This window comes from Mustela erminea, chromosome 1, assembly GCF_009829155.1.
Source record: "Mustela erminea isolate mMusErm1 chromosome 1, mMusErm1.Pri, whole genome shotgun sequence".
Taxonomy (NCBI): Eukaryota; Metazoa; Chordata; class Mammalia; order Carnivora; family Mustelidae; genus Mustela; species Mustela erminea.
This window is the reverse complement of record NC_045614.1, coordinates 145,375,353-145,447,441: the sequence shown is the minus strand read 5'-3', so window position 1 is coordinate 145,447,441 and position 72,089 is coordinate 145,375,353. Positions and strand designations below refer to the sequence as shown.

At 40.4% G+C, this 72,089-nt stretch overlaps 1 protein-coding gene and 2 pseudogenes across 5 annotated transcripts; 2 read left to right on the top strand and 1 right to left on the bottom strand.

Moving 5' to 3' along the window:
• Window positions 1-18,787: 18,787 nt before the first annotated feature.
• On the bottom strand, window positions 18,788-44,175 carry TM4SF18 (transmembrane 4 L six family member 18). 5 transcript variants are annotated; one of them, XM_032345915.1, is made up of 6 exons: window positions 43,955-44,175; window positions 43,671-43,864; window positions 40,757-40,846; window positions 31,565-31,707; window positions 22,378-22,558; window positions 18,788-21,601 (listed from the first exon to the last, which is right to left on the bottom strand). In XM_032345915.1, exons 2-6 carry the CDS (start codon window positions 43,845-43,847, stop codon window positions 21,587-21,589), a joined length of 606 nt encoding a protein of 201 aa, XP_032201806.1. In that variant the 5' UTR covers window positions 43,848-43,864; window positions 43,955-44,175; the 3' UTR covers window positions 18,788-21,586. The 5 variants fall into 5 exon arrangements, with proteins under 5 accessions (XP_032201806.1, XP_032201797.1, XP_032201819.1 ...); XM_032345906.1 differs by lacking the exon at window positions 18,788-21,601 and having other exon boundaries at window positions 21,612-22,558; XM_032345928.1 differs by lacking the exons at window positions 18,788-21,601; window positions 43,955-44,175 and adding an exon at window positions 41,198-41,287 and having other exon boundaries at window positions 21,612-22,558; window positions 43,671-43,757.
• Window positions 44,176-55,092: 10,917 nt separating this feature from the next.
• Window positions 55,093-57,143, top strand: LOC116592605 (annotated as a pseudogene).
• Window positions 57,144-57,720: 577 nt separating this feature from the next.
• LOC116591124 lies at window positions 57,721-58,798 on the top strand (annotated as a pseudogene).
• The last annotated feature ends 13,291 nt before the right edge of the window (window positions 58,799-72,089 follow it).

Genomic DNA, 72,089 nt, shown 5'->3' with positions numbered 1-72,089 from the left:
AGAACTCATTCTTAAGGGTTTATGGCTTTACAGAAACTGACCCAAGATACCAGGAACTGCCTCCAGGATTCTTGCCAATGTTTTTCTTCAATCTTCCTGCCCCTTTACCCCTAGGGTACTACTGCTTCTGCCAAAATAGGTGAAGAGTAGGCCTAGAACTCAGAGGCAGAGCAGTGAGATTTGCCCCATCATAGCAAAGAACATCAAAAGTCTCCAAGGAACCTCATTTTCCAGTTCAGAGAAGCTAACAAAAGACTCCCCATGACAGGCAGCATCTGAATTTCTAGAGATTTCCACCATGGTGGACCTGATGGATTCTCTAGAGCTGCAGGACTCAGCCAGAGTACCTCTTCCTATTCCCTGGAATGGAAGCTTTCACGTTTTGCTCATTTCCCAGGGTTCTTTTTTCTAGACACTTCAGGAATAGCTTTATCTGGATGCCCTGAGGCCAAGATTGCTCAGTTATACCCATTCAGCAGGGTTCTCCATCCTTGGTCTGCAGAGAAAACCTTAGCTCCCCACCTAAAGGAGTTCCAACTTCCATTGAGTATCTTCTGTTGTGTCTCTGCATTAGATACAGTGAACCAGAGTCTTCTGGAGGGGGAGTCTAAAAGCTATGTTGAGTTGTTCTCTAGAGATCTCAGGCTCCCAAGTTTGTCTGTGAGTAAAAATAAATTTCTCTAAGAATCTTTAGAATCACTCAAATATATTAATCTTAGTGCCTAGAGTGACAAGTTATGAAATCCACCACAACCAGAGTTCCTATGGGTGCCCAAATGGCTGAGGCCACATGGAGGGACATGGAGGACAAGACCTAAGTTGCACTGGGTCTTGCTTACAAGGTTGGAGAACATGGAAAAGACCCCCAACCCTCAATATTTATGCAAGTTCCTGCACTGCTGTGCTTGAGACTTTCCTTGAGTTAGAATTCCCCAGGACTTCCAAAATGCCATTTTGTATGAAATCCAGAACTGATCTTAAAGACACAGGCACAGCCAGGGTGACCTGGGAATCCACCTTGGTGAAAATAGCTCATTCCCTGGCAAATAAGTTGTGCTGTTCTATATCATTTCATCTAGATATTGAGCCAAAAACAAAGTTATTTACTTCCGAAGAAAAGAAAATGACAGCAAACATAAACCTGTCTTAGAAAAGAGGCAATGGGGCAAATATTGGCTGCAGGCTCCTGGGAGAAGATAAGCGGAACAAACTCTAGGTCACAGTATGGTTCCCGTGACCTTCCCATTCTCGGGAGTGGGCAGAGGAGCACTTTCAGAGAGTGGAGTGAGTGTCCTCAGTCAATGCAAATGGTAGACAACAGAAGGGAGATCAGGAACATCAGCAGCACGTGGTGAAGCCAGACGGGTAGAGAGAAAAATCTCACCCAGTTATGCCATCCTCAAGTTAAAAGGATCCTAAATTCACAGCGGGGCTCTTGGTGACGACTGCCCTCCACCTATCTGTGTGTCAAGTTCTACTGCTCCAGGGGACGGGTTGCTCTACACCTGGTGAACAGGTGTCATTTTGGAATACTCTTTTCCTCCTCTCTGGGAATTCCCCTAAGCTCTCTCTAAGATCTATCTCCTGTTTCCTGAACCAGAGTTCCTCCTCTTTGTGGAGGGAGAATTCACTCAGTCTTGGTGGAGTACATTCTCCAGGAGCTTCCTGGGAAGGTGATATTTTGAGAACTTAATCTCAGAAAATGTTTTGTGTCATGGAAATAATTTCCTTCAAAATTTAAAAAGCACTGTTCCAGCCTTTCTCTAATTTAGCTGTTTTGAAGCTTAAAACCAATATGATACCCTGTACGTTCTAGGAGACCTATTATTTTTTATCTGGCAAGTTATGGAATATCCTCTTTCAGTCAGGGGTTTTAAAACCTCCTCTAGTATCCCTTTTCTATCTGGATACTCACACTTTTCAGCTGCATGAAGTTTTCTTGCATTAAAATTATTTCTGCCCTGGGGCACCTGGGTGCCTCAGTTGGTTAAGCATCCGACTCATGGTTTCAACTCAGCTCATGATCTCAGGGTCATGAGAACGAGCGAAAATTCTGTTTCTCTCCCTTTGCCCCTCCCCACTCATGCATGCTCTCTCTCACACTCTCTCTAAAATAAATAAATAAATAAATAAATAAATAAAATCTTAAAATTATTTCTGTCTCCATTTTATCTGTTGCCTCTTTTTACAAATTCATACGGTTTGGTGTTAACTTTTAGACTGAGTGATTTTCTTCCTTTTTTTTTTTTAATTTTTATTTTTTATTAACACATAATGTATTATTAGCCCCAGAGGTGCAGGTCTGTGAATTGCCAGGTTTACACAATTCACAGCACTCACCATAGCACATACACATCCCCAATGACCCTAAGACTGACTGTTTTTCTAATTTTCCTTAGTTTTTGCCCTATTAAAAAAAAACAAACAAAAAACGTATTCTTTTTGCTGTAGTCTCTGAGTGATTCCTTGACTTCATTTTCCAAATTGACTACTGAGTTTTTTATTTACACTATCTTATTGTTAATTTCTAAGAGGTTTTGTTGCTGTTGTTCTTCGAATGTTTCTTTTTAAATAGCATTGCTGTCTTTTCTCATGAACACAGAATCTTATATTTGGGAGGAATTCATGATATGTATTGTTAATTTCTAAGAGGTTTTGTTGCTGTTGTTCTTCGAATGTTTCTTTTTAAATAGCATTGCTGTCTTTTCTCATGAACACAGAATCTTATATTTGGGAGGAATTCATGATATGTATTTTTTAAGGTTTTCTTCTTCCCAAGTTTGTTTGTCCAAATCAGTGTTTATTTCTACTGGCTTTAGTCTCTATCTTTCAAGTAAGAGGCATTCCTCAGATGGGTCTATCTGATCATGATTATGAATGAAGGGGAGAGCTGATTGCAAGTTGAGTGTGTGTGTCGAGCTTATTGACCCTGAACTTCACTGTTGGGTAAATTGTGTGAGCCATTTGTTGAAGAATTGCAAATGTTAATATATTAGTCTCCTATTGCTATGATGACAAATAACTACAAACTTAGTGACAGAAAACAGCACAAGTTTATTATCTAACAGTTCTAGAGAGCACAAACCCAAAATCAGTTTGCCTGGACTAAAATCAGGATGTCTGAATTCCTTCTGGAGGTTCTAGATGAGAATCCATTTCCTTGACTTTTCCAGCTTCTATAGGCTGCCCGCATTCCTTGAATGATCTCCTTTCTTCATCTTCAAACCAGAAGTATAGCAGCTTCTCCCTTGTCCGATTTCTATTTTTGTCCACATATCTTCTCACTCTGAACGTGATATTCTTGTCTTCCTCCATAACCTTTGTGATTACATTGGATTTGCCTGGATAATCTCCCCCATTTAAAAATACTTAATTTAATCACATCTGCAAAGTCCATTTCTAGGCAACATATTCACAGGCTCCTGGGATTAGGACATGCACATTTTGGGGGGTCATTATTCAGCCTACCACAATCAATATCTAAGTTTCCCCTCTTGGACTGGCCAGACTCCCTACAAGAGGCTCCAACTTGGAAGGGAAAATTCTGGCTACCAGTATTCTGAGATCTGAGTGAATTAAAAGGTCTTGGGGTCAGGTGTGTCTCAGCATTCCTCATTCAGGAAGTACCGGTCATTTAATGTCTCTGGTTTTGCTGCAGTGTCCATGTATTTGGTGAGTCTAGTTCCCTGCAGTTCAGAGCCCCTCATTTTACCCTTTCCAGAGAATAAACTTTCAAATGTCTGCCACTTTCCAGTGACATAGAGAAAAGAAGGGATACAGGGAGTCATTCAATCCTGCTTGTTTTAGTGTTCTTCCTTTACTCCCAATTCCAGTTGTAACAAAAACTGTCCATTTGGAAGTCTTTTGAAGATTCTGACATGTGAATTATGCTGGCTCTCTGCCCCCACCCCAACTCCCAGAGCCTGGGATTTTCATGTTTCATGAGCTGGTTTTGTTAGTTATGTTTTTTCAGTAGGCTTTGCAGCTTCCACAATTTTATTGCTGTTTTCTCCTCTCCTAATCTCTGTGTATTTGTTAGTTTATGTCTTTAAAAAATTCTTCATTATAAATTTAGTGATTTTAAGCAGGAGTGAAATTAGATGGTGTGTGTGTGTGTTTTCATATTAATGCAGAAAAAGCATTTGAGTTGAATTGGTTATGTTGTTTAGGCCAGGCATGGGTTGGCTCTGACCAGAGTAACTTGGCACTACAACTAGTAAAAGGATTTTAGTTACCAGGTTTTTCTGTCCTGCCCTACCTACCCAATGACACACACTGAAGCTTGACTTCTTGCATCCCTTTCCTACCAGATATTCCAGTTCCTCTGGGACTGGAATCTTGCCCCTAATTCTCAGCTTCATCTCATGAAGCAGGAAGTAGAACTGTCAGGAGTCATTCTGAATATAAAGAGTTGGGGCTTTCATAACACCACCCTTGAATTTCCCCTTTCCTTTCTGTGGGATGGAAGCATATAGGCCAGAGGCAGAGGTTTTAAGAAACTGATTCTTTTTTTTTTTAATTTGTATTTATTTATTTGACAAAGAGAGAGCACAAGCAGGGGGAGTGCCAGGCAGAGGGAAAGAAGCATATTCTCTGCTGAACAGGGAGTCCAATTTGGGGCTCATCCCAGGATCCTGGGATCATGACCTGAGCTGAAGGCAGACGCTTAACCGACTGAACCACCCAGGTGTCCCAGGAACCTGATTCTGATGGCTATTAGGTTTACACTCTCCAAACATGTGACAAAGGTAGTGCAGGCCTGTCTTGTACTTTGTCTAGCCTAGCAATGCCTGCCTCTTACTTCTGCCTACTTTCCCTCCTCAGACTTCTGACTCTATCCTCTCCCTAGAAATGTAGGACATTCCTTTACTCTGTTTCCTTCTGTTATATTTGTGGCAATTCTGGGTCTCAGCAACCCAAAAACTGCTCCAACTACACTGGGTTCTGATTGGAGTTAACCAGCTTCTAAGGGCTTTAGATGTACCAACTCACAATCTGTACAACACCTCTACAATTCTTTAAATATTTATTTATTTTTTTCACATTTGCTAATTTTTTAATCCTTGCATCTAAATTGCATCCCAGCATTCACACAATACATTCACAGCCATCTCATCTCTCCTGCTGAGACACTATGAAAGGAAAGCACAATTATCACCCCCATTTTACATATGGGAAAACTGAGGCTAGAAATAACTTCCCGAGGACAGTATTGGGAGCAGTGTTGAAGCTAGAGTTAGTTCATTATATAAAATGCCCAGTACAAATGTGATTTTCCTTATAGTGTATAACAAAATGTTTCAACATTTAGAAGATCTACATAGCTCAGTGAACCATTATGTTCCGAATGAACACTGAATAACATAAAATCATGCATGGGTAAGTGATCCGCTCAAATACAAGACAGATCAATGGGTTATAACATAACAGATTATGAGAAGTTCATTGATCTGTTTTCAAATTTCATATTGTAATTAACCATCTAGGAACCATACTTGTTGAGTTTGAGAGTAGTATCAACGATGAATTTCCATGACTCTCTGACTCCTTTTCCAACTACCTATCTGTGTGAAGCTGGATTATTATTTTTCTTTTTGGTATACTTGAACTTTTTCTTTTAATATTTTTTTAATTTTTTATAAACATACAATGTATTATTAGCCCCAGGGGTACAGGTCTGTGAATCACCAGGTTTACACACTTCATAGCACTCACCATAGCACATACCCTCCCCAATGTCCATAACCCCACCACCCTCTCCTTACCCCTCATCCCCTCGCAGCCCTCAGTTTGTTTTATGACATTAGGAGTCTCTTATGGTTTGTTTCCCTCCCGATCCCATCTTGTTTCATTTATTCTTTTCTTACCCCCCCAAACTCCCCACGTTGCATCTTCACTTTCTCATATCAGAGAAATCATATGAGAGTTGTCTTTCTCCAGTTGTCTTATTTTGCTAAGTGTAATAACCTCTAGTTCCATCCATGTCGTTGCAAATGGCAAGATTTCATTTCTTTTGATGACTGCATAGTACTCCATTGTGTGTGTGTGTGTGTATATATATATATATATATATGCTGAAAAAGCATTTATATATATATATATATATCCCCCACCTCTTCTTTATCCATTCATATCTTGATGGACATCTAGATTCTTTCCATAGTTCGGCTATTGTGGACATTGTTGCTATAAATGTTTGGGTGCATGTGCCCCTTCAGATCACTGCATTTGTATCTTTAGGGTAAATACCCAGTACTGCAATTGCTGGGTCATAGGGTAGCTGAATTTTCAACTTTTTAAGGATACTCCATTCTGTAGAGTTGTTGCACCAGCTTGCATTCCCACCAACAGTGTAGGAGGGTTCCCCTTTCTCTGCATCCTCACCAGCATCTGTCATTTCCTGACTTGTTAATTTTAGCTATTCTGACCTGTATGAGGTGATATCTCATTGTGGTTTTGATATGTATTTCCCTGATGCCAAGTGAGGTGGAGCACTTTTTCATGTGTCTGTTGGCCATCTGGATGTCTTCTTTGTAGAAATGTCTGTTCATGTCATCTTCCCATTTCTTGATTGGATTATTTGTTCTGTTGCTGTTGAGTTTGTTAAGTTCTTTATAGATGTTGGATACTAGCCCTTTATCTGATATGTCATTTGCAAATATCTTCTCTCATTCTGTCAGTTGTCTTTTGGTTTTGTTGACTGTTTCCTTTGCTTTGCAAAAGCTTTTGATCTTGATGAAGTCCCAATAGTTCATTTTTGCCCTTGTTTCCCTTGCCTTTGGCGATGTTCCTAGGAAGAAGTTGCTGCGGCTAAGGTCGAAGAGGTTGCTGCCTGTGTTCTCCTCAAGGATTTTGATGGATTCCTTTCTCACATTGAGGTCCTTCATCCGTTTTGAGTCTATTTTCCTTTGTGGTGTAAGGAAATGGTCCAGTTTCATTTTTCTGCATGTCGCTGTCCAATTTTCCCAACACCATTTGTTGAAGAGGCTGTCTTTTTTCCATTGGACATTCTTTCCTGCTTTGTCGAAGATTAGTTGGCCATAGAGTTGAGGGTCTATTTCTGGGCTCTCTATTCCATTCCATTGATCTATGTGTCTGTTTTTGTGCCAGTACCATACTGTCTTGATGATGACAACTTTGTAATAGAGCTTGAAGTCCAGAATTGTGATGCCACCAACTTTGGCTTTCTTTTTCAATATTCCTCTGGCTATTCAAGGTCTTTTCTGGTTCCATACAAATTTTAGGATTATTTGTTCAATTTCTTTGAAAAAAATGGATGGGATTTTGATAGGGATTGCATTAAATGTGTAGATTGCTTTAGGTAGCATAGACATTTTCACAATATTTGTTCTTCCAACCCATGAGCATGGAACATTTTTCCATTTCTTTGTGTCTTCCTCAATTTCTTTCATGAGTACTTTATAGTTTTCTGAGTACAGATTCTTTTCCTCTTTGGTTAGGTTTATTCCTAGGTATCTTATAGTTTTGGGTGCAATTGTAAATGGGATTGACTCCTTAATTTCTCTTTCTTCTCTCTTGTTGTTGGTGTATAGAAATGCAACTGATTTCTGTGCATTGATTTTATATGCTGACACTTTACTGAATTCCTGTACAAGTTTTAGCAGATTTGGAGTGGAGTCTTTTGGGTTTTCCACATATAGTATCATATCATCTGCAAAGAGTGATAGTTTGACTTCTTCTATGCTGATTTGGATGCCTTTAATTTCTTTTTGTTGTTGTTTGAATGCTGAGGCTAGGATCTCTAGTACTAGTTGAATAGCAGTGGTGATAATGGACATCCCTGATGTGTTCTTGACCTTAGTGGAAAAGCTCTCAGTTTTTCTCCATTGAGAATGATGTTTGTGGTGGGCTTTTCATAGATGGCTTTGATGATATTGAGGTATGTGCCCTCTTATCCCTACACCTTGCAGAGTTTTGATCAGGAAAGGATGCTGTACTTTGTCAAATGCTTTTTCAGCATCTATTGAGAGTATCATATGATTCTTGTTCTTTCTTTTATTAATATATTATATCACACTGATTGATTTGCAGTTGTTGAACCAAACTTGCCAGCCCTGGAATAAATCCCACTTGGTCGTGGTGAATAATCCTTTTAATGTACTGTTGGATCCTATTGGCTAGTATTTTGGTGAGAATTTTCACATCTGTGTTCATCAAGGATATTGGTCTATAGCTCTCTTTTTTGATGGGATCCTTGCCTGGTTTTGGGATCAAGGTGACGCTGGCCTCATAAAATGAATTTGGAAGTTTTCCTTCCATTTCTACTTTTTGGAACAGTTTCAGTAGAATAGGAATTAAACATTCTTTAAATGTTTGGCAGATGGGGTGCCTGGGTGGCTCAGTGGGTTAAAGCCTCTGCCTTCAGCTCAGGTCAGGATCCCAGGGGAATGAGACTGAGACAAGGAGAAAGTTATGCAAAGCTCTATTCTATGCTAAGCATTAGAAGTCAGACTGACCAGCCAGGGCCGTCTCCAAAGAGAGCGACCACCCCCAGTTTACAGGCTCAAGAATTGACTGACTGACCGGTCAGGGCCACCTCTGAAGAGAATGACCCCTCCCCATCTTACAGACTACTTTTTATAGAGCAGAAGTCTGGCCACACATAGGTGGCCAGTGAGAATGTAACATTGCATACTCATGTTAGGCCACACGCAGGTGGCCAACTGAATTACAGTTAACCCTTTAGTAGCTGTTTGAACTAAGCTATTACTCTGGTCAGAATTGGCGCTCAAGTTTGGCACCCAAAAGGCGGGGTTTACATTCTTTGGTAGTTAGGGAGACAATATGTGTACTTTTACTGATTGGATGTCTCCACCTGGTGTGACTCGTCCTTGTATTCTGGGCTCTGTTATCAGGAACTGGCTGCACTGGCCTTGTATTCTGGGCTCTATTATTAGGAACTGACCGACCACGTTCTGCTAGTTTCCCAGACTTGCTTCTCTGGGGGGGCAGGGTCAGTTTAAGTTTTACTGCACAAACAACAAAATGGCTTTTAACCAAGATGGAGTTGCTCTGGCTAAATAGATCCTTACAAGTATAGGGTTAGGTTGTGTATTTGAGACCTTTCTTCTTTCTTGAGAAAGGCTTGTACCACTATATATTTTCCTCTCAGGAGTGCCTTCACTGTGTCCCTCAGATTTTGATCCATTGTGTTTTCATTATTTGTTTCCATGAATTTTTTCAATTCTTCTTTAATTTCCTGGTTGACCCATTCATTCTTTAGAAGGATGCTCTTTAGTTTTCATGTATTTGGATTCTTTTCAAATTTCCTCTTGTTATTGAGTTCCAACTTCAGAGCATTGCGGTCTGAAAATATGCAGGGAATGATCCCAGTCTTTTGATACTGGTTGAGACCTGATTTATGACCCAGGATATGATCTATTCTGGAGGATGTTCCATGTGTGTGCACTAGAGAAGAATGTGTATTCTGTTGCTTTGGGATGGAAGGTTCTGAATATATCTGTGATGTCCATCTGGTCCAGTGTGTCATTCAAGGCCTTTATTTCCTTGTTGATCTTTTGCCTGAATGATTGGTCCATTTCAGGGAGGGGAGTGTTAAAGTCCCCTACTATTATTGTATTATTGTCTATGTGTTTCTTTGATTTTGTTATTCATTGGTTAATGTAGTTGGCTGTTCCCATTTTAGGGGCATAGATATTTAAAATTGTTAGATCTTCTTGTTGGACAGACCCTTTGAGTATGATATAGTGTCCTTCCTCATCTCTTATTATAGTCTTTGTCTTAAAATCTAATTGATATGATATAAGGATTGCCACCCCACTTTTCTTTTGATGTCCATTAGCATGGTAAATTGTTTTCCACCCGCTCACTTTAAATCTGGAGGTGTCTTTTGGTCTAAAATGTGTTTCTTGTAGACAGTATATTGATGGGTTTTGTTTTTTTGTCCATTCTGATACACTGTGTCTTTTGATTGGGGGCATTTAGCCCATTTACATTCAGGGTAACTATTGAGAGATATGAATTTAGTGCCATTGTATTGCCTATAATGTGACTGTAACTATATATTGTCTCTGTACCTTTCTGATATACTACTTTTAGGCTCTCTCTTTGCTTAGAGGACCACTTTCAATATTTTCTGTAGAGCTGTCTTGGTGTTTACAAATTCTTTTAGTTTTTGTTTGTCCTGGAAGCTTTTTATCTCTCCTTCTATTTTCAATGATAGCCTAGCTGGATATGGTATTCTTGGCTGCATGTTTTTCTTGTTTAGTACTCTGAATATATCATGCCAGTTCTTTCTGGCCTGTCAGGTCTCTATGGATAAGTCTGTGGCCAATCTAATATTTTTACTGTTGTATGTTTCAGACTTCATGTCCCGGCTGCTTTCAGGATTTTCTCTTTGTTGCTAAGACTTGTAAATTTTACTATTAGATGACGGGGTGTGGACTTATTCTTACTGATTTCGAGGGGGATTCTCTGTGCCTCCTGGATTTTGATGCTTGTTCCCTTTGCCATATTAGGGAAATTCTCTACAATAATTCTCTCTGATATACGTTCTGTTCCCCTCTCTCTTTCTTCTTCTTCTGGAATCCCAATTATTCTAATGTTATTTCATCTTATGGTATCACTTATCTCTCAAATTCTCCCCTCATGGTCCAGCAGTTGTTTGTCTCTCTTTTGCTCAGCTTCTTTATTCTCTGTCATTTGGTCTTCTATATCACTAATTCTCTCTTCTGCCTCATTTATCCTAGCAATAAGGGCCACCATTTTTTTAATTGTACCTCATTAATAGCTTTTTTTATTTCAACTTGGTTAGATTTTAGTTCTTTCATTTCTCCAGAAAGGGCTTTTATTTCTCTGGACAGGGTTTCTCTAATATCTTCCATGCCTTTTTTGAGCCCTGCTAGCACCTTGAGAATTGTTATTCTGAACTCTAGATCTGACATATTACCAATGTCCAGATTGATTAGGTCCCTGGCCTTCGGTACTGCCTCTTGTTCTTTTTTTTTTTTTTTTTTTTGTGGTGAGTTTTTCCGCCTTGTCATTTTATCCAGATAAGAATATATGAAGGAGTGAATAAAATACTAAAAGGGTGGCAAAGACCCCAGTAAAATGTGCTTTAACCAAATCATAGGAGACCCCAAATCATGGGGGGAAGAAAGGGAGTAAAAAAAAGTTCAGAAAAAAAATTAAAAAGAGAAAAAATATAAAGAAAAAATATAAACAAGAAAAAATATATATATTAGACTGGTGACTAGAACAGGGTTACCCACTTAATTTTGGGAGTATTTTGGTCTCTTAGAAGAAACTACCTCTCAAAATTTTAAAGAATGAAAAACATATCTAAAGACATATCTAAAACATGATGAAGTGATGGAATATGAGTATAAAGATAAAATTTTTAATTTCTAAAAAAGGAGTTGATAAGTTGGTTGGGAGGATAAAGAAAAAGAAAGTAGAGAAAATTTGCTCAGGCTGGAGACTAGAACAAAGCCCTGTGGTAGGTTTAGGGTATATTTTGATCTATTAGAAGAAGTTGTTCTAAAAACATCCCAAATGTTTTTAGAAGAAAAAACCCTATGTGTATACAAAAAATAAAGTTAGATACAATGAAGGATAAAATGTGACTGCAATAATGAAGGTTCCAAAAAGATTTTTTTGAAAGGTATTGTTAAGATAAACTAGTTAAAAAAACATTAAAAGAGGAAAGGGTAAAAGTCTAAAAAAATTTAGCAGAAGAAAAAAATAAAATAAAAAAAAATTAATTAACTTTGCATGAGGAGAATCATGGGGAGAAAGCCATGAATTCCATGCTTTGCTTTCTCCTCCTCTGGAATTCCGCTGTTCTCCTTGGTTAAGTGAAATTGGTCTTGGCTGGATTTCTTGTTGATCTTCTGGGGGAGGGGACTGTTGTTGTGATTCTCAAGTGTCTTTGCCAGAGGCAGAATTGCACCACCCTAACCAATGGCCAGGCTAAGTAATCACTTGGGTTTGCTTTTAGGAGCTTTTGTTCCCTGAACGCTTTCCGTAGGGTTCTAGAGGATGGGAATGAACATGGCGGCCTCCCAATCTCCGGCCAGAGGAGCTGAGAGCTTGGGGCCCCACTCCTCAGTGCACCCTCAGAGAAATGCGCTCAATCACTCCTGTCTCCCTGGCCTCCAGCTGTGCTCTGAACTCACCCAGCCTGTGACCAAGTGTCTCTGTCTCTGGCACACAGTCCCACCTGGAGTCTCCGAACCCCGCAGATCCCTGAGCTCTTCCAGGGGAGTCTCCCTGGATCTTGTGGGGACCCTACTCACAGAGCAGTGACCTGTGCCATGGATCACAATAAGGTAACCCCAAGTTGAGAGCTCACTCCTAGGTTCCATCTCTGTAGCTGGCTTCCCCGCTCTAATACCTGTGAGCTCCATGACACTCAGACACCCCCCCATCCTTCTGTGACCCCGCAGGACCTGAAGCCATGCTGTCCCCGCTTAGGCTTCACCCCTGCTTAGCCTCTGGAGCGATGTCCCTCAGTGAAGCAGACTTTTTTTTTCTTTTTTTTTTAATTGTGTTATGTTAGTCACCATACAATACATCATTAGTTTTTTATGTAGTGTTCTATGATTCACCATTCACATATAATACCCAGTGCTCCATGCAATACATGCTCTCCTTAATATCCATCATCAGGAGCACCCATCCCCTCAATCCCATCCCCTCCAAAACCCTCAGTTTGTTTTTCAGAGTCCACAGTCTCCCATGGTTCATCTCCCCCTCCGATTCTCCCCTTTCACTTTTCCTTTCTTTCTCCTAATGTCCTCCATGCAGACTTTTAAAAGTTCTGATTTTGTGCTCTGTTGCTCCACGGCTTGCCGGGAGCCAGCCCCTCCCCCCACAGTCTATCTTCCTGTCGCTTTGGATTTGCTTCTCTGCCAGTCCTACCTTTCAGAAAGTGGTCGATTTTCTGCTTCTAGAATTGCTGCTCTTCTCTTTGATCTCCTGTTGGATTTGTAGGTGTTCAGAATGGTTTGATAAGCTATCTAGCTGATCTGCTACCTGATGTCGTCTCAGCCTGCTACTTCTCTGCCATCTTGAACTCCTAAATATTTTTTTTTAAGAAGGGGAGTGGGGACAGAGGAAGAAGGAGAGGGGGAATCTTAAGGAGGCTCCACAATCACTCCTCCATGGAGCCAGATGTTGGGCTTGACCTGGGTCAGTGTGGTGTGGGTAGCTGATCTCATGACCTTGAGATCATGACCTGAGCCAAAATCAAGTCAGCTGCATAACCGACAGAGACACCCAGATGCCCCACAACTCTATTATTATTCCTCTTTTACAAATTCAGGAACTGAGGCACAGACACTGTAAGTAACTTGACCTGGATCATACAGCTAATAAGGCAGAGTCCAGATCTGAATCTGAGCATTCTGACACCAGAGTACATCTTTAAACCACTACGTTATAGACTTATAAGTCACAACCATGTGCCAAACACCGTTTTCTGAGATATACATATGTATGTATATATGATATGTAAATAAGATTATACAAATTAGTAGGTGAGGGCCTATTCAGCCAGAATGGCCCCACCCCATTTGAACTGCCATTTTGTTGTAAAACTTAAATTGACTTTGCCTACCCCCCTAGGGGAACTTACTTAAAAACAAGTCTGGGAAACCAGTCCCAGGTAACAAAGTCCAAGTACCAGGGTGGGTCAGACGGTGGAGGTATTCAATCAGTGGGGGCTCATACTGTGCCCTAACTACCAAGGAGTATGGGCTTCCGCCCTTTGGGAGCCTTTTGGCATCAATCCTAACCAAGGTGTGATAGGCTGGTTCAAATGTCTACTAGGGTAAATTGTAATTCAGTTGGTCGCCTAGCATCACTGTGGAGTTTCCTGTGTGTGTTACAATCTCATTGGCCACCTGTGTGTGGTCAGGCCCAACCAAATGGCCTTTGCTCTATAAAAGTTAATCTGGAAAGCAGGGAGGGGTCGTCCTCTCTATAAAGGGTGGCCCCAACCGGTCTGTTTGACGGTCGGTCTGATTCCTGATGCTTGGCGTGAAATAAAGCTTTGCTTGACCTTCGCTTTGTATCAGTCTCTCTCCTTTAATCACGGACCCACTATTGGGGTACCCAATTTTGGGGTGACCCAACATTGGGGGCTCATCCGGGATTAAACGACAAGAACTGAGCCAGCATCGAAATTTCTGGGTCTGAATCTGTCTGTCTGGTTGCGGAGCTCCAGGTAGAGCTCACCGGGGAGAAGCTGGATGCAGTTATGCTCCCCAGGGCCGGAGTGGATGCGGGGATGCTCCATCACTCTTCTAGTAGATCGTCTAGGGGTCCGAGTACCCCCTAGGCGGTCATCTGGGTCTGTAGGGGGCCGGGTAACCCCCACCAGCAGGTGAGAGCCGCTGGGTCTGATTCTGGTCTGTGGCTCATCTCAGCGAGCAGCTGTGGCTCGTCCCAATGAGTGTCTGTAGGACGCCGGGAAACCCCCACCAGCTGCAGCCTCTGGGTGAGGGCCACTGGGTCTGGTTCTGTTGTGTGGTTCATTCTGGTGAGCATCTGTAGGGGGCCGGGTAACCCCTGTAGGGTATGGAAAAACCCCCACTCATGGTTGGCTCTGGGTAAGGGCCCCTTGGTTTGCAGTTGTCTGTCTTGTCTTTTTGATGAGGGAGCAGGAGGCTGGCTGAGAACGGAGCAGGGGCTGGCGCCTTGCACCCCCTCTCCACCCACTCCCCTTGGAAATATGTGTGACATTTCACAGGCACCCCTGACTGCCCTAAAAGAAGAGCAAATGGTTATCTTGCAGAGATCACAGTCCTGCAAGGCAGGAGTCTCTCTTGGTTTACAAATGTCCTTGAGATTTACAACAAAGAAGTTGCCTTATCAATAGCCCAATTTCCAAAGATACATAACTCAGTTCCTCAAGCCCTAACGTCACCCTCCCCTCCATAAAAAACCGAAGGAGACGGAGGTAGAAGGAAAAGTAAATAAAGTTAAATTTCTTTTAAAACCTAAATCTCACTAACAAGGACGTTTGATAGCAGGAATGTAACATTCCACCAGGAGACTCCCAATTGTCTTTATGTTAGTGCCTCATTAGAGGGAAAGTGGCCTTGGCTTGATAGTAACCAGGCCTTCAATATCCTGACAGTCTTCTTTACCCCAATAGCCCTTCTGAACAACCCTTTGTCCTCACCTACCCAACTCCTGTGTATATAACCAGCCACTCCTCACAACCCGGGGCAGCAGCATCTCCGTCTGCCCACGGGTCCTGTCCCCGTGCTTTAATAAACCACCATTTTGCACCAAAGATGTCTTAAGAATTCTTTCTTTAGTCGTCAGCTCCGAACCTCACCCCACCGAACCTGACTTAGGTTCTGGAACTTCATCATTTTTGTTGTCTGTTGTGGTGTTTGTTGTGTTTGAAGGAATGGGGCAAGCAGAGTAAGGGGACTCTGACTTTCGTCTCTCTGTTCCTCCTAATAGATGTGGGGCTTCTCCCTCACTCATTTCGTGTGTTAAGGGCTATAACTGGAGCCAGCTGGGGTTAGTTTAACTCAAGACAGAGACTTTAAGGAATATTCCCTAGCAGCTGCCAAAACAAACTGTTTCAGGGACGTTCCTTGCCCGACAGAGACTGCCTAGCCCCTCCGCCTTGCTGGCGGGAAAGCATGGCATCTGCTCTTCTCTTGGAGCTGATGAGCTCTAGAACTGGGAACCCTTTCTCTGCCTTCTGGTGGCACTTTGTTCTGTTCTTCACTGTCGGGAAACAAGAAGAGCGCCCCCTGGACCTAACACCCCCTGCTCCGGATCTTCCCTGGGCTTCAGGTAAACATTCGAAATGGAGTGGGCCCAGATGGAACGTAAATCAGTATTTGAACTAAGTTACGTTTGTTGGGTTAATTAGGATAAACATGTCTTTTGAGTTAACAGTAGAAATGTGAAACTTCAGAGTTTTTTCTTAAAGTCAAATAAGCTCGTGTTATTTGTTAAAATCTGTGTTAAAATCTGTTGGGTTAAAATCTGTTAGCAAAGAGATGACTAAACTGATGGTTAATTGTCTGTCTCAAAGTTTTAATGGGTAATTGTTAAAGTAGCTTTCAAAGTCTTTTCTAACCTGAAACTTTAAACCAAATGGGATAAAATGCTAGAGCATTAGTCGGTTGCTGGAACTAGGTTTGTGCTTTTGAAATCTGTTGGTAAACATCTTTTGTGCTTACCTGAATTCTGTTTAACAGCCCCAGGGCCACTGTCTGAGCTAGACCCATTCGTAAAGAATGGAAGGGGAGACTGACCACCTCCCATTAGCCAGGGATACCCAAAGGGGAGGGTGTCCAAACCGTTTGAATCTGAAGAGTGCCTGACTGTGTGAATGTGTCTGTATGGCTCCACCACTTTGGCTACGGAGTCTGAGTGGGTTGCACCCTGAGTCTCGCGGGGCATCACTAGATCCAATCCAATAGCAGCTGGGTTTCCCCCTTGCCTCCGCATAATTGCTGCCATAGCCCTCTTGGTCAAGGATGCAAGTAAATTGACTCTGGGTAAAATCTCATCTTGACCACCACCCATGCTCTCGAGGGCCTTCTCTGGGCTCCACCAGACCGGTGGATAACAAATGCCTGAGTGACAGGATATCAGGCCCTCCTCCTCAGTGAACCAAAAGTGACATTCCAGCCTCAGGCGGTGCTAAATCCAGCCACATTGCTGCCAGAGGAACTGGCCGAGCACCCATGCAACTGCGGGAAGGTCCTAACCCAGTCACAGGAATAAGGCCGGATCTCAGAGACACTCCCCTCCCAGGTGCAGAGATGACTCTGTTCACAGATGGGAGTAGCTACATGGTCAATGGAAAGAGGTATGTGGGGGCTGCGGTGGTTTCTCCTGAGCAGGGACTCTGGACAACAGCCCTGCCACATGGAACTTCGGGGCAAAAAGTGGAGCTGATTGCACTCACCAAGGAACTACAGATGGCCAAGGGTAAGACCGCCAACATCTATATGGACAGTAGGCTGGGTAAAGGCTTTTTCTGCCAAACATGAGATGGCAGGAGTGGTAGCTAAAAAGCTACTAGACGTTTGGGTTACCTCTCATGACTGGGTCAGACAATGGCCCTGCATTTGTGAGTTCAGTCTCACAGGCATTGGCCAAGGCCATGGGCACTAATTGGAAACTGCATTGTGCCTACAGGCCCCAGAGTTCTGGGCAAGGAGAGAGAATGAACTGGACTCTCAAAGAGACCTTGGCAGAGCTAATTCTGGAGGCTGGTGGTAGATGGGTCGATCTCCTTCTTTTCGCCCTCCTCAGGGCACGATGTACACCCTGCTTAAACAAGGTGACCCCATTTGAAATAGTGTTTGGGAGACACCCCCTGCTCTGCCCTTGGCTATAAGAGGTTGCCCTAGCAGAAATGACTGATCAGTCTGTACTCCAGTCACTGCAGGCATTACAGTCTGTCTTGGAAGGAGCCACATCCTTGTCAACCCAGGGACTTGGGTTTGCACCGCTGCCAAGTGGGAGGCTTGGAGCCTCGCTGGAAGGGACCCTTTGTTGTCATCTTGACCACCCCCATGGGGGTGAAAGTAGAAGGCATTGGGACCTGGATTCATGCGGGTCATGTCAAACGAGCCAAGGATGAGGACACCCCCAGAGGTGGATGCCGTTGCCGATGGACCCTGCTGATCATGGACTAAAGCTAAGACTTGGAAACAATGAGTTCATTGAGTTCATTGTTGCTTCTATTGTTGAAATATAGGTGGGAAATATAGACAATAAGGACTTGATATATTATTTCTAGAAAAGAGGGGGCTCTGCATAGCCCTAGGAGAGAAATGCTGTTTCTGGGTAAATCATTCTGGAATCATTAAAACAGTCTGGCAGCTGTTAAAAAAGGGACATAGAACTGGCTGAAAAGTCAAAGATTTGACTAATCTCCAAAGAAATGGGGGGAATGTAAGGGCCTATTCAGCCAAAGGGGCCCCACCCCTGTTGAACTGCCATTTTGTTGTAAAACTTAAATTGACTTTGCCCACCCCCCTAGGGGAACTTACTTAAAAACAAGTCTGGGAAACTTACTTAAAAACAAGTCCCACGTAACAAAGTCCAAGTACCAGGGTGGGTCAGACGGTAGAGGTATTCAATCAGTGGGGGCTCATACTGTGCCCTAGCTACCAAGGAGTACGGGCTCCCGCCCTTTGGGAGCCTTTTGGCATCAATCCTAACCAAGGTGTGATAGGCTGGTTCAAATGTCTACTAGGGTAAATTGTAATTCAGTTGGTCGCCTAGCATCACTGTGGAGTTTCCTGTGTGTGTTACAATCTCATTGGCCACCTGTGTGTGGTCAGGCCCAACCAAATGGCCTTTGCTCTATAAAAGTTAATCTGGAAAGCAGGGAGGGGTCGTCCTCTCTATAAAGGGCGGCCCCAACCAGTCTGTTTGACGGTCGGTCTGATTCCTGATGCTTGGCGTGAAATAAAGCTTTGCTTGACCTTCGCTTTTGTATCGGTCTCGCTCCTTTAATCACAGACCCATTATTGGGGTACCCTGTTTTTGGGGGGACCCAACAAGTATATACCCATTTAATCTTCATGGATACTATAGATCAAGGAAACAACCAAAAGGGAAGATAGTGAGGGTCTGAATGACAAGATTAACAACTTCACCTAATGGACACTGAAGAATCTTGCACCCAATATTTGGAAAAATATATACTTTTAAAGAACATAAAATATTTACAAATAGTAACCATAAAACATGATTAAAAAATGTTAAAAGTATCAGAATCATATAGAGCAGATTATATAATCACAATACAATTAAGTTGGAAATCAATTAAAAAAAAACCCCAAATTCACATATTTGGGAATTTTAAAGCACATTTAAAAACACATAGATGGAAAAATAAAGTAGAAAAATTTTAACTAAATAATAAAAAAAATGCATTTCAACACTAGGGAGATGCAACAAAGGTGGCACTTAAAGAAAAGGTGTATAGTCTTAAATGGTTATATTAAGGAGAAAAAAAGAAAGTTTGAAAATTAATAAGCCAGGCATTCAATTTAAGAAGTTAGGAAAATTACAATGAGATAGAAGGAAGGGAAATAAGAAAGAAATAACAAATATAAAAACATAAATGCATAAAATAGAATTCATTCTCAATTAGAATTAGCTAATTCTAATGTTCAACCTCTCTTAGAATGAGAAAATGAAAAGAACAAGAAAAAGGACTATCACACACTTTCCTTCATGTTTAGTGTTTTTCTATATTAAGATCCTTAAGCAGATTTTACGAAAGGATGAGAGACTACTTCCTTTTTAAATGGTATTTATTTTTTTCTCACTATTCAAGTAACACATTTTCAAATGAAAATTTGAATATATAGAACAATGTAGAGAAAAGAAACACAAGTCACAATCCCACTATTAGGGGATAATTATTAAGTACTAACATTTAGATATTGTTCCAGTCTTTTTTGGTCTGTATCTGAAGATTTGCTCGTGTCTACATGTAATCATATTATTAAAAAATTGTTCTCACAGTGCACACATAGATTTGTATACAGCCCTTTTTCCTTAAAACTGCATTAGTGGCTGCTCTTTAAATAAAAAATGTTGGGTGATTCTGTTAATATTAAATATACTGATACAAATACTCTACTGTATTTGGCTGCAACCTGTTCTTAGACAATGTTTCCAGTTCTGGGGTGGAGTTGTTCAGCTGACATCTACTCATGGTCCACTCAGGGTATGGTGCTATATCGAATCTAAACAAGACTGAGACAGTCTGAATGTGTCAGACAAACTGGTGGGGCTGACTTGTCAGAAGTCTGTTTACCAGAAGGTTAAGGAGTCATTGGGAGAACTAAGAAAAGAGAGTGATGAATATGACAAGTTTATGCACTTGGTGGAGTAATCAGATACTCTATGTTAGCATCCTTTCTCAGCCTTTACTTTCCTGACAGCAATGATTGGGTTGATTCATTCCTGGCTTCCTCGAGATCAGATTCTCAAGCAAGAAGGACCACCAATCTCATTTGGATGGTGTTTCACTCTTGGCTAAATCAGAGCTAGTTGGGTGATGACAGGTTGCCCATGGCTTGGGTGCCCATCCCAGTTCTTCTAGCTGGGTCCAGGCATTAAGGTCATCTGATATAACATGACTTGCTTTCAAGACACTTAAGTCAGCAAAGGCTGCAGTCAGGGCAGCTTCCTTTAAAGGAGGATGTGGGCAGAGCAGGCACCAAGGATAGAAGCATGTTTCCTTCTTCCCCCAGGCTGCTGCCCAGCTTTGGCACAGAGCAGGTATTGACAAAGCATTGTTGACAGTGTTCATGGAGGAGAGCAATAGGGAAGTGGCAGAAGTGTTATGGTCCAGTGGGCCTATGGTGGAGACAGGTGTTCAGCATAGTAACCGTGAAGGGCAGACAGGCCTGGCATGAGTAGCTAATGTTGAGTGTCTACCATACCCACTTTGTGCTACGTCCTAAGGAGGATGGGAAAATATATAACATTGCTGCTGTTCTCAAGGAGGTCATGGTAACTATAGGGTAACAGACAGAAAGTTTCTAAATGTTTCACTAAAAAATTTTTTTCTATTAGTGTAGGTATTGGTAACTCCCTGTGACATAGGTATTGACGGGTCAATGTTCACTTTCTTTAACCCATAGAGCATGCCCTCAACTGCTTATTTATTTCAAGGTTACCTCTTGTAGCCCACCATACTCATCATCAGGAGTGAGAAAATAAGGCTAAAGGCTCAGTTAGATAATATAATTTATACAATTTATTTTGTCTTTCTATCTCAGTACTTTCATTATTGAACACTGAAGCGTTATTTTATGATGTTTATAGATACTCAAGGTGGGAAAATGTGGAAAAGCATATATTTAAAGATTGGATGAAAGCAAGCATTTTTAATAGTAAAAATGATGAGTTTTAAAATATGTTTTAATTATAAAAATGATAATGAAAACTTGGGAAATAGAGAAAAGTAAGAAGGGTCGCCTATCATCCAAATGACACTTGACATTTTTCTGTAAATCCTTCTAGATTGAGTTTTCTTCCTATATTTTGATTATTTGGTGTTTGTCTTAGATGGTTTGTTTATAATGTGAACATAAGTTTGTAATCTGCTTTTTTAATTAACAATATTTATAATCTTTAAAATCTAATTTGTAATGACTGTGTAACATAATTTGTAGTGACCATATAATATTACTACTAATGTATTACTCTTGACTTAATCTTTCCCTGAAAGTTAGACTTCCAAGTATTTCTAATTTTCTAGAATATTAAATAATATTGTATTATTTGTATTTGCATAAAGTTTTATCTTTTATTCTTACTTATTTCCATAATATAGATTATTGGGAATGGATTTGTTTGACCAAAGAATATGGATATTTCTGAAGATCCTAAAACATATTGCTTAGAAAAAATTCCAGATAGAAGGGTGACATAGCTGGCACTTCCAGTGAGGACTATAAATTTTATAAGAGGCTCAAAAAACAACAAACAGAGAAATCACCACCATTTGAATATTGCCTTAAGGTCTATATAGTAGATATGAGACAGATAGATGGCATATCTTGATAATGGAAAATATTCTTGTTGACATTCAAATGATTCCAGGCTATAAAAAAAGAAAAAAAAAAAGGGAATGAAGTAGTAAATTTGGCTTGATTAATGATCCACGACCCAAGTATCAACTTAAATTTATAGTGCATACTCAAAATATGATAAATTAGGAACATATCTACTTGAAATTTCTAGGAAGGGTATACATTATTTGTTGTTAAATAAAATACAAGCTAACTCATTTGTGATTTCTCTTCACTCTGGACTTGCTGGGTGGTTTTAGCAATTCCAGTCATAACTAAATTAACATCAGTATTTTAGCAGATGAAACAGAAGTAGTTTTGAAGGGATTACAAACATATTTCTCCACTTTAAAATGAACTATTAATGATTCGATATAAAGCATGATTATTACGTTAATGGAAACAGCATTCAGAAGAGAAATTATTTCAATGGGATAACTATGTGAGCCTTCGATTATCTTATGAACAGCGAAATTCTCAATAAATAGTAAGGCTTCTTTGTGCTTTGGGTTATTTCCACACAGAACACTGCACTGTGGCTTATTCAAAACACTTGTGCTGTTTTCACCATTCAGGACTAAGTACAGATTTTACAATTACTCCGTTGATTCAATCTACATAGGCAAACCAACAGACACATTGGATATAAAAAATATATATATTGAGCTACTAGAGCTTGAGTAAAGATGAGGGCAGTAGGGATGGAATGAAAAAGACGGGAGGCTCAAACCCTTTCAACCGGAGTCATTGGATCTTGGGTAGTGGGGGTAAAATGGAGGAGGTCCAGGTGCCACTGGGGGTCTGTTACCTGGATGATGACTGAATAGGTTCCACACAGTATCCTGGATAACTGAGTGACTACTCTGATGAGGCAAACAAGCACCTGAAGTCCACTGAGAGCTATGAGAATGGAAAATAAAATGATATTCCACTCCACTACATGTGCGGGTTCCAGGCACTCAGTCCATATGCTGGAATCTGTAAGGAAACTGAAAGAGAGAAGGGATATAGTCAACAAGACACATGGCCAAGCCTAAATACTTGGTCCAAGTAAGAGGGTTATTAATATACATGATTGAAATTAATTGAAATTAATATATATGATTGAAATACATAATATTCAATGTGAATTAAAACATTTTAAAAAATATTCAGATACATATATGGAGTAGATAGCATGCACAAAGCACTGGGCTATGCTTATTTTATTTTATTTACTTATTTGACAGACAGAGGTCACAAGTAGGCAGAGAGGCAGGCAGAGAGAGAGGAGGAAGCAGGCTCCCTGCTGAGCAGAGAGCCTGATTCAGGGCTCCATCCCAGGACCCTGGGATCATGACCTGAGCCAAAGGCAGAGACTTTAACCCACTGAGCCACCCAGGTGCCCCTATGCTTATTTTATTTTATTTATTTTATTTTTTGAAGATTTTATTTATTTATTTAGAGGTTAATATGAATATTCAGTGAAAGGTGTGTGAGAATGCTTTGGAACCTGTAAAGCCTGATACAGATACAATTTCCTGTTACCATTTCCCTAGACCCACTCCACACATCCTCATACTCTGAACTCCATTTAAGCTACCAGGGAAGCAATCCCTTCAAGATCCTTACTCTAGATTTCCCAGTACAGGCTCTACACAGATCAGCCAACACTTGGAAGTGAGATGCCCTCATGGTATTGATTTTTCTCCTGGGCTGGGGCACTTACTTATTTTTCATGTAAACCACAGAGTAGTAAATGTACTAGCAGGGTCTGGAAGGAATGGAGATGCTATTTCTGATACTCCCTCCCTCCACAACCATTTTATAGCGCTCTATCACATCATTTACTTCCTTATATCGTAAGGCCATCTTACTGGTATCTGTATATATTTGCTCACTAAGTTGTGTACACTGAGAGCCCTACTGTGATTTATACAGCCCAGAATAGCTAGGCCTGACACCTAAGGCTGTGCTTGGCACATTGCAAAAACCAACAAATGCTTGTTGAATGGACCAGATTCAGGATCCCCAGTAGTGGCCATCCCTGTGACCGAGCCTATGGACTGCCCAGTAGATGGAGACATAAGAGATAATGCCTGGTAACAATATTAATCATAAAATCCAGCTTATTTTAAGAATTTATTAAATCTAATCTCTGCTTTGCTTCCAGTTAATTGTCAATTCTGTGAGATAGAAATGATTTACAGAGGCTCAGGGATATATGTTTCAGGTCATACAGTTTGGAAGTAGCAGATGGATGACGTGAACCCAGATGTGTATAAGCATCAAAGGCCTGTGCTCTAAGGGCAGTGTTCACTCTAAAGCAGCCATCTTACCAGAACATTCGGTCAGGTCCGTGTGAGCTCCTGGAGGGAAAGAAAACTGAGTAATTGAGGGAGGAGTCAAGATGGCGGAGAAGTAGCAGGCTGAGACTACTTCAGCTAGCAGGAGATCAGCTAGATAGCTTATCTAAAGATTGCAAACACCTACAAACCTATCGGCAGATCGAAGAGAAGAAGAACAGTAATTCTGGAAACAGAAAAACAACCACTTTCTGAAAGTTTATCTAATATATATATATTTTTCTTTTTTATATTTTTCTTTATTCATTTTCTTTTATTTTAATTCTTTTCTTTTCTTTATCTTTCTTCCTTTTTGAACCTCTCTTTATCCCCTTTCTCCCCTCTCACGATTTGGGATCTCTTCTGATTTGGTTAAAGCATATTTTCCTGGGGTTGTTGCCACCCTTTTAGTATTTTACTTGCTCCTTCATATACTCTTATCTGGACAAAATGACAAGACAGAAAAATTCACCACAAAAAAAAGAATAAGAGGCGGTACCGAAGGCTAGGGACCTAATCAATACAGACATTGGTAATATGTCAGATCTAGAGTTCAGAATGACAATTCTCAAGGTTCTAGCCGGGCTTGAAAAAGGCATGGAAGATATTAGAGAAACCCTCTCGGGAGATATAAAAGCCCTTTCTGGAGAAATAAAAGAACTAAAATCTAACCAAATTGAAATTAAAAAAGCTATTAATGAGGTGCAATAAAAAATGGAGGCTCTCACTGCTAGGATAAATGAGGCAGAAGAAAGAATTAGTGATATAGAAGACCAAATGACAGAGAATAAAGAAGCTGAGCAAAAGAGAGACAAACAGCTACTGGACCACGAGGGGAGAATTCGAGAGATAAGTGACACCATAAGACGAAACAACATTAGAATAATTGGGATTCCAGAAGAAGAAGAAAGAGAGAGGGGAGCAGAACGTATGCTGGAGAGAATTGTTGGGGAGAATTTCCCCAATATGGCAAAGGGAACGAGCATAAAAATTCAGGAGGTTCAGAGAACGCCCCTCAAAATCAATAAGAATAGGCCCAAACCCCATCACCTAATAGTAAAATTTACAAGTCTCAGTGACAAAGAGAAAATCCTGAAAGCAGCCCAGGAATAGAAGTCTGTAACATACAATGGTAAAAATATTATATTGGCAGCTGACTTATCCACAGAGACCTGGCAGGCCAGAAAGAGCTGGCATGATATTTTCAGAGCACTAAGTGAGAAAAACATGCAGCCAAGAATACTATATCCAGCTAGGCTATCACTGAAAATAGAAGGAGAGATTAAAAGCTTCCAGGACAAACAAAAACTGAAAGAATTTGCAAACACCAAACCAGCTCTACAGGAAATATTGAAAGGGGTCCTCTAAGCAAAGAGAGAGCCTACAAGTGGTAGATCAGAGAGGAACAGAGACCATATACAGTAACAGTCACCTTACAGGCAATACAATGGCACTAAATTCATATCTCTCAATAGTTACCCTGAATGTTAATGGGATAAATGCCCCTGTCAAAAGACAGAGGGTATCAGAATGGATAAAAAAACAAAACCCATCTATATGTTGCCTCCAAGAAACTCATTTTAAGCCCGAAGACACCTCCAGATTTAAAGTGAGGGGGTGGAAAAGAATTTACCATGCTAATGGACATCAGAAGAAAGCAGGAGTGGCAATCCTTATATCAGATCAATTAGATTTTAAGCCAAAGACTATAATAAGAGATGAGGAAGGACACTATATCATACTCAAAGGGTCTGTCCAACAAGAAGATCTAACAATTTTAAATATCTATGCCCCCAACGTGGGAGCAGCCAACTATATAAACCAATTAATAACAAAATCAAAGAAACACATAAACAATAATACAATAATAGTAGGGGACTTTAACACTCCCCTCACTGAAATGGACAGATCATCCAAGCAAAAGATCAGCAAGGAAATAAAGGCCTTAAACGACACACTGGACCAGATGGACATCACAGATATATTCAGAACATTTCATCCCAAAGCAACAGAATACACATTCTTCTCTAGTGCACATGGAACATTCTCCAGAATAGATCACATCCTCGGTCCTAAATCAGGACTCAACATGTATCAAAAGATTGGGATCATTCCCTGCATATTTTCAGACCACAATGCTCTAAAGCTAGAACTCAACCACAAAAGGAAGTTTGGAAAGAGCCCAAATACATGGAGACTAAACAGCATCCTTCTAAAGAATGAATGGGTCAACTGGGAAATTAAAGAAGAATTGAAAAAAATCATGGAAACAAATGATAATGAAAATACAACAGTTCAAAATCTGTGGGACACAACAAAGGCAGTCTTGAGAGGAAAATATATAGCGGTACAAGCCTTTCTCAAGAAACAAGAAAGGTCTCAGGTACACAACCTAACCCTACACCTAAAGGAGCTGGAGAAAGAACAAGAAAGAAACCCTAAGCCCAGCAGGAGAAGAGAAATCATAAAGATCAGAGCAGAAATCAATGAAATAGAAACCAAAAAAACAATAGAACAAATCAACGAAACTAGGAGCTGGTTCTTTGACAGAATTAATAAAATTGATAAACCCCTGGCCCACCTTATCAAAAAGAAAAGAGAAAGGACCCAAATAAATAAAGTCATGAATGAAAGAGGAGAGATCACAACTAACACCAAAGAAATACAAACTATTATAAGAACATACTATAAGCAACTCTACGCCAACAAATTTGACAATCTGGAAGAAATGGATGCATTCCTAGAAACATATAAACTACCACAACTGAACCAGGAAGAAATAGAAAGCCTGAACAGACCCATAACCAGTAAGGAGATTGAAACAGTCATTAAAAATCTCCACACAAACAAAAGCCCAGGGCCAGACGGCTTCCCGGGGGAATTCTACCAAACATTTAAAGAAGAACTAATTCCTATTCTCCTGAAACTGTTCCAAAAAATAGAAATGGAAGGAAAACTTCCAAACTCATTTTATGAGGCCAGCATCACCTTGATCCCAAAACCAGACAAGGATCCCATCAAAAAAGAGAGCTATAGACCAATATCCTTGATGAACACAGATGCGAAAATTCTCACCAAAATACTAGCCAATAGGATTCAACAATACATTAAAAGGATTATTCACCACGACGAAGTGGGATTTATTCCAGGGCTGCAAGGTTAGTTCAACATCCGCAAATCAGTCAATGTGATACAAGACATCAATAAAGGAAAGAACAAGAACCATATGATACTCTCAATAGGTGCTGAAAAAGCATTTGACAAAGTACAGCATCCCTTCCTGATCAAAGCTCTTCAAAGTGTAGGGATAGAGGGCACATACCTCAATATCATCAAAGCCATCTACGAAAAACCCACCGCAAATATCATTCTCAATGGAGAAAAACTGAAAGCTTTTCCGCTAAGGTCAGGAACACGGCAGGGATGTCAATTATCACCACTGCTATTCAACATAGTACTAGAGGTCCTAGCCTCAGCAATCAGACAACAAAAGGAAATTAAAGGCATCCAAATCGGCAAAGAAGAAGTCAAATTATCACTCTTTGCAGATTTTATGATACTATATGTGGAAAACCCAAAAGACTCTACTCCAAAACTGCTAGAACTTGTACAGGAATTCAGTAAAGTGTCAGGATATAAAATCAATGCACATAAATCAGTTGCATTTCTCTACACCAACAACAAGACAGAAGAAAGAGAAATTAAGGAGTCAATCCCATTTACAATTGCACCCCAAACCTTAAGATACCTAGGAATAAACCTAACCAAAGAGGCACGGAATCTATACTCAGAAAACTACAAAGTACTCATGAAAGAAATTGAGGAAGACACAAAGAAATGGAAAAGTGTTCCATGCTCCTGGATTGGAAGAATAAATATTGTGAAAATGTCTATGCTACCTAAAGCAATCTACACATTTAATGCAATTCCTATCAAAGTACCATCCATCTTTTTCAAAGAAATGGAACAAATAATTCTAAAATTTATATGGAACCAGAAAAGACCTCGAATAGCCAAAGGGATATTGAAAAAGAAAGCCAAAGTTGGTGGCATCACAATTCTGGACTTCAAGCTCTATTACAAAGCTGTCATCATCAAGACAGCATGGTACTGGCACAAAAACAGACACATAGATCAATGGAACAGAATAGAGAGCCCAGAAATAGACCCTCAACTCTATGGTCAACTAATCTTCGACAAAGCAGGAAAGAATGTCCAATGGAAAAAAGACAGCCTCTTCAATAAATGGTGCTGGGAAAATTGGACAGTCACATGCAGAAAAATGAAACTGGACCATTTCCTTACACCACACACAAAAATAGACTCAAAATGGATGAAGGACCTCAATGTGAGAAAGGAATCCATCAAAATCCTTGAGGAGAACACAGGCAGCAACCTCTTCGACCTCAGCCACAGCAACATCTTCCTAGGAACATCGCCAAAGGCAAGGGAAACAAGGGCAAAAATGAACTATTGGGATTTCATCAAGATCAAAAGCTTTTGCACAGCAAAGGAAACAGTTAACAAAACCAAAAGACAACTGACAGAATGGGAGAAGATATTTGCAAACGACATATCAGATAAAGGACTAGTGTCCAAAATCTATAAAGAACTTAGCAAATTCAACACGCAAAGAACAAATAATCCAATCAAGAAATGGGAAGATGACATGAACAGACATTTCTGCAAAGAAGACATCCAGATGGCCAACAGACACATGAAAAAGTGCTCCATATCACTCGGCATCAGGGAAATACAAATCAAAACCACAATGAGATATCATCTCACACCAGTCAGAATGTCTAAAATCAACAAGTCAGGAAATGACAGATGCTGGCGAGGATGCGGAGAAAGGGGAACCCTCCTACACTGTTGGTGGGAATGCAAGCTGGTGTAGCCACTCTGGAAAACAGCATGGAGGTTCCTCAAAATGTTGAAAATAGAACTTCCCTATGACCCAGCAATTGCACTACTGGGTATTTACCTTAAAGATAAAAACGTAGTGATCCAAAGGGGCATGTGCAACCGAATGTTTATAGCAGCAATGTCCACAATAGCCAAACTATGGAAAGAACCTAGATGTCCATCAACAGATGAATGGATTAAGAAGATGTGGTATATATACATAATGGAATACTATGCAGCCATCAAAAGAAATGGAATCTTGCCATTTGCGACAACATGGATGGAACTAGAGCGTATCATGCTTAGCGAAATAAGTCAAGCAGAGAAAGACAACTATCATATGATCTCCCTGATATGAGGAAGTGGTGATGCAACATGGGGGCTTAAGAGGGTGGAAGAAGAATCAATGAAACAAGATGGAATTGGGAGGGAGACAAACCATAAGTGACTCTTAACCTCACAAAACAAACTGAGGGTTGCTGGGGGGAGGGGGTTTGGGAGAAGGGGGTGTGATTATGGACATTGGGGAGGGTATGTGCTTTGGTGAGTGCTGTGAAGTGTGTAAACCTGGTGATTCACAGACCTGTACCCCTGGGGATAAAAATATATGTTTATAAAAAATAAAAAATTAAAAAAAAAAACTGAGTAATTTATCTTTGGTTCTCTAACACCTAATTCAAGGCCTGGACAGAGTTGATGTTCAAGAAATATTTGTTGAATAAATGTACAAATGAAGACCTGATTTGTGGGACTTTAACATTAACACTTGTTCCTTTTTTTTTTTTTTTTAAGATTTTATTTATTTATTTGACAGAGAGAAAGAGAAGAAGATCACAAGTAGGCAGAGAGGCAGGCAGAGAGAGAGAGAGGAGGAAGCAGGCTCCCTGCAGAGCAGAGAGCCCGATGTGGGGCTCGATCCCAGAACCCTGGGATCATGACCTGAGCTGAAGGCAGAGGCTTTAACCCACTGAGCCACCCAGGCGCCCCATTAACACATGTTCTACCCAGAATTGGCCAAGGCTTGGAAATTTCTCTAGGAGACCAGAGACTTCACTTCCCTTTATGGCTTCCAATGTTTTATCTCCATTTGTCTGTAGCTGGAGTCAGGTGAATGCAGATATTAAGAGAAACTTTCAAGAGTAACGAAGAGTAATGGAGGGGCATTGGGCAGTCTGAGATCTTGCTCTGAAAGGGAAATCTTCTTTGATTTGGGGGTCAGGGATGTTCAGGGGATGATGGCACAAAAAATGATTTTTTGCACCCAGTGGGACTTTCTTCATTAGCGTCTAAGGAGAGTCCCTGAAGGGCTTCAAAATGCCTACGGTTGTTTTCTAGGTTCTCCTGACCTAAGAGAGACCTCTGCTCACAGAATGTGGTACCTGGTGGAACTTTCAGGACAAGGCAGCTATGGGCACAGAAGGAGATTTGCAACCCACGCCTAGCTGAGCATGTAAGACTTCAAGTTGATGTGGGCCTTGGGGCACCTGGGTGGCTCAGTGGGTTAGGCCTCTGCCTTCAGCTCAGGTCATGATCTCAGGGTTCTGGGATTGAGTCCCGCATCGGGCTTTCTGCTCGGCAGGGAGCCTGCTTCCTCCTCTCTCTCTCTCTCTGCTTGCCTCTCTGCCTACTTGTGATCTCTCTCTGTCAAATAAATAAAATCTTTAAAGAACAACAACAACAAAAAGTTGATGTGGGCCTTGAACAACAGAGCCGGTCACAGGGAGCTGAGAAGAGACTGCAACTTCCCTAGGGAGTGGTCCAGACACTCCCTCCATTTATACCATTAGAATTCTGGGCATAGGACAGGACTGGGAAGGATCTGATGGACCTCTCCTGCATCTCTTTCTGGGCCCTGCTGCTTCTAGAGCTGTCTCTACAGGTGCTAGCCGATACAATGCCAGTGTGAGTTGTTCTGCGATCTGGGACTGGGTTCGTCAACAGCTAACTGCATCACCAGCCCTCTAAGTTAAGGCTGCCTTCCTAGACTCTTCAGTGCACACTAGATCTTCTCCTGGCTCCCCCACAAATGCCTACGCCTGGTCATGCACCCAGATCTCACCCTCTACTTGGCTGCTCATGCTGTCTGGTTCTATCTGTGTTGTCCCTGATGGTATAGCATGGGTAACACCATCCAAGGTCACTGAAATTCTCTTCCAGCCAAGCCCCTTCCCATCTGTAACAGACCACACTTCCAAACTGGCCACACAGCAAGACTGAGGTATTAGAACCATTCAATTCCCAGGCTCCAGTAGCTGCCAGACCACAATAACTACAAAGCTTCGCTCTGAAATTCAGGAGAAACACACCTTTCATTTGGATATCTCCACATCAGCCTCAAAATAGTGAATGCATATGACATTAGAAGACTGACAGCGGTGCCTAGGTGGCTCAGCCAGTTGAGTGTCTGCCTTCTGCCCAGGTCATATTCTCAGAGTCCTGGGATCCAGCCCTGTGTTAGGCTCTCTGTTCAGTGGAGAGCCCGTCTCTCCCTCTGCCTCCTGTTCCCCATGCTTGTCCTCTCCCTCTCTCACTCTATCTCAAATAAATAAATAAAATCTTGGAAAAAAGAAAAAAAAAGACTGCTTCCCCACCCCCCCAAAAAAAGAAAGAGAGAAGAAAAAGCATCTAAACATAGATCTATGTAGGCAGAAGTTGGTCTGAGTATTCCCACATAGAACCCCAAAGTTATCATGGAAAATGATCATGAGCATGAAGCCAGGTGTTTCTGGCTTTCTGAGCCCTTTGATTTGGAGAATTATTTCTTACCGTCCTGCAGTGCCTTCGAAGACGTATTCCCAGCCATCAAGAGTACGGCAGTATGGACCCTGAACGAGGCCTAGAGCAGATATGACCAGGCAGTATCCAGAGAAAGCAATTCCAAGGGCAGAAAAGATCATCGACAGCAGTGTCTAAATTAAACATAGAAGAAGGAGGTCAGAAATAAACAGGAGGAGGAGGAGGTGGAGGTCAGTGCCACAAAATGAGACAAGGGGATATTGTGGACAAATGATCAGATAGGTACCTTTCCCTACTCGTCCAAACCTACTGCATGCAGTCTGTGTGAAAGCGCACAGGAAAGCAAACATTTAATCCAAACCTATCTGACCTTTAAAATAAGTTTTAAAATGCCTTTTTGTGTGGAATTCCACAGAGAATACTAGTTAATTGACTACCTTTCTTCCTTTCTTCTGGAATTTCGGTATCAAAATAATGATCAAACATTAATGCAGGGAAGGGGTGTGACTGATCTATCTGTATTTACCAAAGACGTTATTTTCTAGGTCAGGTGGGTTCTCTAAGAATCAGAAGCTAGGACCTTGACTTTTCTCATGTGAAGATGATATGTGGATACCTTCACCTACAGGAATATGAGGGGAAGCATCAGGTGTTAGCCTATATGGCCATATTTATGTTCAAGTGAGGAAGGGATTGATGGGGAGGAGGGTGTTTGCCTTGGAGGAGAGAGAACAAGCAGTGTTCCCAGGCAGATGGGTACAAGCAGAATTATAAGGTAAGTAGATTAGTGTGACCTAAGAGAGGGTTCCCACGGAGCATTAGAGAGAAGTTTATGAAAACCAGATAGACATGTTTACTAATGCTGGGGAAATGGAGTTGTTGGACACCAACCAGCCCTCCAGTTGCTTACGAAGTTAGTGCAACTTGTACCTGCAGGCAGAAGGTGGCTTTGAATGCTGGCTCAAGGGAGGGCTGACTTCATCCTTCAGGACAAGTAGCTCCCCGCACCACCGCCCCCAATAACCTTTTATCTACATTCTTTTTCAAATCTACTGAAAAGTTGAAATATGGTGTAGTATACTATAGTCAATGTATCTGTGTATACTTTTTATCTAGACTCACCTGTGAGTATTTTATAATTTTTCCTTGTTCTCTCTCTGTGTATGCATATATCCATGCACATGTATTTATTTATTAACACATTTTTGTTGCCAAACCACTTGAAATTAAGGTGTAGACACTGTGATATCTCACTCCTAAACACATCAGCACATATCTCCCCAAAATAAAGATATTCTATTATTCTGCAACCATGTTTTTTGTACAGGATCCTATGAGAGTTTATGCACAGGATTACATCTCTTCAATTTCCTTTGATCTACATTAGTCTTACTGCCTCTTTGTTTTTTAGAATATTAAATTGTTTTTGAACAATATAATCCCAGCCAATGGTCTTACAGAATGTCCTCCACAATCTGGGATTTTCTGATTGTTTCCTCACAACTGGACTTGGGTTAAACATTTTGGCAAGAACACCCGATAGGCATGAGAACATTAGGGGCCTCCCACTGTCATTGGTGATGCTTTTGACCTCTTGGTTAATAAGGTGGTATTCTTCAGGTCTATAAACATACATTTTTCACTTTGCAATTAGTAAATAATTTGTGAGGTAATACTTTGAGACTGTGTGATATCCTATCCCCCAAAGACATTTCAGTCGGTGAGTTTACCATCCACTGATGATCCTCATATCCATTGATCACGAATTATCACAATGACTGGTTTGCAGGGTGCTGCTTATCTCATTCTATCATTTCTTCTGCATTTATAACTTATTAATTTTCTGCACAGCATAACTTCCATTTCGTTTCTCTCTTTCTCTCTTATTGTGTACTCATGGATTTTCTAATTCAATGCATTATAATTCATAACTGTTATTATTCTCTTAGATGCTCATTTGGTCCAAATATGGCCAGTGAGACCATCCTGCCAAGTCAATTCCTGTGCCCTTCGAGATACCCCTATCATTCCTTGAATACTTCCTTGCTTCCCGGCACAAAATGTACCAAGCCCATTTTGAATTTATAAAGAACCAGAATAGCTCTTTTTCCAACAAGCCATGTACTTGGTTTTTGAACAAGGAACTGACATGAACCAATATATAATTTGGAAAGATGTTTCTGGCAGTGATGGCATGCCCGCTAGAAGTGAGAGAGCCCAAAATAAGGGTTCCATGTGGAGACTTCAATTTGCGGTAACAACAACAGGTCCAGGAGGAAAAGACATTGGGGAGGAAATAAGTACCTGGAGATAGACTGAAAAAGAAAATTCCAGAGTTTGGGACTGGAACACGAAGGACAGAAATAGGGATGCCAAGAAGGGTAATTTGCTTTGGGAGACAATTTAATTTAGTTTTAGAAATGTTGCTTTCAAGTGAGAGTAGAACAGCCAAGTTAGTTGACAATAAATTCAAAACTTGACACCAGAAAAACTGAGAACAACAGACCTGTGATTTGGGGGACAAAAAGTGATCTTACATTATATATATCTCAAATAATTTAACATTATTTTATTTTGATTATAACATTAATACATGCTCGTTATGGAAAATCAGGAAAAAAATATTTTAAAAACCTGGGGGCGCCTGGGTGGCTCAGTGGGTTAAAGCCTCTGCCTTCAGCTCAGGTCATGATCCCAGGGTCCTAGGATTGAGTCCCGCATCAGACTCTCTGCTCAGCTGCTTCCTCCTCTCTCTGCCTGCCTTTCTGCCTACTTGTGATCTCTGTCTGTCAAATAAATAAATAAAATCATAAAAAAAGAAAAAACTGAAGAAGAAAAGAACAGGTCTGCTTTTTTTCCTATTGGATATTAATTCATTGGCATCTTCACATATGATTAAAAGATCTTTCATGTTATATCTCTCATATTGATTTTTAATAGCATGTTGCCCCATCATAGGATGAGACAAACTAATTTTAAACAGATTACTGTTTGTTACACTTCACAAAGAAAATTTACCTATCCACCAATGCCATCTTCCAAAAAGGAAGAAGGATGTTTCAAAAAGATTGAGCTCCTTGTTTACCAAATATGCTCTTAAGCAGTTCACTGGAAAGATCAATGAAGAATTTTTTGATTTGGTGAAACTGGCAACCATAGCATATCAAATATATATTTGTATACATATACAAATTCAGTGTAATGAGTGAATACAGTTGCAAAATTGAACCTTGAAATAAATCAGGAATAAGAATCTCTCTGAGTTACAGTTCCATGTTCTATTAAATGTAAAAGAGGTAGATGATTATACTACCTCCATAATAGGGATATTTCAAAGATTAAAGGACACAATGGATATAAAAATTATTTCAAATTATAAATATAATCACAATATCATCTCTTATTCCAAGCGCCTCTATTTGGCTGGTAGCTGTTTTCCAGAGATAACAACCCACAGGATTTTGGCAGAAAATGAGACAACACAGAAGAATGAATAGCAAACAAGAAGTTAGTGAGGTTCAGGTCACCCCCAAAACATGGCACGTTAGCATACTGCATATCTTAAACTGAAGGAGCTTGAGAACATGGCAGAAGCAGGATGGTCACTCTGACCCCTCCCAGCCCCTTCACCCTTTTTCTCTGAAAGAGCTCATAAAACTCTGGTGGGCAAGTTACCCTCTCTGTACAAGGAGAAAAAGGAAGAGACGGGGGCCAAGAAACCGGTGAAAACAAACCTCGTTAAACTAAACCTGATCTTCCTTGCTACTTCTCCAACATTCACTACCCCTAGCCCAAACACCTCACTCTTGCCAATTCTTGACAAATTTGTTGTTGTTTCTTGCTACTCTGGTCACTTCTTCAGCTCTTCATTCTCTCATTAAGGCCCCCATGTATGCATAAAATTCAATAAAATGTATATCCCTTTCTCTTGCTCACCTGTCTTTGTCAGTTTCATTTTCAGACTGAGCCAGGGACCCTAAGAGGGTTGAGTAAAAGTTTTTTCTGTTACAATATCTGGCACCCAACACGGGGCACCATTGGCTCGGGACACCTTCCTTGGTGCAGGAGCTACGGTTAGAGATCCCGAATCTGTCGAAAAAAGCCACAGAAGAATTCTTGCCATGTCAGTTTCTTGGATCTCTGCCTGTGGGGGACCAGTCTAGGGTAGGTGGTAAGAGTCTTTTCCTTTTCAGATTCAGATTGGCAGGGAAAAAACATTTGTAAAGATGAGTTCTTTGGATTGTGACTCTGGCTAAAATTTGGTTTTGAGCTATCCCTTGGTTATTGATCCTTTCCCTGCCAGAGATAGCTGTCAGTTTCCTGTTTGTCTTTTATTTGTGTTCTGAGAATTTGACTTTCTGCCTGTCAGGCATGCAAATACCAGTTCTTGAAAGCAGCCAACTGTCAGGTTGTGATCCCCCCAAAATCTGCCATACAGAAATTTGGGCTGCACCCCATTGCAGCTAGGATCCCACCAACTGTCACCAGCTTTCAGGAGGAGTTGTCAAAGTTTCTTTTGCTACCTTGGGGAGTGATTCTGGATCTTGGGAGGGCTGCATCTTTTGCACTCCCTTTGGGGACATCTCTTGCATCCCTGATTAAGTTTTGGTTTTGGTTTCGAGTCATCTGGTTTAAATATTTGAAATAATTTTTTAGGTGGCCATATGGTCTGAAGTTGGCCAAATTAAAGGTTGATATTCACATCCTGATAGAAACTTTTAAAATTAAGTTCTTCTCTCTGGAGTAAAATGGAGCTCTGTACTCAGAGGGAAAGAAAACATGTGGAAGGTTTTGTGAAATAATTACAAGAACATTACAAAGACACACCACTGTTAATCTAGACCCGAGAAATATTCGGACTTCCATTTTTGTTGGAAATCTTCTCCCTAATATAAAGAAGCAAATTGAAAATAGTGTAGTTGGATGGGTAGGTCAGGATCGTTCGGGCTGTGATCCCCCTCTTTTGAGGAATTAAAAAACAATTGCCTTTGTCTTACAAATCTAGTCTTTATTGAACTAGAAATGTGTCTCTTAAAGCCATTCCAAGTTCACCTACCTATTCTTACCGCTCCCCAAGCCTCCCCTATTCATCTCAAAATATCTGTAGTTGTTATAAAAAATCAAGACACTGGGAAGCGAACTACCCTGTGCTTCAGAAAAAGAAGGAAAACATTAAATAGTAATTATTCTATGCCTCTTGATAATAGATAAATATGCTACCAAATTCCTTCTAAAAGGACCTACATTCTCTACCCCTTCTGAGATGCAACTCTTATGGGGCTCCCACTCTTTGGAATATAAACGTTCCAGGAGATAATTAAAACACAACACACAACTGCTTGAAACTGAAGGGCAAAAAAAGCAGGGCTGGGGGAGGTGGAGGGGTGGGGAGAGGGAGCTGGGGGGAGGGGTAGGGAGGTGGGGGGGACCAGGGAGGTGGGGGAGTAGGGGGGTGGTTAAAAAAAAACCAACTGCTATAAAAATTTCCTCGCCAAAATCTAGTCCACAGCCTTCATAAGATTACTTGTCAAGGGCAGATACAAATCTTAAAAGCCTTCTCCACAACTCAGTAAAAAGCTTTAGCCATCCAAGTGGGTAACCATAACTTGCTCCATAGGCCAGAAACACAATTTGGACTCTTCTATAAACTGGTAAGTTTCTTATCAATATACCAAATACATGGCTAAAATTTAAAAACAAAGGCCATAACATCTCTATGTCTGTCTGTATGTTTATTTATACCTACGTGTGTGTTACAGATATGTGATATTTTTCTACCTCCAGATAGTATTATCAAAATAATTTATAAAATCTGTCAAAAGAGTTCTATTCTAATTGCCATAGAGGTAAATGAGTGCTCATATAAATTAAGTATTCTTAAAAACAGAGACTAATCCAAAACAAATTTTTTAAGTTCACACAATCTGGGATAATCTTTGGTTAAATAAAGCTATTTTTAAAATTGTTGGGAAAAATAAAAAACAAGAATATCTTCAGAGTTCTCAGCATTAAACGTATCATAGTCATACGATTTTATTTCTACCTAGAATTACAAGTCAAACAAACGTAGTATCTCTACTAGATCTTTAACAATATAAAACTATCAATTCAACCTAGAAACGAAGCATACACTAAAAAATAAATTGCTGAATGTATGTCAAGCACGGCAACTGAGAGAAAGAAAGAAAAAGTATGTATGTTTAACTTTTGGGGTGTTTTGTTTCTACATTTGATGCTTGCCTAATATATATGTCACAAAAATTGTCAACAAGAAAAATAACTTAAAATAATGGTTAACTTTGTCTATTGTGTCATGAAATTTGCATGAGTAATCTACACATAGTTGTTAAGAGCAAGTGCCTTAACAACATGGTGATAAAAGTTTATAAGTGAATTTTTCAACAATGATTAAGTTTTACAAAATCCATTTATTTTAAAATACCTTCCAAAATCTTTTTGTTAACTTGAAACCTTAAAGTAATACAAGTTGTACTAAGTGAAGTTAAATAATGGTAATTCATTGAATATGTAAGTCATTTCCAAATAAAATAAATTACTGAAACATTGATTAGTGAACATAACCCTATATTTATCTCTCTTTTAAAGAAGAAGTAAAGATATTCGGGTCTATTAGTAGATATGTTTTGTGCTACATTGAAAAATTGTACAATGAAGAAATTTTATGCTTTAGAAATTATGAAATAGCATACTCAAGAATTTGCCAATGAGATGTTGATATCTATAACATTCCACAACTGCTTACTTCCTGGTTTTCACCAGAAATTAAAGTTTCTTTTCTTTTCTTTTTTTTTAAGATTTTATTTATTTATTTGACTCAGAGGGAGAGAGAGAATGAGGTAAGGAACACAAGCAGGGGGAGTGGGAGAGGGAGAAGCAGGATCCCCACTGAGCAGGGAGCCTGATGTGGGGCTCGATCCCAGAACCCTGGGACCATGACCTGATGCTTAATGACTGAGCCACCCAGGCACCCCTAGAAATTAAAGTTTCAAAGAGTTAAGAATTCCAATTAATATATGTAATTAAAACTACTAAAAAGGGGGGGTGCCTGGGTGGCTCAGTGGGTTAACCCTCTGCCTTTGGCTCAGGTCATGATCTCAGGGTCCTGGGATGGAACCCCACATCCGGCTCTCTACTCAGCAGGGATCCTGCTCCCCCCCACCCCATCTGCCTCTGTACCAACTTGTGATCTCTCTGTCTGCCAAATAAATAAATAAAATCTTAAAAAAAAACTACTAAAAAAAGTTAAACTAGTAGAAATAAAAAGGGAACAACTCTGCATACAAGAAAAAAGAAAAAGGAGGCATTTTGGTTGAAAAAGAGTATGAATTACAGAGATGTGTTTTTGTTGAGGGAAAAAGAAACTTTCAGGGGAACTCTACTCTGTCAAGTGAGTCTTGGATGACCTCAATTTCCATTACAGAGCTTCTGCCGTTCAAAACCTGGGCAGACTCATATTTAGCCTTCAAGATGCGCTTTATTTAATTTTAATGAGAATTTATTGCCAACATGTTGTAAAATGCTCCATATTTCTACTTTCTGCTGAAAACGGACTGCCCGTTTTTGTCATGATAACAATTGGCTGGACTTGAGCAGATCCCACTCTTCCTTAAACAGAAATTGAAATCTAATGCTTACCAGGCTCAGATCTTTCATTTCCATCAGGTGGTTGGCTCCTGGGGCATATAAACTGGGACCCCTCTTCTAAAGCCCTACCTTGAAAGAACCAACCAGGGAATCCGGAGAATCCCCTCTCCCGTCCTCCTGCTTTTCCCATTGAGATGCCAGCCATCTCCTCTGATTTGATTATAAGACGCCATCCAGACTCCACAAGTCTGCAGCGTCCGTTTATGCTGGAGATGCTAATAGTGATTCAAGGCAAATTGAACACATTTATTTTTATTATGAACCTAGTGGCACATACGGTTCTTTTCTAGAGATTCCCTGAGTATCAGAAGCTAATGTTTACCTGAATCTATTGTTTCACCTAGGCAGTTTTGAAAGCTTTCCATAATTACAATACCGGCAGTTACTGGAGGAAAATACATACACCCACAATGCACATGCGCATGCAGGTGCACAGAGCGTCTTTTCACTCTTCAGATCTTCTCCACCAAGAGCATAGTACTACATTTAGCAGCTAATTAAGTCTTCCAATGCCATCTTTCATAAAGTAAATTCTTGGGCTCTGACATGTCATCTCAGCTGCCCATTAAAATCTGGTTGCCCCTTGGACCAACTAGCTCAGGGTGTCTGGGGGGTGGAATTCCAGCTCTAAACTCTCAGATGATTCCAATGTGCAGCCACAGCCGGCAGGCACGGCCGGCAGCCACCGCGGGCAGCCACAGCTGCAAGATATGCCTACCAGGCCTCTGGAAAATTCCTTTTAGTTAATACATCACACAATCTCTCTGAGCCACAGGTAATTCACAGAAGTATGAGTAACAATGATCTAATTCCCTGGGTAAGTGTGAAAAAAATGTGGTATGCAAATATGATTAAAAGATGATAACCCTGAGGAGGAGAAGAATAGTGATGAAAAGGTAGGAGCCCAGCACCTGCCTGCTCAGCACAGGCTTAAAACATTGGTTGCTTATTCTCTCTTGATTCTATTTAAATTATTTTTGAAGCCCCATTTAGAAAAATATATACATTGTGTATATCCAACACATGGATAAATCTAATCATGATGCTGACAGAAGCCAGATACAAAAGACAAATTTTGCATAATTCTATTTACATAGAATACACGCTAATGTATAATGACATAAAGCAGATCAAAGATCAGTGTTTTGGGGGTGATAGGAATGTTCTGTGTCTTGAGCGTGATGGTGGTTGCCTGGGTGTATTTGGCTGTCAAAACTCATGAAACTGTACAGTTTTAATGGATGCCACCTATTGAATGTAAATCAGACCTCAATAAAGTTGAAAAGGGAAAAAAGTAAACTCATATTATTTTCTAACTCTATGTATCTTTAAATCCTGAACTTCTGGAAGAACATCAACAATAAACAAAGACAGTAAACTAAATGGAAGTTGGTTTGTTTTTGTTTTGTTTTGTTTTGTTTTGTTTTGGTAAATTCTTGGGCTCTGAGTTGAAAGGGTCATGGAGAGGGGACAACAGTGTGAATATTTTCTTGTTTCTGAGTGAGAGGAAAGAAAGCAGAGCCCACTCAGCCATCCTCAAGGTACTATTGCTCTTACCATGTATTTTTTGCTGCAGTTTTCACTCTGGCAACATTTATAGTTGTTATCATTCTCCAATGCAAGAAGAACTGTTGCTACTATAAGCATCTGTAGTAGGGAAGAGAGGAAATATCAGAAACCGAATACTAGTCATAATCAGAGCACAGTGATTCTGAGCAGGAACTGTGGGGGCAAGTGGACCTGGGTTCAAAACCCAAAGTTGCCATTTTCTAGCGGTGTCAGCTTGAGAGTCTTTCCCTATAAAGTGGTGTTGGGAACTCACCTCACTGGGTGTTTAGGAGGTCATGTATGTAGAATTTTGAACATAGTGCTTGATTTAGAGTAAGTGATTGATAAATGTTAGCTATTATTATTATTATTGGCATGGTTATCAGTCATCAAAAACTAATGATTAAGCAGTAAATGGTATAGACATGGGAATACCACCCCGCAGCAAACCTGCATTTCTCACTGACTCAGTTGCAGAGGTCAAAGGAAAATCATTCACCACACTTTGATGTTTGCCAGCCTTTCTCCATTTACTGCTCTCTGGGAATGCAAGTGAGAGGTACAGTTAATCGGAATTACATGTCTTCATTCAAAGTAAAGTCAGTTTGTTTTGCCCAAGCATTCAAATCATCTCAGGTTCAAATGTTCAAGTGTGTTTTGTCTCTATCCAGCCAACAGACTGGGAGAATTCAATGTATTCTACTTCCTTTTCTTGGTATCCTAAGCAAAGGGCTCAAGTTCTGTAAAAAACATGTTTCTTTTCTGTTACAGTTCCTTGTTGGGGCAGGTATGGACCATGAGTTGCTTCTGACAAATTCTCCACCTATCCTTTACTCCCGGTGTTCTGGACTGAATCCTGAAGCAGATTTCGTCATTATTTTACTATGTATAGTCAGCATTTCCAGTTTCCAAATTCATCAGCTTTCGCTTGTCTGCTTATTTATTTATGTCCATCCCTCTTCTTTCTCTTAAAAATATTTGATGTAGTACCAATCATGTTTTGTAGGGATTCCCTGACAACGGAAAATAGAGAACTGATTCTTTTCTAGGTTTTATATTTTACACAAAATATAAACCAGAGTCTTACATTCTCCTCCTTTCAACACCACTAATTTTATAGATTTTAGTAGATTCTAATTTAATCTTATTAATGCCTTGCAACCCTTCTATTGATTCCAGTGACATATTGAGGGAAACAATGACGAGAGAAGGCATAGTACATCAGGTACATTAACTAGCTTCATTACAGTACTAGTGGGAAATAATTAGATCTAGACCCTGGAGTCCTGTGTCAAAAGAGAAATACAGGCCTCGCTCGTGTTGAAAAAGAAACTGCTTTCTTTTTTCATTGTGAAATTATAACTGGAATACAGGGCTCAAGCATGATGGAGGAACATTACCCCAAATCCCACCACCTTTACATGTTTTTATGTATATACTCCCAGGGTATTACCACATGTGTATATTTTGCATAGTTGTAATTGTAACTTATTCACAATTTTTTGAATCATTTCTTCTTTGCTTAACACAAAATAATATGCATTTTCCATGTTACTGCATCTTCATAATTATCATTTTCAATGCCATAAGAAGTGAATGTTCCACAATTTATTTGACCAATTCTGTGCTAGGGAGCTCCTACAAATTACTTACTATTATAAATACTGCTGCCATAAATATCTGTGTATGTGTATCTTTCCTTATTATGGATTATATCCTCAGAATGAATTCTCAGGTTTAGGATTACTGAGTCGAAAGATAAAAGCATTTTCATGGATATTAATACAGCATATCAAAATTTTCTCCAAAAGGTTTGCATTCACTTATAGTACAATCACCAAACATCTACCTATCTACCTATCTATCACACAGCAACTTCAGTAGTGTTGATTATCAGTACTTTAAAGTTAACTAACTTCATGTGCAAAATAGTAACCAAATGAAAACTGCTTTTCATCATAGCTATTCAAATATTATATAATTAAGCACCCATGAAGATGTAAAGATAAATTGTAATCCATTGTCTTTTATGTCTTTGGTGATACAGTAAGCTTATAGCGCACAATGTGCTGTTTTTAGAAATGATATGATCAGGAAAAGTGTTTTTTCCTCTGACTTGCCAACATGATTTACTATCAGCTTGTTTTTAAAGAGCACAAATTCATCAGGAAAAACATTCTTGGATTCTTACTGTAAGTAATTAGATCTCGTTTCAAAAACACCCCCATTATGAGGGGTATAATATCAGACTATTTAATTATGATCTGGCCCATTCTTCAACAAGTATTTATAATCACAATATTTGTTGGCTATCTAATACATATCAGGCTCTATCCTGGGCACTTCTTTCATGAGATTTTGTTGAATCCCCATAATTACCCTAAAAAGTAAATGCCATCCCTCCCATTTTTCAGATGAGAACCCTGAGGCTCAAAGACATTGAGTCATCTGATCAAGGTCTCATGGTACAAATGGCAGAGCTCGTATTTGAACACAAATTTGTCTGAATCTCCCAATCTCTGCTTTTCCCATGTGGTCTTGATATCTCTCCAGTCTAGAGAAATCGCGAGGGCAGATAGAAACTATTCTGGAAAAGAGCTCTGCCACTGGACATCAAATAGCGTAAACCAACACACAGGGTTCGTGAGGACATAATATTTCGACCGGCTGGCATCCCACAGACTTTCATTAGGTCTAATTTCCTGCACTGCTGAAGTCACATAAATCAACAGCTTATCGAAGACAAAGCTACCCTCCCAAGCCCTCATGGACTACCTGCCCCTCTACGCCCACCCATCTTCCAAATCCCAAACCCAGGATTAGTCCAGTGATTTTTCCATCATTCATTATTTCTGCTAGGAACAAGACAAAGCTTAGTAAAAACACTCCCTTCTGCAACCCAAGTCTCCGAAGTCACACTTACCATGATACCTGAGAAACAGATTCCTTCAAAATACCACACGTAGTTGGTGAGTTTATTGCTGGATGCATAGGAAGTTTGCCCATTTGGGAAATACAATAATATGTTCACAATTATGCTCCAAAGTGCAAGCGGAATCAGCAGACCACTTAGGCAGCCTCCACATTTCCGAGACCCCATTTCACCCTGCTCAGAACCTGCAGGAGATTTCAAGAGTGTAGAATTACATAAAGGCTAATTTGTTTCCTACCTGTCCTTTTTTTTTTTTTTTTTTTGAGATTACCTACCACGTTCTGGGTCAGAGCCCTTCACTTCATATTCATGAGAAGCCCAGGGCTCGGACAGAACTGCAGCCCACAATCTCTGGTGAGAAATAGTGGTTTACTGTTTGGAGAACAATAGACAATCATCTAGGGCTGAAGAGCTGAGCTGGTCTTCATCCTGTGCCAAAGGAATGCGGTGTTTTTACTGCATTTTAAAATAAGTCATTTTCCTCTGGATTACAGCACGAAAGCCTTAACCCTGAGCATATTTTAAAGAAGGAAGTTGGGGCGGGGGTGGGGTTGGAATAGAATCTGACAAATTTTATCCAACGGCGAACTGGGGGGTTAAAGAGGAAACTACCAAGGGAATTTACGCTAGAACAGACTGTGTGGTGTGTTGACTTTATGCTTCTGCCCTTCCTTCAGGGTTCTTTATTTTGTGCTCACTATTCACCAAGCTTTGTTCCAACTTGGGGGGGGCGGGGCACAAAAGGACAAAGACAGGGACAGGCTGGTGGGGGAGAAAAACAAGACTTCCCTGTGGGTGAGTTTACTGTCTAGGGACAACTTTCCTTCCAAGAGTTCATCTCTGTGATTTCCACCTCTCTGAAAAATAGTAACAGGAAGAAATTTGCATCTCTCTTGCTGCTTAGGAAAATGGGGAAAAGAATTTGGGAAATTTGGTTAAGACTTTATGAGTAAGAAGTTTGAAACAAGGATTTAAGAATTATTGCTTCCAAATGATTGCCCTGAATCAAAAGAGCCACAGAGCCTCTCCAATTAGGATGATATGAGGAAAGGATTAAGGCAAGGCATCCTTACCTTGCCTGGTTTTTTTTAAAGCTTTAATTAATTAATTTATTTGAGAGAGAGTGTGCATAGGCAGAGTGGGGGTGGAGGGCAGAGGGAGAGGGAAAAGCAGACTCCCTGCTGAACCCAGGGCTTGATCCCAGGACATAGCGATCATGACCTGAGCTGAAGGCAGCCACTTAACTGAACCACTCGGGCGTTGCTCCCCTTCTTTAAAGATTTTATTTATTTATTTGAGAGAGATTGAGAGAAAGAGAGAGTAAGATGACACTATTATGTTAAAGATGATGTGGACAACAGTGATAAGGAATGCAAGGGTTGCCTGACTTCGTTGCCATCCCTTTCTGTTGGGAAGATCAGAACCCAACTCAATTTAACTTTCTTAAGTCTCAACTTTCTCATCTGTGAAATGGAAATTTTTTAAAAAAATGATACTTTTCCTAGAAGAATAAAGTGAGGGTTAACCAAGATTATGTGTGCAAACCACAATGTCAGGTGATATAGAAGGAGTAGGCAATAAGTGGGAACCATTGTTAACAATACAAAGAGCAGTTATAGGGACGTAATTGTCAAAAATAGTACAGAGAGCAGAAGTAATGTCTGTTTATTTACTTCTCTTGATACCCAAAGAGTTCTGTGGCTTGAGCTCTTAAAATCTTGATCCCAGAAGTATTTACATTAATTTGTTAGTGTCCTCCAGAAAGTATTAATATTCTATAATATATATACTTTTTATTCAAGTGAATAAAACTTATTTTATGTGAATAATGTTAAATTATATTATATTTATATTTTTTTCCAAAAAATTGAGGTCCTTGGATCTGCTTTTGGATTCAAACAATCAAATCTAAAACTAACCATCTTATTCTATGATGGGTTCCAAAGAGATTTCTTGGCACCCCTGGTGACTGTGATTTTTCCCCCCCTTTTTTTTCCCCTAATGTTTTTAAGCAAAGAGCATCACAAAGTTTGGTCATTAGATTATTTTTCTTGAGGGACATAGACGCAAACTAAAATGATATTTACCAGAACCCTTAGGATGATAGGGAGAGCAACAGTTTTTTTTTTTTTAATCTTAATAAACATATAATGTTTTTTATCCCCAGGGGTACAGGTCTGTGAATCGTCAGGTTTACACACTTCACAGCACTCACCAAAGCACATACCCTCCCCAATGTCCATAACCCCACCCCCCTCTCCCAACCTTCCTCCCCCCAGCAACCCTCAGTTTGTTTTGTAAGATTAAGAGTCACTTATGGTTTGGGGAGAGCAACAGTTTTGACTGAATATTTATTAAGCACCTCCTATGTGCCAGGCACTTTATTCTAAGTGCTGGGGAGAGACACATCCATGAAGGAGACAGTCCAAAATTCTTGCCCTTATAAAGCTTATATTCTATTGTGGGGAGACTAATAATTAAAAAAAAAAAGAAAAAAAATATATAGCTTGTCAGGTAGTGATAAGTATGGCTAAAATAAATCAGGAAAAGGGCAACTAGAAGTGCTTAGAGAATGGTAATGGAAACATCATTTCAAAGAGGGTGGTCAGGAAAGACCTTAAAGAGAAGATGACATCTGAGTAAAGATCTGAAGAAAGTGGAGAGTGCAAGCCATGTAGGGAACTCGGGGGAGAAACGTTCAGGCAGAGAGAATGGCAAGTGTACAAAAGCCCTACGTCGAAGTGAATCCTGGCGAGGACCGCTGTGGCTGGAGCCAAGCAAAGGAGGGGAAAAGTAATAACACCTGAGACTGAGTTGGCCAGGCTCTTTAAGACAGAATCAAGAATATTTGGTGACAGATTGGATTGAATATAAAAGAAAGAGAGGCAAAGATGACTACATGAGTTTTGAGTAGGAAAGTGACTTCTTGTCGTGAATTGGTTGTAAAGGATCTGGTTGAAAGAAAGGAGATGAGTTCTAAAGTCATTTCAACAATCCATGGCTCAGACCATGACAGTAGTAGCTGAGATGGTAAGAAAAGGCTGGCTTCTATGTGTGTGTGTGTGTGTGTGTGTTTAAGATTTTATTTTATTTTACATAGTCTCTACACCCAGTGTGGGGCTTGAACTCACAGCCTGGAGATCAAGGGTCACATGCTCTACTGACTGAGTTGGCCAGGCTCTTTAAGACAGAATCAAGAATATTTGGTGACAGATTGGACTGAATATAAAAGAAAGAGAGGCAAAGATGACTACATGGTTCAGAGCCCAAGCAACAGGAAGAAAGAAGTTGTCATTAACTAAAATGAGCAAAACAGCAGGTTGAACAGGTTTGGGAAGGGGAAGATGAAGTGGTAAGTTTCAGACATTCTAACTTTTGAGACACCTATTAAAATCCAAGTGATGTCAATTAGGTAGTTGGATATACAAATACGAAGTTCAGGGGAGAAGTCTTGGGTAGAGTATATAAGAGTTGTCGGCATTTGGATAGTATTTAAAGCCATGAAACACTATGAGAATAAGAGTGTAGACAGAAAAGAGGCCAAGTACTAAATCCTGGGAAGTCCAATGAATTGCGTTTGCAAACTTGATGGGAAGCCAGGAAAGGAGCCTGAGAAGTGGCCCGTGAATTAGAAGAAAACCCAGAAGCTTATCCTAGAAGTTGAATTTCTAGCTGAGGAGGAAGTAACCAACTGAGTCAAATGCTGCCTATAGGGGCACCTGGGTGGCTCAGTGGGTTAAGCCTCTGCCTTCGGCTCAGGTCATGATCCCAGGGTTCTGGGATCGAGCCCCACATCGGGCTCTCTGCTCAGCAGGGAGCCTGCTTCCTCCTCTCTCTCTGCCTGCCTCTCTGCCTACTTGTGATCTCTGTCCAATTAAAAAAAAAAAAAATGTTGCCTATAGAGCAAGTAATATGGGAGGACTGAGACTTGGCTATTGGGTTTAGCAACATAGAAGTCACCAATGGCCTTGATAGAGAAACTGGTTGGAGGGCTAGACATGGAAGGCTCACTTTAGTGGGTTCATGACAGAATGGAAAGAGAGGAGAGGAGCTCTTTTGGAGAGTTTTACTGTAAAAAAGAGCAGAAAAATGAAGCTGTAGCAAAGTGGAAGTCAAGAGAAAAAAATTTTTTTAAAGATTTTATTTATTTATTTGACAGACAGAGATCACAAGTAGGCAGAGAAGCAGGCAGAGAGAGAGAGAGAGAGGAGGAAGCAGGCTCCCCACTGAGCAGAGAGCCTGATGCGGGGCTCGATCCGAGGACCCTGGGATCATGACCTGAGCTGAGGTAGAGGCTTTAACCCACTGAGCCAACCAGGCGCCCCAAGGGAAAAAATTTAATGGGGAAAATTGTAGCATGTCTGTACAATGATGGGACTGTTCTTGTTGAGAGTAGGGGAGGGGAGGCGGGGATTGATAATGCAAGACAGAGAGAGGGGAGAATTACCGGAACCTGTCCTCATTTACATGAGAAGGGATGGGAGTATGTGCACAGAAGGAGGAGCTTGTCTTAGGTCCAGCATGGGCCCCTCAGTCCTTGGCACAGAAAGAAGGCAGAACAGACAATATTGGATTTGTTTTCTTGGTGAAATAGAGAGAAGGTTGATCAGCCAAGAATGAGAATGGGGGGGAGACTGTTAAAGGTTTGGAGAGAGAGGGAAAGGTATGAAACAGTTGCCTGGGATGGTGAATGGTTGGGATCAAGGTGGCAGGATTGTTAGCAGACACTGAGGGCCCATTGAGGCCATGAACAAATAGTGAACTTAGGCAGGATAACTGAGTGTTCTTCCTAGTGAAGTGCTGGTGCAGAGGTGTGGGCGGAATCGTAAGGAAGCTGCAATAACCAGGGCTGGGACTTTGCCAGGCAAATACCATGAAGGTAGAGTGCAAGTGTATCAAGAATATATGTAAGAGGGGGCACCTGGGTGGCTCAGTGGGTTAAGCCTCTGTCTTTGGCTCAGGTCATGATCTTAGGGTCCTGGGATTAAGCCCCGTATAGGGCTCTCTGATCAGCAGGGAGCTTGCTTCTCACCCCCAACCTGCCACTCTGCCTGCTTGTGATCTCTGTTAAAAATAAATAAATAAATAGATAAATAAATAAATAAATAAGAATATATGTAAGAGAGTGATTATAATAATAGACCATGGAATGCAGCATGAGAAAGGCAAGTAAGGACATGAGAGAATGTGAGGAGAGTGAAAAAGAGGTTGCGTTTGGAGACTGTGTGTCCCAGTGTGGTCGAAGAGTTACTGGTTTGGGGTAGCAGAAGGTCAAAGAGCTGGAAAGATAGACTTTAGTGATTTAGAAGTGGGATACTGGAATTTAAGATTAAAATGTTTCAGAAATTGGGCACCTGCCTGGGTGGCTCAGGTCATGATCTCAGGGTCCTGGGATCGAGCCCCACATCAGGCTCCCTGCTCAAGAGAGCCTGCTTCTCCCTCTCCCTCTGCCTGCTGCTCTGCCTACTTGTACTCTCTGTCTCTGCGTCAAATAAATAAAACCTTAAAAAAAAAGTTTCAGATGGGATGCCTGGGTGGCTCAGTTGGTTATGCGGCTGCCTTCGGCTCAGGTCATGATCCCAGCGTCCTAGGATCGAGTCCCACATCAGGCTCCTTGCTTGGCGGGAGCCTGCTTCTGCCTCTGCCTCTGCCTGCCACTCTGTCTGCCTGTGCTCACTCGCTCGCTCTCCCTCTCTCTCTCTGACAAATAAATAAATAAAATCTTTAAAAAAAAAAGTTTCAGAAATTGATGAAGACAAAGTTTAAAGGTGTATTATGGGCTGAATTGTATCCCCTCAAAATTCATTATGTTAAAGCACTAATCCTTATAACCTCAGAATGTGACATATTTAAAGTGGTAATTAAGTTAAAATGGGGCTGGTAGGGTGGGCCTAAATCCAATGTGACTGGTGTCCTTATAAGAAGAAAAATTTGAACACACAAAGAGATACCAAGTGCACCTGGAGCACAGAGAAAAGGCTGAGTGGGGACACAAGAAAGTAGCTGTCTGTCAGCCAAGGAGAGAGGTCTCAAGAGAAACCAAACCTGCCGACATCTTGATCTTGGACCTCAAGCTTCTATTACCTTGAGAAAATAAATTTCTGTTGTTTAAGCACCCTAGTCTGTAGTATTTTGTCATAGTAGCTCCCACAGACAAACAAGGTGTGACCATGAAAGTGAGAGGCGAGGTAGGATGTGAGGCCAGAGGATGGAAAAAGGAATTGAGAGGGTTTAGCTGAGATTTTACAAAGTTTTTTATTGCTGATTACTTTGTACTTTGAAGAAGAGTGACTAAATACTTTTTGTTAAAGTTTACAGAGAGTGCAATCATTGAGGATTTTCCATCTTCTATCAACACTATGGCTTCTAGTAAATTTCAATACCACTGAGATGAGAAGTCACTCCCAACCAGGGTGTCCCTCAAAGTAATCATGATGAATTGACATCTAATACTCATTAGATGTCTTTTTCATGCTAGAAACTTCTAGAAGCTTTCACATATATTAAAACAAAAAATGAGTTCAATGACATTAAGGTGAAAGCATTGTTAATCTCATTTTGCATTTGGAAAAAATAATGAACATAAGAAAAAAAAATTTCAACTTGCCCAAGAACTTGGAGATAAATCCAAGAATTTTATATTCTTTGGACTCTTCAACTGCCCTTGCCTGATACACTTCTATATGTTAATCCCTTCCTCTTCATTGCAAATAGGTTTTGGATGTGGATATTCTGATTCCTGGGTAGTGGCTGCCTACAATGTTATTTTGAAGACACACTGGTAACCAGATAGGTTAACGAGATAGATGAGTGCTGTCTGCTGTGGACATAGGGTCAGGGAAAGGCAGCATGCATTGCCAATACTCCACAGTCTTAGTTGACCCCAGAAAGATGCCTCTAGTGATGATTTTATGTCACAGGTGGTTATGAAGACTTGAGGTACAGGACAAATTGCCATTTGGAATACCATTCAGTAAAGGTGATGGTGACAAAAGTAATGAAGAGGATATGACAGGCTGGAAAACCTGATAAAACTGTGGTAAGGGGAGTTGAGTAATGACCTTATTTTGGTGATCCCATTAACGGAAACATCTAATGAAGTCTCCCCAGACAAGGAAAAAAAAATTACTTGATTTCATTTCTAAGAAAACTCTTTTTTAACCTGCCTCCTGAAAAAAATATGTATGCTCATAAAGTAGATCCCTGAAGCCATTAGTCTCCAGTAAATTCCCAATTTTCTTGCCAATGAATTCTTACTAAATCCGGATTTTCTTGCTGGTCCTCCAGGAACCGGGGAGAGTCACTGGGGCTGCTGTGCTTACTGGCCATTTCTGGCCTTGGCTTCCTGTTCTCAACAGCAGAGCTGAGGAAATCCGCAGGATGCTTGCTACCAGGGGACAAGATGACTCAGGAGGAAACACTCCACCTAAAATAGTCTTGCTGTGCAGCCCCTGAGTCACTTTGGAAGCAAAGTAAATGTGTGATCCTGGAATTAATCCCACAGGTGATGGGAAGTGGAGAAGAAGGAAGTATCTGGAAGAAGTTTATTCAAAAGAAAAGTCTGCCACAGAGATGAAAATTTAACTGCAGAAAAGGTTACTATTCAGGAAGAAATTTCATCCTAGAAGTTCAAAGTAGATGAATTGTGATTTTCTCCCATGACCATGGGTGTAAAGTTGTTGTCAAGGCCCAATCTAGCGACCCACTGGAAGTGGATATTTCCTTAAAAACATGCTAGGAAAGTAGCACTAGAACAGCTGTGTAAACAGCAATGGGCCATTGGGCTACAATAGCCTTGATTTTTGTCTTTATAATTCTTTCTCAAGAATTAATCTGGCCAAAACGTGTATGATGCTGCTAGATGCTACATTTATCTTGAATTCATGGTAAACATCTAGTGTTTCACCTACTGAAAGAGGGGAAGGAGTATACAACTCAGATTCAAAGCTCTCCAAGCAATATTCCGTATTTGGAATGGCCCTTCCAAACCTTTGTCTTACCTCTCCTTTTCCCTCTTCATCCTGGTTCTGGTCTTCACAATCTACTTACTTATTGCAACTCTCCCCAATGAGGGCCCAAAGAACTGAACCGCAGTCTATCACTTATTCTTTAAGTGTGTATTGAGAAATTACCATCTAGCAGGAAGACATTTTTTTTCCCCTCCAGATGCTTGGAATCTAATTGTGGAACAGAAAAGTTCAACAACAGGTTTGTCATACAAAGTTGTCAAATCTCCCAATAGATTTAAACATAGGTGTCTTGAAATTACAGCAAGGCAGGGAACTTGAGTGGAGCTAGGGGTTCACGGGAGATTTCTTGGAAGGGCAGGGACACGACTGAGTCATCAAGGTGAGGAAGCTGGTAGCTGGACAAATGCAGACTCGATCAAAGTTAAACATTCACATGGTAGAGAGATGCCATGTGTGAAGCTTGATTGGATCCTGGCTTGGGAAACAACGAGGTGAAATATATTTTGAGGACAATAGAAAAACTGTTACTACAAAGAGTATTAGACAATATAAGAAGGTGTTTTAAATTTACTTAAGGTAAAGTAATGATGTAATTATGAAGGAGGTTCTAATTTTTAGGAGATACATACACTTAAAGTGTATTTAGCAAATGATTTAGTAAACATCTGAAATATGAAATGGTTTAGCAAAAGGAGGAGGAAGAGGGACAGGAGAAAGAGAAGAAGGAGGAGGAGGAGGAGGAAGGGAGGAGGGGGAGGAGGAGGAGGAGGAGGAGGAAGACAGGGAGGGAAAGAAGGAAAGGAAGGAGGAGGAGGAAGAGAAGGGGACGGAGAAGAATGTAAGTATGGTAGATGGCTAAAGGAATTAAACCTATCAAAACATTAACATTTGTTGAGTTGAATCAATGTTCATTCCACTAGTTTTTCAACTTTGTTGAGTTTTTGAAAATTTTCATAAAAAATAGTTGGAGAAGAAGTACACTGGTAGATACTCAGTTGCATAAATGCCAGCACTACCCAAAATTCAGAGAGTGTATCCATGCTGGGTATTCAATGTAGAAAATAAATGCTCTGCCCAAACAACCACATTAGGCCACACAGAAGTTCCGAGTTAGGAAAGAGGGGCCCAGTCTGCAACTTAGAGACAGTGTCCTGCTACCTGAATAGGAATGAACGTGGTTGGAAGTGTGGGTGAAGAAGGAGCTCAGAGCTGGAAGAGTCTTGTACGGGTCAGGCTGAAGAGTTTGGAATTTATCCTGAGGAAATCAGAGCCACTTAAGAGAGGAGGGCATTTTAGAGGCTCATTTGAGGGATGGATCAGACAGAGTCTGGAGGGGATCATCGCAGAGACAAGTGCAGTCATTCCATCAGAAATAAAGAAGGCCAGGGTACCTGGGTCATGCAGTGGGTTAAGTGACCGACTCTTGGTTTCAGCTCAGGTCCCCTTCTCAGAGTCATGAGATCGAGGCCCATGACGGGCTCTGGGCTTGAGATTCTTTCTCCCTCTCCCTCTGCCCCTCCCATTCGTGCTCTCTCTGTCAAATAAAGAAATCAAGTTTTAAAAAATAAAAAGAAACAAAGAAAGAAGGCCAAATTTGGGGGAGGATGCAAAGCAAGCCACTTTGAAAAAGAGTTTGGCAGTCTCTTATAAAAGTAAATATATATGTACCACACAATGCAGAAATTTCACTACTAGGTATTTACTCAAGAAAACAAAAAACTTAAGTCACACAAAGACTGACAGGAACGTTTAGAGCAGCATTATTCGTAATCACCAAAGTTGGAAGTATTGACTCGCAAACGGATAAAATGTACGTTCATAAGCAGAACAGTGTGCAATAAAAAGGGATGACCTACTGAGACGACAACATGGATGAATTTCAAAAGCCTTATGCTGCGTGAAGGAAGCCAAACTACACACCGTATGATTCTGTGGATATGACATTCTGAATAAAACAAAGCTAGTGGTACAGGAATTGGACGAGTGGTTACAGCCAGGTGCTGGAGTATGGGAAGGATTTGCCTACCAAGGGGCACATGGAACATTCCGGGGTGATGGGAAGTATTTCATATAGTATTTTTATCATGGTGGTAGCTACAGACATTTATCAAATCTATGCACCTACAAAGGGTGAATTTCACTGTATAGAAATTGGATATCTCCGTATACCTCACTTCAAACAAAAGAAAAGAAAAAGGGATAACAGGACATGAGGACTGAATAGATGGAGAATAAGAGAAGGAAGAGTGAAAGATGTTTTGGTAATCAAGAAAACAGATATGCTAATACAAGAAGTGGAAATGTCAGAGGATAGTACCAGGATACAGGCAGTTAGCTGCTGCAAGAATAAAATGAGCAATCAAGTTGTAACCAGGAGTAATTCAAAATGTGTTAAACTATTTTCATCTAGTTTTATGTTACTACTTTAGCAGACAACTTGGCACAAGTATGAGGAAAATGTAATCAACTTTAAAAAGTGTATAATGGATTCCCAAGGAGAAATTTCTATTCTAAGGACGTAAAAAGTGTGTGTGTGTGTGTGTGTGTGTGTCTGCATGGGTATTCCTATCTCAAAATATTTGATGATAGGGACACCTGGGTGGGCCAGTGGGTTAAGTGTCTGCCTATGGCTCAAGTCATGATCCTAGGGTCGTGGGATCAAGCCCCACATTGGGCTCCCGGCTCAGCGGGAAGCCTGCTTCTCCATCTCCCTCTCCCTCTGCTTGTATTCTCTCTCTCACTGTCTCTCTCTCTCTCTCTCTCTGTCAAATAAATAAATAAAATCTTTTTAAAAAAATCTGATGATAATCTTCTTTGGGTTATGTTTTTCACTGATTTTACATGGTTTTTAAAGGTTTATTTAGGTGCGCCTAGGTGGCTCAGGGGGTTAAGCCTCTGCCTTCGCTTAGTGGGGAGCCTGCTTCCCCCTCTCTCTCTGCCTGCTGCTCTGCCTACTTGATCTCTCTCTCCACGTCAAAAAAATAAATAAAATCTTTTAAAAAATTAAAAATGAATGTTTATTTATTTGAGTGGGAGAAAGAGAGAGAGAGCTAGTGGTGGGGAGGAGCAGAGGGAGAGGGACAAGCAGACTCTGCTGATCACAGAGCCAGATATGGGGTTCAATCCCATGACCCTGAGACCATGACCTGAGTCAAAATCAACAATCCGAGGCTTAACCAACAGAGCCAACCAGGCACCCCTAATTTTACATGTTTTTTTAAATGATTAAAATGTATGCAAAATGCTTTCTTAATTTTAATTAATAAAAAACACTAATTTTTTTAAATGAAGCATGCATATAATATGGTGGAAGCAGTAAGCCTGGAGATAGCTTGGAGAGAATTTAAGAAGGTAGAATCTTTTCCAGGAAGTGATTTTTCAGATAAGATAGGCTTATACATGGGCATATGGACCTCTCAAATAAGAATACTATTATAGGCCCATAGCCTCCCTGCCCCTCCCGCAACGCTCAACCCCGGGATCCCCCCGGCTTGCCTGCCCGCCATGGCCGACAAGGAAGCAGCCTTTGATGACGCAGTGGAAGAACGTGTGATCAACGAAGAGTACAAAATATGGAAAAAGAACACCGCTTTTCTTTACGATTTGGTGATGACCCATGCCCTGGAGTGGCCTAGCCTAACTGCACAGTGACTTCCAGATGTAACCAGACCAGAAGGGAAAGACTTCAGCATTCATCAACTTGTCCTGGGAACACACAAGTCCGATGAACAAAACCATCTTGTGATAGCCAGTGTGCAGCTCCCTAACGATGATGCTCAGTTTGATGCTTCACCTACGATGGTGAGAAAGGAGAATTTGGAGGTTTTGGCTCAGTTAGTGGAAAAACTGAAATAGAAATCAAGATCAACCATGAAGGAGAAGTAAACCAGGCACGTTATATGCCCCAGAACCCTTGCATCATTGCGACAAAGATATCATCCAGTGATGTTCTTGTTTTTGACTATACAAAACATCCTTCCAAACCAGACCCTTCTGGAGAGTGCAACCCAGACTTGCGTCTCCGTGGACATCAGAAGGAGGGCTATGGACTTTCTTGGAACCCAAATCTCAGTGGGCACTTACTTAGTGCTTCAGACGACCATACCATCTGCCTCTGGGACATCAGTGCTGTTCCAAAGGAAGGAAAAGTTGTGGATGCGAAGACCATCTTTACAGGGCATACAGCGGTAGTAGAAGACGTTTCCTGGCATCATGAGTCTCTGGGTCAGTTGCTGATGATCAGAAACTTATGATCTGGGATACTCATTCAAACAATACTTCCAAACCAAGCCACTCAGTTGATGCTCACACTGCTGAAGTGAACTGCCTTTCTTTCAGTCCTTACAGTGAGTTCATTCTGGCCACAGGATCAGCCGACAAGACTGTTGCCTTGTGGGATCTGAGAAATCTGAAACTTAAGTTGCATTCCTTTGAATCACATAAGGATGAAATATTCCAGGTTCAGTGGTCGCCTCACAATGAGACCATTTTGGCTTCCAGTGGTACTGATCGCAGACTGAATGTTTGGGTTTTAAGTAAAATTGGAGAGGAACAATCCCTGGAAGATGCAGAAGATGGACCACCAGAATTGTTGCTTATTCATGGTGGTCACACTGCCAAGATATCTGATTTCTCCTGGAATCCCAATGAACCTTGGGTGATTTGTTCTGTATCAGAAGACAATATCATGCAAGTGTGGCAAATGGCAGAGAACATTTACAATGATGAAGATCCTGAAGGAAGCGTGGATCCAGGACAAGGGTCCTAGATATGTCTGCACTTCTTGTGATTTTAGACTCCCCTCTTTACCCCCTCTCAACCCTGAGATTGATTTAACACTGGTTTTGAGACACAGACTTTGTTTGGCTATCCCTCTATGATAGGTACCATCAACGATGTTACTAGCCCAAACAGAGGGTGTTTTCTTTTTCTTTTTTTTGATTTTATTTATTTATTTGACAGACAGAGATCACAGGTAGGCAGAGAGGCAGGCAGAGAGAGAGGAGGAAGCAGGCTCCCTGTGGAGCAGAGAGCCCGATGTGGGGCTCGATCCCAGGACCCTGGGATCACGACCTGAGCCGAAGGCAGAGGCTTTAACCCACTGAGCCACCCAGGCGCCCCCAGAGGGTGTTTTCTAAATATTAACTGGGGGACTTGATTCAGTAAAGCCACAGACTTATATTTAAATTTTCTTCAGGAATTTTCTAGTAACAAAAGGTCTAAAGTAGCCACAGAAAGGGGAATATTGGGTGTGGTTATTTTTCTTCTTAGGCTATATCCCCAAGTTTTACAGACTCCTTTTAAGTAAAGGCTAAAGTGAGGAAGGATAGAGCCAAGTGAGGTAGATGTCTGAGCCATGAAGTATAAATACCACAAGATGTTGTTTTTATTCAGGAAATGGGGGAGATTCAAGTCATATAAATTCCTATTCTAAAGTTTTCACACCTGACTTTCCAGGACACACATTTCCCTATGTAGACCAGTCTCCTCTCAGTTTCTTCAGTTAAGTCAAAACTATGTGTTCCTCTTGGGCGCCTGGGTGGCTCAGTGGGTTAAGCCGCTGCCTTCGGCTCAGGTCATGATCTCAGGGTCCTGGGATCGAGTCCCACGTCGGGCTTTCTGCTCAGCAGAGAGCCTGCTTCCCCTTCTCTCTCTGCCTGCCTCTCTGCCTACTTGTGATCTCCCTCTCTCTGTCAAATAAATAAATAAATAAAATCTTAAAAAAAAAAAACAAAAACTATGTGTTCCTCTTTCCCCATATATTTTTTTGCTTGTTAGTGTATTTCTTGAGCTGTTTTCATATTTCTTTCCTTTCTGTGAAATGGTTTTTTTAAAACACTTGGGACCACCAAGTTGTAAAGATGGATGTTTTTACCTGACAGTCATACCACAGGTAGACTGTCCAGTTGAGTTGAGAAGAGTGAATTGATAGCTTGTATTTGTTTTTAAAATTAAATTAATCCTGGATAAGAGTTGCTTTTTTTTTTTTTTTTAGAGTTAGTCCTTGACCACTAGTTTGGTACCATCTCTATTTTGGGTGACCTGTTTCATCAGCAGGCCTGTTACTCTCCATGACTAACTGTGTAAGTGCTTATAATGGAATAAATTGCTTTTCTACGTAAAAAAAATACTATTATAGTATTTGTGGGAAGAAAAGAGTGGAAATAATCTAATTTTCCATTAATAAGTAACTGCTTAAATAAGGGATGGTATATCTACACAATGGAATACTATGCAACTGTTAAAAATGAGAAAGATCTATGTGTGCTAGTATGCAAAAATGGTTGAATTATTTTAAAAAAACATTGTACAGAGATCTCTTTCTCTCTCTCTCTCACACACACACACACTGAACAGCCAAAGAATATCTCTGGAAGACTATGACCAGAAGCTGTTTCATCTGTCAAGATGAAATTACACAATAATTTGAACAGTGAAGAGTAGTTGGTGGCTGCTGGCCACTGGCTGGACTGCCACCCACTTCAACGGCTGGGGCTGCTGGCCAAGTAGGGTCTATGCCCCCTGGGCCCAGGCCTGCCGAGCTCCACAGCCTGGCCGCCATGCCCCACATTCGTGCCTGGCACCCTGAACCTAGCCGTCGGGGCATGGCGCCGTTTCCTCCCCAGGAAGCGCTGGCTGCTTGCCCTGGTCTTCTGGCTCTCGCTGGTCTACTTCCTTCTTAGCACCTTCAAGCAGGGGGAGGGGGCAGCGAGAGATCCAGACCAGGTTCAAGACCATGAGCAGCCCATCCCAGTGGAAAGTGTAATTTTAGCTGGGCAGTAGCAGGCCAGCCTGGCCCCCAGTGCTGGAACTCCATTCAAGGGAAGCTCTGTCAGATATATTTGTGAAAGAGAGGATTTGCCAGTGAATGGCCGCTGGAATGTCAATGTCCCTGGCACAAAGCAGTACCACTGTGAAGGCTGCTTGCCCCACAGCTGCTGCAGCACTTCCAAGTACTGCATGCCCTGCTGCCTGCAGCCCAGAAAGCAACTTCTCTTGGCACACTTCCTCACCTGGGCAGCTGTGCTTTTCCAGAACATTTTCATGGCCATTGAAGATCACTTTGAATTGTATTTGGCCAGATGCAGGACCTCATCCCAGTTTCCCAGGGAGTTGATACTGGCTGCTGACTTGATCTGTTCATCATGACCAGGGTAAAAGAAAAAGTTAAATTACAGGAGTATCCAGCCTTATCCCCACCCACCACCCACACGAAGGACTCAGCATCATTATGTAATGAGTTGAATGGTGGCTGCACAAAAAGGACACATTCATGTCCCGACCCCTTGGAACCTATAAATATGAGGCTACTTAGACAAAGTGTCTTTGCAGATGGAATTAAGTTCAGGATCTTGAAATGAGGTCACCTTGGATTATCTGGGTCGATCCTAAATCCAATGACAAAAGTTCCCCTGAAACACACAGAGGAGGTACGCACAGAGGAAGGCCTTGGGAAACAAGCAGCCACAAACCCAAGGATGCTGACAGCCACCAGAAGCCTGAAGAGGCAAAGAACAAAGACTCCCCCAGAGCTCTGGAAGGAGTACAACCCTACCAACACCTTGACTTTGGACTTCTGGTCTCCAGAGATGTGAGAGAATAAATTCCTGCTGTGTTAAGCCGCGAAGTTTGTGGCAATTTGTTTTGGTAAGCCTGGAAAACTAATAGACTTTTTTTTTTTTTTTGCATTAATGGAAAAGGGGCCAAGTTAAAAAAAAAAAAAAGATACTGGAGAAGTCAGTAGGATTTATTTATTTATTTAAAGATTCTATTTATCTGTCAGAGAGAATGAGCACAAGCAGGGGGAGTGTCAGGCAGAGCAGGCAGAGGGAAAAGCAGGCTCCTCTCCGACCAAGGAGCCCAAAATGGGACTCGACTATGACCAAAGCCAAAGGCAGATGCCCAACTGACTGAGCCACACAGGCATCCCAAAGTCAGTAGGATTTAAATAGCAAGCTGGTTAAGGGTATAAACTGATCCTTGTGAGCCTACTGAGGATTGAAGGGCTGAGTCATTCAGGTAGCTCAATCAGATTAAAAATTTTTCTCTAAGACTTTTTGTTTTTATGGGGAGTAGGTGTGTGTGTGTGTGAAGGGAATAGAAAATGGGGTATAGCATGGTTGATCGACTTTCCTTTAATCTTATCTCCTTGATGGCCCCTACTGAACCCAGTTGTAGGGTTAGTCCTGGCTTTCAGAAAATATGTGCCTTGACAATATGGACAAAACCAGATTCTAGTCAGCTTTGAGACTCCAGAAAAGTCTTATCTCATGTGGTAGGGTAACTTTATAGTTACAGGAACTCAATAGAGAAACACACATTCCTATGGTCAAAAGTGACCCATGAAAACCCTGGGAGAGACATCAAATTGGAGACTGTTGTATTTTCTCTGTTAGTCCAGTGCAGCCAGGTAGCCGACAATGTTGGGGAAGATTGTTGATTGTTCGGTTGAGCACCAGATGAAGAAGTTAGCCAGCTTTTAGAGGCCATATTAAACACTAGATATTTAAGCACTGGACTCATGCTTGGGGCAGAGAGGCACTTAGGACCAGAGGAGACTGAATGGACTCTAGTTCCATGCTGGGAGAAGAATGGCAGGTGAAAGCTTGCTTTGCACTTAATGTTGGTTTGTCCTGTTTTTTCTCTCGTTAGTATACTATTATTGTTATTTTTACAATTCTGCTGAATGCCTATAGTTGAATTTGTGTAACACAATCGCATACATTATAAGACTACCATATAATGGAAGTTTTTCTTGAAACTACTTGCTTTTCAGTATGAGAGTTACACCCTCCTCGCTGCTAAAACAAGACTTCAAGGAAATCCGAGAGTTTTTATCTCTGATCCTCTCTGAGAATAAAATTTAGCCAGCTGAGCTGTCCGTGTGGCTCTGCCAAGGGATTGCCTCTTCTAGCCAAGTTGGGTCTTGCCCACAGTGATCTGGAAGCCAAGTTTCTGAAAAAAAAAAATCACAAAATCATTCCTGAAAAAAAAGTGGCTATTTATAAGAAATTTACTGAGTGAGAATAGGGAACTCTGAAGAAATACCTTAGGGCTGAGAAAGAGTATCCAAGAAAGAAATGAACTTGAAAGGTGGAAGCTCAAGGCTAGACCCAGATCTTCTTAGAGAGGGAGAAGACACCTCCCCACCATGATGTAATATTTTGCTGGGTTGCCTCAAGTCGGAGCTGGTTCACAGTTGACAGGCAAGGAATGACAAGCTGGAAATACCTCCAGTGAAGAACTCGTAGTCTAAGACTGGTGAGAAAGAAATCACTCGCTGGGGGTGCTAATGGAATTCTCTGGGGGAACTGCCATGGAGAGTGTCATTGAACTTGATGGGAAGCTGGCTGGGCCACAGTGATCACAGTAGAAACCTGCCAGGAATTGCTTATAGGAGTGTTGCAGAGCTGGCCCAGGAGAAGCCAGCTGGGCCCCCACCATCAGTGGGTTTCCCACATACCTGCCTAGCACCACAGGCACAAGAGCAGAAAGCCCACCAGAACAGGGAAGAGAAGCCCATCTTTCCTCCAAAGTCCCACCAGTGTCCTCTCCTGGGAAAGGTGAACACTGTGGCTGGGGGGCAAGGAAAGATGTTCAATTTTTCAGAAACAGAGAAATGAAGAGGAGATGGGGGGCTGGAAGGCAATAAATCCCTAAATGCCACAGCTGGTAACTGTGGTATCTGGGGAGAAAAACTGGTGGTGAGGCTGTGATGTGTGAGAGAAACTCACTTTTCACTGTAAATCTTTGTATTGCTTGATTTGGGGGAGGGACATGAGAAATTTCTTTAATGTATTATCCTGAGTTTCATACTATAAAATACTAGTGCTATTGATGATAGTGCTATGCCAGCCATTGTTGTAAATGCTTTAACTATGTTAACTCACATAATCTTTCTAGCTACTTATTATTAGACCCAATTTTTATACCTGAAGAAACCGAGGCACAAAGAGATTAAGTAACTTGCCCAAGATTAGCTGCCAAGTGATTGAGCTAGTAACTGGTAATCTGGTTGCAGAATCTGTGTTCTTAACCACTACATTATATTAACTTCTAATATTTACCAATGTTTACTGTGACATGAAACATAATGAACAAGTGAGATGGTAATTAATACTGCCCATCAAGTAATTCCCAATTTCTTATTCCCTTTAGGGGTGAGTTGGGTCATATGATTAAAAAGTTAAACACATGTCATTTCTAATCAGGCATTTCATTATTTGGAAGAGAACTTCCACAGCTCTCTTTCTCCTCTTGCACCAGACTGTGTTGACTGTGATAGGTAGAAAGCATGAGCAAGAAATAAAACTTTGATAGAATTTCTAAGACCTTGATACTTTTGCTGATGATTCTTACTGAAGCAAAAATCTAGCTTATTTTTATTAAAATAAAGGATGTATTTCTAATTATTAAACATGTGTTTTATAAAATGCCAAGTAAGATATATCACTTATTCTAATTTTTTTAATTTTTAGTTAATATTTTAAAAGAGTTTTTATTTATTTATTTGAAAGAAGGAGACAAGAGTGAAGAGCATTGAGGCGGTAGGGAGGGCAGAGGGAGAGGGAGAAGCAGGGAGCCCAGTGCAGGGCTTGATACCAGGACCCTGGGAACATGACCTGAGCCAAAAGTAGACAATTGATCCACCCAGGCGCCCCAATTTTAAAAATTATTATTGGAATTTTGAACTTAAGAAAAATTGAAAAAATGAGAATTATACAAAGATCACTATTCTTCAGCTAGACTCATCAATTGCTCATATTTTACTCCCTTTGATTTATGTTTCTCACATGCCTTTTTTTTTTCTGAATCATTTAAAAGAAAGTTGCAGACATCATGAAATTTCATTGGAAAAACTTCAGTGGGCATCTTTTTTTTTTTTTTTAAGAATTTTATTTATTTATTTTAGAGAGAGAGAGCACAAGCTGGGCAGGGGGCAGAGGGAGAGGGAGGGAATCCCAAGCACTAAGTACAGACCCTGACTCCCTGCTTGATCTCATGACCCTGAGATCATGACCTGAGCCCAAATCAAGAGTGAACTGACTGAGCCACCCAGGCACCCCTCAATAAGCATCTTCTAAGATCAAGAACATTCTACATGACCACTGTGAAAATCCTGGTTCCTAATAGCATTCACATATTTACATTCTACAAAATTGTATACATAAAATAGCTTTAGAACCACAATTTTAATATTAATACCAATCATAAATCTATGAAGTGGACTTTAAGCATTTGTAGTCTCCCCTTTTCCTTTAGAATTAAGAACATCAAAGATGTGAAATCATTGTACAATATATAGTACAGAACAGAGTAATTCAAATAACTTTGAACATAGTCCTCTGTACATACTTAGTGAGATATATTCTGAGGACATAAAGGGACTGCCAAGAAATCTTGATAATAACTTGATAGAGATTCATTTGCTTCTTTTTATATTTGATTTTAGTTTTGAATTTTAAAAATCTTTTTATTTATTACATTTTATTAAATTGCTTTATGGATGACTTTTACTTGGTTCAAAAGCAGAACAATATAAAAAAGCATATTCAAAGAAGTGCCACTCATTTCCCTTTCCTTCATTCTCTTCCCACCAACTCCAGAAGCAGATATTAACATTAGTCTTTGTTTTATCCTTCCTTTGTTTCCTTTTCTCCCCTCAAAACACACACATATACTATATATATAATATATAATACATATTCTTATGTTCTCTTATTTTTTACACTTCATTTTTCTCCACTTAATAATATCCTGGAAATCACTCCATATCAGTCTATAGAAATATTTCATATGTTTTGTTATGACTCTATAGTACTCCATCATATAGCTGTACTGCAGTTTAATTTATTAGTGGCTGTTTGGGTTGTCTCCACTCTCTTACAATTAGAAGTAATATCGTAATGAAGAATATTGTACATGCATTCTTTCATATTTGTGGATGTTTACTTTCAAGGTAGTTTCCTAGAAGTGGTTTTCCTGGATAAATACATAATTCTTGTTGTTACATATTGTCCAATTTCCCTCATCAGGGATTGCATCATTTTGTATTCCTACTGGCATTGTATGACTGCTTATTTCCCCAACAGCCTCACCAACAAAGTATATTGCCAAGCTTTTGTATTATTGTCAAACTGACTGGTGAGAAATGATATCCCTGTATGGTTTTAATTTGCATAGTGTTTATTTTATTATTAATATATTTCAACATATTTTTGCGTATATTTTTGAAGATTTTATTTATTTATTTATTTGACAGAGATCACAAGTAGGTGGGGTGGGGGGGGGGGGAAGCAGGCTCCCTGCTGAGCAGAGAGCCGGATGGGAGGCTTGATCACAGGACCCTGAGATCATGACTTGAGCCGAAGGCAGAGGCTTTAACCCACTGAGCCACCCAGGCGCCCCTCTTTTCACATATTTAAGAGTCAACTCAAAGGGCGCCTGGGTGGTGCAGTCAGTTAGGCATCTGACTTTTGGTTTTGGCTCAGGTCCTAAGCTTAGGGTTGTGGAATAGATCCCCCTATTGGGCTCTGTGCCCAGCATGGAGTCTGCTTTAATTTCCCCCTTCTTTTCCCTCTGTGCCTTCCTACAAGGCTGGAACACTCTCTCTCTCTCTCTCTCTCTCTCTCTCAAATAAATAAATTAATTAAAAAAAAAAAGATGAGGTTAAGATGGCATAGTAGGGGGACCCTAATTTTGTCTCATTCCTAGAATACAAGTAGGTATCAAATCATTCTGAACACCTGAGAAATCAATCAGAGATCTGAGAAAAGAAATGCTGCAAATCTACAAGTAGAAAAGTGATCACAATTTGGAAGGTAGGAGGTACAGATATAAGATGTCTGAACTAGAATTTAAAACAATTATAAAGAAACTAGCTGGGCTTGGAAAAAGCATAGAAAACTCTAAAGAACCCCTTACTGTAGAGATAAAAGAACTAAAATCTAGTCAGGCTGAAATTTAAAATGCTATGCTATTTCTGAGGTGCAGTCCTAAGTGGAGGCCAGATAGATGAGGATGAAAAAAGCAGAGGAGTGAATCAATGATATAGAAGATAAAATGATGGAAAGTAAGTAAGCTGAAAAGAAGATAGAAAGAAAACTATTAGATCCTGAAAGGAGACTTAGAGAACTGAGCAATTCCTTAAAGGGAAATAATATCTATATTATAGGGGGTCCCAGAAGATGAGGAGTGGGAGGAAAACACAGAAGATTTATTTGAACAAATTGTATCTGAGAACATTCCTAATCTGGGGAAGGCAATAGACATTCAAGTCCAGGAGGCACAGATATCTCCCCCCTCTGCTAAAATTAGCAAAATTAAGTCAACTCCTCAACATGCTAGAGTAAAGTATGCAAATTTCAAAGACAAAGAGGAAATCCTGAAAGCAGCTCAGGACAAGAGGTCCTTAACCTACAAGGATAGACACAAAAGGCGGGCAGCAGAACTGTTCATAGAGACATGGCAGGCCAGAAAGGACTGGCATGATACATATAAAATATGGGAAAAATATGTGGCCAAGAATGCTTTATCCTGCAAGACTGTCACTCAGAATAGGAGGAGAGATAAAGAGTTTCCAGGACAAACAAAAACTAAAGGAATTTGTGAACACTGAACCAGCTCTGCAAGAAATATTAAAAAGGATCCTTTGAGTGGAGAGAGAACCCAAAATTTAAGAAGACCAGAAACAAACAGAGACATTCTGTGGGAACAGCAACTTTACAGGAAATACAATGGCACTAAAGTCTATCTTTCAATAATTACTCTGAATGTAAGTGGACTAAATTCTCCAATCAAAAAACAGAGGGTGGGGTGCCGGGGTGGCTCAGTGGGTTAAAGCCTCTGCCTTTGGCTCAGGTCATGATCCCAGGGTCCTGGAATTAAGCCCTGCATCGGGCTATCTGCTCAGCAGGGAGCTTGCTTCTCCCTCTCTCTCTGCTGCCTCTCTGCACACTTGTGATCTCTGCCTGTCAAATAAATAAAATTAAAAATCTTTAAAAAAACAAAACAAAACAGAGGGCATCAGAACGGATTAAGACGACAACAACAACAACAACAAAAGAAGACCCGTCAATATGCTGCTTGTTAGAGGCCCATTTTAAGCCCAAAGACACTTCCAGGTTGAAAGTGAGGGGTGGAGAACCATTTAACATGCCAATGGACATAAAAACAAACAAACAAACCTGGAGTGGCCATCCTTATATCAGACACACTAGAAGAAATGGATAAATTCCTAGAAACACACAAACTACAAAAACTAAGGAAGAAATTTTAAAAACCTAAATAACCCTATAACCAGCAAAGATATTGAATTGGTAATCAAAAATCTCCCAATAAACCAGAGTCCAGGGCTGGATGGCTTCCCAGGAGAATTCTACCGAACACCTAAAGAAGAATTAATACCTATTCATCTGAAATTGTTCCAAAAAATAGAAATGGAAGGAAAACTTCCAAACTCATTCTATAAGGCCAGCATTACCTTGATCCCAAAAGCAGACAAAGACCCGACCAAAAAGAATTTCAGACCAATATCCCTGATGAACATGGATGCAAAAAACCTCACCAAGATAACTAATAGGATCTAACAGTACATTAAAAGGATTACTCACCATGACCAAATGGGACTTATTCTTGGGCTGCAAGGGTGGTTGAACATCTGCAAATAAACCAATGTGATACATCACATTAATAAAAGAAAGGATAAGAAATATGCTCCTCTCAATAGGTACCGAAAAAGCATTTGAAAAAATACAGTATCTTTTCTTGATTAAAACCCCCCACCATGTACTGATAGAAGGAACATAACTCTATATCATAAAAGCCACATATAAAATATCCACATCAAATATCATCCTCAAAGGGGAAAACTGAGAGCTTTTCCCCTAGGGTCAGGAACATGACAAGGATGTCCACTCTCACCACTGTTGTTTAACACAGTACTAGAAGTCCTAGCCTCAGCCATCAGACAAAAAAAGAAATAAAAAGCATCCAAAGAAGAAGTCAAGCTCTCACTTTTCACAGATGACATGATACTTGAAGTAGAAAGCCCAAAAGACTACCAAAAAAATTGCTAGAACTGATACAGGAATTCAGCAGGGTTGCAGGGTATAAAATCAATGCACAGAAGTCAGTTGCATTTCTATACACTAACAATGAAGAAGAAGAAAGAGATATCAAAGAATTGATACCATTTAAAATTTCACCAAAACCCCATAAGATACCTAGGAAAAAACCTAACCAAGGAGGCAAAGGATCTGGACTCAGAAAACTATAGAACACTCATGAAGGAAATTGAGGAAGACACAAAGAAATGGAAAAATGTTCCATGCTCATGGGTTGGAAGAACAAATACTGTTTAAATATCTATGCTACCCAAAGTAATCTACATATTCAGTGGAATCACTACCAAAATACTACAGACATTTTTCACAGTGCTGGAACAAACAACCCTAAAATATATATGCAACCCAAAAGAACCCTACTATCCAGAGGACTGTCGAAAGAGAAAACCAAACCTGGTGGCATTGTAATTCTGGACTTCAAACTCTATTACAAAGCTGTAATCATCAAGACTGTATGGTACTGACAGAAAAACAGCCACATGGATCAATGGAACAGAATAGAGATCTCAGAAATGGACCCTCAACTCTATGGCCAACTAATCTTCAACAAAGCAGAAAAGAATGTCCAATGGAAAAAAGACAGTCTCTTCAATAAATAGTGTAGGAAAAATTGGACAGCCACATGCAGAAGAATGAAACTGGACCACTTTCTTATACCATACACCAAAATAAACTCAAAATTGTTGAAAGACCTAAATGTGAGACAGGAATCCATCAAATCCTAGAGGAGAACACAGGCAGCAACCTCTTTGACCTCAGCCACAGCAAATTCTTGCTAGACACATCTCCAAAGACAAAACAAAATCGAGCTATTGGGAATTCATCAAGATAAAAAGCTTTTGCACAGCCAAGGAAATAGTCAACAAAACTAAAAGGCAACTGACAGAATGGGAGAAGATATTTGCAAATGACTTATCAGATAAAGGGCTAGTATCCAAAAATCTATAAAGAACTTATCAAACTCAACACCCAAAACACAAAAATCCACTCAAGATATGGGAAGAAGACAAAAGAGATATTTTTCCAAAGAAGACATATAAATGGCCAACAGACACATTAAAAAATGCTCAACATCGGGGCGCCTGGGTGGCTCAGTGGGTTAAAGCCTCTGCCTTCAGCTCAGGTCATGATCCCAGAGTCCTGGGATCGAGGCCCGCATCGGGCTCTTTGCTCAGCGGGGATCCTGCTTCCTCCTCTCTCTCTGCCTGCCTCTCTGCCTACTTGTGATTTCTCTGTCAAATAAATAAATAAAATCTTTTTAAAAAAAATGCTCAACATCACGAGGCATCAGGCAAACACAAAGCCAAATCACAATACCTCATACCAGTCAGAATTTCTAGTTAACAAGTCAGGAAAAAACAGATGTTGGGAAGATGTGGAGAAAGGGGAACCCTCTTACACTGTTGGTAGGAATGCAAACTGGTACAGCCATTGTGGTTATCAGTATGCAGGTTCCTCAAAAAGTTGAAAATAGAACTACCTTATAACCCAGCAATTGCACTACCATGTATTTATCCAAAGGATAGAAACAGTGATTTGAAAGAGCACATGCACCCCTAATGTTTATAGCAGCAATGTCCACAATAGCCAAACTATGGAAAGAGCTGAGATGTCCATCAACAGATGAATGGATAAAAAATATGTGGTATATACATGCAATAGAAGATTACTGAGCCATCGAAAAGAATGAAATCTTGCCATTTGCACTGACATGGATAGAACTAGAGGGTATTAGGTTAAGGGAAATAAGTTAGTCAGAGAAAGACAAATACCATATGATTTCACTCCTATGTAGAATTTATTAAACAAAATGGATGAAAAAGGGGAAAAGAAGGAAAAACAAAATAAGAGGGAAACAGAAGGGGAGGCAAACTATAAGAAAATTTTAACCATAAGAAACAAAGTGAGGGGCGCCCGGGTGGCTCAGTGGGTTAAGCTGCTGCCTTCTGCTCAGGTCATGATCTCAGGGTCCTGGGATCGAGTCCCGCATCGGGCTCTCTGCTCAGCAGGGAGTCTGCTTCCTCCTCTCTCTCTCTGCCTGCCTCTCTGCCTACTTGTAATCTCTCTCTGTCAAATAAATAAATAAAATCTTTAAAAAACAAAAAAAACAAAAAAAAAAGAAACAAAGTGAGGGGAAGTGGGTGAGGGGAAATGGTAACTGGGTAATGGGTGTGAAGGAGGGCCCTTGATGTAATGAGCACTGGGTGTTATACACAACTGATAAATCACTGAATTCTACCCCTAAAAGTAATAATACAGGGTATGTTAACCAAATTGAATTTAAATATAAAAAAATTTTTTTTAAATCAGCTGTATATCTCTTTCTTGGATTATCTGTTTATGATTTTGTCCACTTTTCTCTCAGGTCTTGAATTTCATTTTTTTTTTTAATTTTTAGGCACTCTTTATGTATTAAAGAGATGAGCCCCAACATAAGTTGCAAACATTTTCCACAAAATTGTGATTTGGCTTTTGACTTTGCTTGTAATGTCATATACCTTGCCAAAAAATTTATTTTTATGTAGTCAAATTTAGACTTTCTGTTGTTGCTTTGGGATCTTGTTTTACAGCTTTAAGAAGTTCTTTCCAAACTCAGTTATGTTTTCTTAGTACTTTCATGCCTTTTATTTTTAATTTAGATTACTGATGCATTTGAAATTTATTCTGATCTATGCTATGAGATAAAGCTCTAATTTGCCTTTTTTGAAATGGCTATCCAGTTGTTCTAACACCATTTTTTTTAGAGTTAATATTTTTCCTAGTGACCATCTTTATTATTTACTGAATTTCCATATATACTTGGGTCTATTTTGGAATGTCTAGTCTGTTCCATTGGTCTGTGTCTTTACTCATGCTATATCTTTTAAAATATTACTCCCCTATTCTTGAAAAGTTATTTTTAAAAAGAGTGTAGTGTCAATGGGACTTGGTGACTAACTGAATATGGAAGTTCAAATAGAGGAAAGTGCCCTGGCTACCCTCAAACTTCTTTCTTATTTGCCTTGGGTAGTGGAGTAAGGTTGTTTGCCAAAAGGTATTGGGGAGATGATGTACGAAGAGAGTATCATGAAGATGGAAGCCTTGGATCACACCAAGTATACGCACAGGAAGTGGAAACCAGGAAAAGGACTGAGAATGCACGTTTGAAGAGATGTATATTAGTTTCCTAAGCCTGCTGTAATTACAACAAACTGGGTGGCTTAAAACTAGAGAAATTTAATGTTTCACAATTTGGGAAACTAGAGGTCTGAATTCAAGATGCCAGCAAGTCTGGTTCATTGGACATTCTGAGGGCCACTCTGTTTCATGCCTATATCCCAGCTTTGGTGGTTGTGACAATCCTTGGCATTCCTTGGCTTACACTGCATCACACCAGTCTTGGCTCTGTCATACCATGGCTTTCATCTCTCTGTGTGTCTTCACATGGGCTTCTTATAAGAACACCCATCCTTGGGTTTAGAGTCTACTCTAATCCATCTAATTATTTGGCTTATTACATCAGTGAAGACCCTATTTCCAAATAAGGTCATATTTGGAGGTTTGGAACAGATATGAATTTGGGGAACACTATTCAAATATTCACTATTTAAGATGGAAGAAAGTCAAGAGGTGGAGGTAACATGGAAATCGAGGGAATACTATTTCAAGGTTCAATAGGTCCAGTGCTTTGGGAAGATCTAGTGAAACAAGCCCAGAGAGTCATGTTGCTTGCTATCCTGTTGCCCTCCACTATCCAGCCACCAAAACTGAAAGCTGCCTTTCAGTTATCCAGACTGTAGTGTGTCCTGCCCCTAAGTCCCATACTTGCCGTTCCCACTGCCTGAACCCTTTCCCCAGCTGTTTTGGCTGATGGGGCCACCTCCTCCTTCAGGTCTCACTTTGGAGCCCCAAAGGGCAAGCTTCGTGTCCATCTTAGACAAATGTATATCTTGTCCCTCTCCCGGTGCTTAGCACATGGTAGATTCTTTAAAAATGTATATTGAACAAATAAACATACTTTTAAGTAAATGACACTGTTCAGAGCATGTTACCAACAAATTTCTTTTTTGTTATTACCATAAAGTGCTATTTTTTCTTGTTAGCAATAAATCAAATACCTTACCTCCTGGTACAGATTTACCTAGCAATATTCAAAGCACTTCTCTAATTGTCTTCAGAAAATGGATTCTGAAATTGGGCATTTCATTGTTAATTTCTCATCACAAAGATGTGACTCAAAGTTAATTTATACTTCTATAGTTTGTCTATACCAATGTAACTTAGAGTAAATTACAGATGCTAAAACACTGAGTTAAAAAGCGTATTTTATTTCACACTTATATGGTGTGTACTGTGTTCCTGTTACTGTTTTAAGCATTTTACCAATATTAACTCATTTAATCCTCATAACAATGTAATGATGTAGTTATACTATCACCTCCATCTAATGGAGGAGGAAACTGGGGCACAGAAAGGTTAGATTACTTGTCTGAAGTCACACAGTTGGTAAAAATTGAAGCTGGGATTCAAACTGGACAAAGTGAGTCTAGATGGACTCTGTGCTATAGGTTGCCTCTCAACATACTTTACATCTGTCCTTACGTGGGCAGATGCCTTGTTCTTATAACCTTTTTCTGCAGCATGAGATGAAGAGATAAGCCTACAGATTTCTCCAGCGGTCCTTATCTACCAATCTATTCCATGTCTATTATCTATTCCATGTCTGCACCCAGCTGCCACAACACGGCTCACATGGTTCTGGAAGAACATACAAGAACGTACACATGCGAGGCAGCCTAAGTCAGATTTTGAAAGATGTTAACATAACCTGATTAAGCCCAAATTGGAGTCACTCATGCTGAACCTCATGTCAGCAAACCAGATCTTTTAACTAAGTTTCTATGCTCAGCTCTCCCAGGAAAGGAAGGCCCATGTCAGCCAATCAGTGCTCACCTACTCAGCACAGGCTACCTAATCCAGCTCCTGCTCACTTTGGTCTATACACCCTCTCAAATTGTACAACTATTTGGGGCTTCTTTTTATTTGCTAGTTTGAATGCTGCCAGATTCACGAATCTCTGCATAATTAGTAAGATCATTAAAATTTATTCAGTTGAATTTTTTTAAACAAATATAAATGTTCTCTAAATTCTCTATAACCTGAAAGGAAATAATTCTGCTAAAACCAACCAACCAACCAACCAACCAACCAAAAACCAAAAACAACCCAAAATACGAAAACCCATCATTTGTATTTCTAATTTACATTACTAATTAGAACACTTAATTTGAGTTCCAGTAACTTTTTATTCTCAGTAAAATTGCATGGATCCAGGT

What these genes read in the sequence shown, in the direction of transcription:
- TM4SF18 (XM_032345906.1), bottom strand. Translation starts at nt 43,847, where the DNA reads ATGGGGTCTCGGAAATGTGGAGGCTGCCTAAGTGGTCTGCTGATTCCG. An exon ending in ACTGCAGCAAAAAATACATG is followed by an intron (nt 31,708 to 40,756) that starts GTAAGAGCAATA and finishes TGTTTAATTTAG; the next exon opens with ACACTGCTGTCGATGATCTT. An exon ending in TTCGAAGGCACTGCAGGACG is followed by an intron (nt 22,559 to 31,564) that starts GTAAGAAATAAT and finishes TCTCTCTTTCAG; the next exon opens with TTTCCTTACAGATTCCAGCA.